This window comes from Perca flavescens, chromosome 12 (assembly GCF_004354835.1).
Source record: "Perca flavescens isolate YP-PL-M2 chromosome 12, PFLA_1.0, whole genome shotgun sequence".
NCBI lineage: Eukaryota > Metazoa > Chordata > Actinopteri > Perciformes > Percidae > Perca > Perca flavescens.
The window spans coordinates 25,367,744-25,439,832 of NC_041342.1; the positions used below are offsets into that span (position 1 = coordinate 25,367,744).

The 72,089-nt window shown below is 42.1% G+C and overlaps 3 protein-coding genes across 3 annotated transcripts in view; 2 read left to right on the plus strand and 1 right to left on the minus strand.

Moving 5' to 3' along the window:
• Positions 1 to 350: 350 nt before the first annotated feature.
• Positions 351 to 30,855, plus strand: rem2 (RAS (RAD and GEM)-like GTP binding 2). Its single transcript, XM_028593484.1, has 5 exons — positions 351 to 717; positions 3,287 to 3,623; positions 5,891 to 5,964; positions 18,288 to 18,465; positions 29,231 to 30,855. The coding sequence occupies exons 1-5, from the start codon at positions 700 to 702 to the stop codon at positions 29,551 to 29,553; spliced, it is 930 nt and encodes a 309-aa protein (XP_028449285.1). The 5' UTR covers positions 351 to 699; the 3' UTR covers positions 29,554 to 30,855.
• Positions 30,856 to 47,555: 16,700 nt separating this feature from the next.
• Positions 47,556 to 57,613, minus strand: nop9 (NOP9 nucleolar protein). The gene is made up of 12 exons (XM_028594199.1): positions 57,532 to 57,613; positions 56,370 to 56,608; positions 55,115 to 55,351; positions 54,793 to 54,990; positions 53,625 to 53,732; positions 50,850 to 50,991; positions 50,553 to 50,745; positions 50,315 to 50,455; positions 50,007 to 50,126; positions 49,644 to 49,856; positions 47,922 to 48,027; positions 47,556 to 47,787 (listed from the first exon to the last, which is right to left on the minus strand). The coding sequence occupies exons 2-12, from the start codon at positions 56,593 to 56,595 to the stop codon at positions 47,633 to 47,635; spliced, it is 1,839 nt and encodes a 612-aa protein (XP_028450000.1). The 5' UTR covers positions 56,596 to 56,608; positions 57,532 to 57,613; the 3' UTR covers positions 47,556 to 47,632.
• A 5,906-nt stretch (positions 57,614 to 63,519) lies between these two features.
• Positions 63,520 to 72,089, plus strand: part of tgm1l1 (transglutaminase 1 like 1) — a 19,490-nt gene continuing 10,920 nt past the window's right edge. The window contains exons 1-3 of the mRNA XM_028593485.1: positions 63,520 to 63,762; positions 70,342 to 70,616; positions 70,788 to 70,979. Of these exons, the coding sequence (XP_028449286.1) occupies positions 70,343 to 70,616; positions 70,788 to 70,979 (466 nt within the window). The 5' untranslated portion in view covers positions 63,520 to 63,762; position 70,342. The remainder of the gene's footprint in view (positions 63,763 to 70,341; positions 70,617 to 70,787; positions 70,980 to 72,089) is intronic.

Below are 72,089 nucleotides of genomic sequence, written 5' to 3' on the forward strand. Positions count from 1 at the left end.
AATTGCCCTGTTGCTGAAATGTGCTATACAACTAAAGCTGCCTTGCCTTGCCTAGTGGGAGCACAATAAAACCTTGTTCCTCTGTACAAACATTCACGGACACCTTCTCCAAGAGGCGTCCCTCTGCCTCCTTCTCGCGGCCGCTCCAGCTCACAGCGACGACAGCGGATTCTCTACCGTTAAACCTGAAAGAAATACACCGGGAGAAGCAGCACAGAGAGAGAGGGGGGAGTGAGTGAGTGAGAGAGAGAGAGAGAGAGAGAGAGAGAGAGAGAGAGAGAGAGAGAGAGAGAGATGCAGGTTAACTGTCTCCGCTGGTCGTTGGGACGCCATAAGTACAAGGCGGGATGCGTTATTGTGCTGATGGCTTTCTTTCTTCCTCTCATAAGAACTCGCTTCTTATTCCAAACGGAAACGCAGGTGTAGCGCCGCTTTATCTCCCCTGTCCAGCCTACTACTACCTATCCCAGGGTTCTATGCGCCGCACCTCCCTTTTCAACCCACCAGAGGAGGATTTTACGCGCCGGTGTGGAAAGAATAACATCATGTTAAATGAGATGTGGCGCGTCTCTTTTGTGCACCGTCTGTTACCGCCGCTGTGAATGTGATGCCGGGTCTTCGCCCAGCACAGATGACCTGAACCGGGCGGCGGAGGCGGTTGCAACTACAGCACTTGTTCCATAAAGAGAATACTTACCGATGACCATGGCTGACCAGGTGAGGCGACACATGCTGTCCACCTTCTTTAAACCCACCTCGTGCGCTCTGCACAATAGCCTAGACTACACGGGCACACACCAGGTAGGGTACGTACGCACGCACGCACGCACAAAAACGCGCACTCAAACACACACACACACACACCCTCTAATGTGCACCTTAGAGAATAGCACGAGATCTAATATTTTTTTATGCAGCGCACACTTCCTCCCTGTCACACTATCTCTGTGTGGGAATTCAGTTTGGAATGTTGAGCATTTTTTCATCTTTACTCACTTTTTGAATATTATTGCAGAGGCTTCCAGCATGTCTTTGCTGGACAATAGTGACTTTATAGTCACGTGTCTGTAAGCCTTTCTCTCTCTTGGTGGACCATGTAAGTCCATAGATTCCTTCATAGATGCTCCAAATTGTATTTTAATGAGCCGTGGACTACAGTAAACATGGTTTGGAAGAATGAACGTACGCCAGACATAACTAGGTTGCTGGTAAAGAAGCAGCAGACAGTGTAATTGGGCAGTAGCAGTATGGAAGAATAAAAACATTGACTGTAGTATTAATTTGTATTGTGCACTGTTGTTTGCCCTAGTTTCTTGACAGCCTGGCGAGAGGAGGAGATTAACCCTTGACATACTGACTCAGCCTGCTGCCAGAGTTTACAGTTTCTGCGTGTACAGCTCCCCTGAGAGCCGCTGACAATAAAGGCCATGCTTAATTGATTAGCTCGGTCAATAAACCTAATTGCGTTACCCGAGTGAGCGTGCGTGTGTGTGTGCGTGGTACGTGCGTGTACGTGTGTGTGTGTGTGTGTGTGTGTGTGTGTGTGTGTGTGTGTGTGTGTGTGTAACAAGCAGCCACACCCCAAAATGTATGAATGAAAAATAAGTATAAGACTGTGCTATACTATAACTAAAAATATACTGTACTATAGTATACAACAATACATTACACATCACTACACCATACTTGCAGTACACCACAGACATAACACTATTGTCTACTATACTGTAGTACATACTGTACTATATGTCATTACACTACATTAAACTATACAGCCATATACTGTACATTATTATAGTACATTACGTGACACAACAGTACTTAACCACACTATACAGTACAATACTACACTACATTACACAATGCTTTACTGTACATACTAAGTTACACTATTCTAGAAGAGCTGCACAATATATTTTTTTTTTTTTTTGTCATCGCGATATCAACTGGTGCAGTAAACACATCGGGAAAGGGTGCAACATATCGCGAAAGACACTGAGATTTTTTTCTGTTAGTTGAAAGAAAATAGCAGTAGAAAACGGCACTTTAAAATGTAACTATTATTCTTTTTTTAGTGGTGCCTTTTATATTCAATTCAATGTTCATTTTGTTCAATAAAAGAATGTTGGAAATGATTTTCTTTCCTTATACAGTATTTAAAGGATGTTATAAAACAAAGCAAAAGTACAAAAATATTATGCTATCGGAGAGAAAGTTAACCGTTTATTAGGTGCACCTGTACAATCCAACAATCTAATGCAATCCAATACAGCTCTGAGATAAACTGTGTGAACTTCACTGGATAAACCCCATTATCTTTGATGACACTGTGTCAGCGAAGTGTTCATTGAGCTCATAGTAATTTGTGAGATTTTCCTCTGTGGCGGTGCTGAATTGCATTGCATTTTATTCTAATTCGTTGTTGTTATTGTGTCAATACCCTTTTATTAAGCGCCAATACTGTACTTGGCCACAGAAGCCCAGGGGTGCTGCTGGAGCGAGATTAATTGCTGTATTAATATTGATGAGGGTCGTCTATGGTTGACCCTTGGCTGCAAAACGCACGCTCTATTATGCACATGCACGCACAAACTTATCCCAACACACAATATTCTCAGCAAAACTATTGTTCCGGAGTAAACCGCTGACAGTTTTCCTTTTTTTAAATAGGTAGAGATGTAGATAAAGACTTTACGTTTTTGACCCATTTTTGTGTGAATTCATGCGAAGGTCGCAAGTACAAGTACACAATGTACAGTATAGAGCCCCCTTATGTAGAGCACATATAATCTCATTGCACACAGCTGCAGCCACTTTTCCTCTGTCCCTCCCTTGTGATTCATTCTCTTTCTCTTCTCCTCTCTGTATGTCCTCGTCAACCTGCTGTCTTTTAGCATCTTTTTATCTTTACTCTTTCTAGCGGCAGCTCCCCCCCTGTCTTCTGTCTCCCTCTTCTCACCACCCCCTCCCCCGCCCCCCACCTGCTCCCTCCTCCTCTCATAGGTTTCCCTTTGACAAGCTCTGCATCTTCCTTCAGCATCTCTCTCTCTCTCACACACTTCCACTTATCTGACTCACCTCCATTGTTATTACCTCCTCCTCCTTACACACATAGGCACACCCAGTGGAAACACCCTTTCCCCATTCTTCAGTGATTTAGCAGAATAATAAGGTTTTACAGGTAAATCTGCAGCCTGTTTGGACCTCTTGGACTATTTTTTTTAACTGCTGTGCACTATATTTCTATATTTACACGTGTTTTTGTTATCCCTCAATTTCATTCTAGTACAAAATGTTTCTCACCACGGCGCCCCCCCTCCGGCGTGGAAGCACACCCCTGCCTCTCAAACACCAGCTGAGGAGGGAAGAGGCCGTGTCTGAGGACTGTGATTGGATCCCGGACATGGCAGAGCCTGCCACATTGCCTATCAGTGACACAGCGGTGCCTCGCAATGAGTCCTTCAGCCAATCAACAGCCGCCCAGTCGGCTTACCACAGCCACGGTGGGGCATTGAGGATAGTGCTACTGGGACAGAATGGCGTGGGCAAGACATCGCTTGCCTTATCTCTGACCGGGCAGTCGGACAGATCCCTCTCTATAGACTCTGAGACCCAAGCATGTGGTAAACACTTGGATAGGGATTGGTGGAGTGTGCTTTTGTGTTTATGTGCACCTGTTCGGACTGACAAAACTTTTAAAATTAGTCCTAAGGGTTAACTTTAGAAAAGCTTGATTTAGACACTTATTGTGGAGTTAAAACGTCCACAATTAGATGTTAGATGAGTTAGATAAGAAGATTGATACCACTCTCATGTCTGTACGCTAAATATGAAGCTTTTTCAGAGCCCATAAGTTATATTATTGCTGTCGGGGTGTAAAGGCCATTTCAAACAATATATAAAAAAAGTGTAAATTGGAAATAATTACCAACCCTGCCTTTAAAGCTGCTAGAAACAGCCTTGCTTATGCACTTTGTCAGTCACTAGGTCTGTCTGTCATACAGCTCACTGCAACACAGAAGATAGTCAGCCCTGGTTCTCAACCAGCCAATCGATGAGTCAGTGTCACGAAGGCAGATGAAAAAGGGTATTTTTTTTAGAAATATCCAAAACCACACTCCCAGGACGAGGAAGATTTAGAAGTATATCGATATTCAGACTGTGGGCAAATTGGCCCATATCTGATTTTTTTGCTCATATGTGACTCAGGTCTGTCAGTGTGAACAGCACAAATCACTCGGAATCGGATCTTTTTAATTCTGATTTGGGACATTTACACATGTGGTACTAAATCAGATACAGGTCTGATATTTTGCCATGCGACCTCAGTCGTATCGGATTTCATGCGACTTTTACGTTGCCCTAGATCGACATTCGTCACAATTCTGCGCTGGCGGGAGTCACTCACGCCATGATTCCCCGCATCCACACACATCTCCGTACAGAAGTAGTAGCCATTGCTCGCTTACTCCAGTGGCCTCCATTTACTTCTGTACGACAGCCTGCTGCGTGTGTCTTTGTTATTGTTCTTTTGCGCATGCGAGTCGGGACTGTGACCATTTCACACTGGAATCTGATATTGGCCACATTTAAAAAATATTATCAGATCCAAGCAATAAATCCAAGTTGAGCACTAAGGCAGTGTGAACATAGCCTTAGGCTCCCTAATGCATAAAGCTGACTTGCCCCTGACTCACGCCATACAGTATTCATTACTGCCCATGTAGTACATTTGGATTCATGCATCATAAATGGACAGAAAAAGCACTTCCATCCAAGGAGCCTGTACACATTTCTATGTAAAATTATTCTATGAGCTACATGTCAAAATTTCGAATGTAAAAAACTCACGAATCAACACCTATTTAATTGACAAATCTTTAATAGCTTTTTTTTACCAGATGCTCTCGCATCATATCAGCTCTGTGGGTGGGTTACCACCTCACCAATTAATTCCTGTTCTCACCAAGTAATTACTAGTAAAAGACAGCAAGACCTTATTAAAACCAGGAACTACGGTGTGCTTGACCTTAAGAAAGACATGTCATTCATCATAGTGGATCTTCCAATCTATTTCAAGCTATTTTGGGTTAATGTGTATTTTAAAAGCTGCCATGCAATTATAGGTAGTGTATTTTCTAGGTGTGTTATCGATATGGTCAACACCCATTTATACGTTTTACCTTTTTTACTTTGTAATTACAGATTAGTAATTAGTAGATTAGTGCAGCTAATAGAAGCATTTTCTAAGTCTATTTATATTTTTTATTATTGTTAACAAATCCCAAATCGGCACAAAAAACAACGAATTGATCATATTAACAAGTATTGTCTGAGTAGTAAAAAGCCTGGTACATCATAAAGCATGTCACTGAGCTACACCGTTGCAACTGGGCGACATTTCCCTTCATTAAGACGAGCATGGGTACTGAAATCTTTTTTTGAGTTGATCCCATGTACAGTTTCCTGCTGCCTTAAAAATGTACACTCTCCTACTGCCTGAACGTATGTTAATCTGCCGCTGAAAATAGTCCTCAACAAATGTACTATTTACTCCTGTTTGAGGAACCTTTGCAACAAACTACAGTGCCCAGCTTTTTTAGAAAATGAATGTGTCTTTTTGAATGATAAAAATAATTGCCCCTCTTTTTCAAAGATTTATATGTTCAGTAGGAACAAACAGGCTTTGAGGTGAGTGCCACAGATAGGGAGAAGTGTGGTTTTGGTTTTCTTTTCCATGGAATGTGTTAAAACAGAAAAATGAACAACCACAATGCATCCTGTCATATTTTTTGTATTTCAATATATAGTGCTGCTTTTATTGTATGGCAGAGTGGTGTTTATCATTACACTGTGTGCTGATGTGTGTGAAATTTGTATTTGCTTGCAGGTGAGGGCTACGAGAGCTCAGTCACAGTCGACGACGAGGACAGCAAAGTCATAGTTTTTGACAACTGGAAACAGGTACGTTACTGACTGTCAGCATCCCACCTCAGTCCCTCTCCAGTCTTCTTTACCGTTTAGACCCATTGCCTCCTCCATTCACTTATTCTGGTTCAACATGTATTGCTTGTTCACATGGAATGGAAAAAAAAAAACTTTTGTTCAATCACTGCGATGGGCAAATAATTTGTGTGTATTCGAGCGTAAAGAGAATGTGTACATAGCTTTTATGTGTACAAGTGTGTGATACACTGTAAAGGGAATCCTGCAGCAGCAGCTGTGCTCACTGTACTGTACTTTTGAAGTTCTCTCATTCGGAAAAGTGGAAATCACTCTCTTGTTAACCTTACTTGTTTCAATTCAAATCTACAGTTAACAATTTTTTTTTGGCGAGGGCTAAATTTGCTGCCGCTGTGCATCATCAACCTTTTGAGCGGAACTGCGTGAGTGAGTTAATACGACCTCGTGGCGATGGGTTTTGAGCAGGAGAAACTTGAGCTGCAGCAGGCAGCTGTGGAGAACAATAAAAGCTTGTCAAAAAGACATTGAGGGAAATCAAAAAGCTTGCAGTCATTAATGTCTATTAATAATGTGATGGAACGGTCAAGCACGCTAATTTATGTGGAGTGTAGATCGTCCCAAATGCCAACTAAGCCAGATGTCCACTCGGTGTTCAGGGGCTCTCCTCGTTAGGTTAAATTATTCACACGCAGCTACATTTTGCTCGCGGGGACTTCGCTGGAAGCTAGATCATTTAGTCACTTTGCTCTCTCTCCTCCCTTATCACCCCCAATTTCGTTGCCCTTCCTTCCTGCAGCTGTCATCATCTCCAAATCTCACTGTCCACTCGCTCTTTTTAATGCTTTTGTTGCGGCGCTCGCTCGCCTCTCTCCACTGGCCCTTTTCTGCTGTGGTTAAATCTTGCTGAGAGTTAATTACGTTTGTTATTCTGTGCGTGTTAATACGAGGCAGGGCATTAAGGCTGAAGCAACAGACCCAGGCCAGCGGGAAACTTGGAATAACTCCAGGGCTGTCAGCAGTGGGGGCAGGCAGAGAGGACTGGACAGCGTCCCAAATCATCTGCCAATATATGCTCATGATTTTGTGCTTTTTTTGTGGTAATGCCCATAGATAAAAGACACATACAGATACTAAGCGGCACACACAGAGTCAGGCCTGCGACAGATGTTGTCCAGCTGCCTAACGCGTGTTTTGGCCTCGCACTGGCACAGGATTAACCACCGGTCCCAAGAGGCAGGGCTGCAAGTGTTCTCCATGGTGCACCACAGCCTACCAAGTTACTATAGCAACGTGCAAAGACACACACATGCACTCTCACGTATGCACATACAGGTCTGACTTAGTCACTCACTCACGCATAAGATAATGTTAGAACAGTCAGCATCTGACACTGTTGGCTGTGGGGCTTCTTATGTCCTCCGTCCAGGCCGATCAGCGCCTCATCATTCCCTTGCAATACAAAGATGAAAAAGTGTTACACTCACACTCAGTGATTGTTCCTTCAAGTGCTTTCTCTGCTTGGCTCACAGCTGATTGACACATGAAGGTCTAGCTGAAGCTGTAATTTTTCCCAACTGCAGTGCAGGGAGCGGCGCACAGCAAATGGCAGGTGGAGATTACTGTGAGTGTAGAAACACACAAACACACACACACACACACACACACACACACACACACACACACACGTGTGTACATGCACATGCTGCAAAGGCATGGTCAATGTGTAAAACACCAGCATACACATGCAAAGAAGACTGAGAGTCTGCTCAGCCAGACGCTGGGATGTTGTGAGTGTTGTTGACGTCACCGGTGGTTGGATGGTTTAAATAAGTCATCCATGTGCCCAAAATAGAACACTGGCACACTTGGCCTTGACCTAGCTGGCCCATGCTGCCTTTAGACTGACATTGGGTGTGTAATATATCTCTTAGACAAGCCTGGGTTCTGTATGTAGGGAACCAAGTGGGAGATTGAGGTCGCTGAGGACCAGAGGGGCACTGTCACCCTTTCTCTGTAATGTGTGTTTATCTGTCTTATTGTCTGAGATAGATAAACACTTTATTCTGAGCTCGAGCCAATCTAGGAGTTTCCATTATTATTTTATAGCTTGAAATGAAGTTATTTATCAAAGACAACCAAATTGTGCAGCCTGAGGCCTGTAAAAATGTAGGCCAGTGATGAATACGTGTCTATTTATCAGCATGCAGTGGGGAGAATTTGCTGCTGCCCTCGGGAGGACAGGATCGTTTATTCTGTTAAAGCAAATTAGAGAAAAAGTCCAGGATGTAATTTGGAAGAAGATAATTGCTGCTTGACCACATTCTTTTGCTCGATTAGGAGGGAAGAAAAACATTGTTCCACCATCCAGTTCTTGGAACAAGGACATATTTTGACATTGTCTCAGGGGGTCACTTCCCTGGACATTTTCTCTTTCCTGTTTTGCTGTTTTACAGCCTTATGAGGCTGTTTTACAGCCTTATGAGAGTCATTCTGGACTACTAATAGTTTCTCTTTTTTTTTTTTTTTGCCCAAATCCAAATAAGCTATTTTACCTTAACAGTTCTGCTTGCATTAGTCTCTGCTGGTAGTCACTGCTCAATTTATTTGTGCAGAATACTCTGTGTGAAATAAAATCAAGAAACGGAAAAGCAGCTACATGCTGCATTGTATTTAAGGGTTAAGGGTTTTCTAGATCAGGTGGATTGCATAGCTGAGAACTCAGAAATTTTCTTTGGTTGTCTGAATAGACGATTGGCAGATTATTTAGTAATAGATAATTTGGGCACATACAACAATTCAGCTACATGTTTTACGTTTCGACAGTAAAGCACACAAGTCTTTCACGTGCACGGCAGTACAGAAAATAGACAAACTAGCTAGCCTGATGGCTAGAAAGCGGAATTTATCTAACATCGCTACACATACTTTTATTTTTGCTTTAATTGCCCTTATCTCTAAAGTAGCCACTGTAACTTATTGACAATACTTCTTGCTAACAATCCTTAGCATGAGTTGAAATTAACACTAGCTGACTGCCCCATTTCTCTCATCAGCCTGGCTTTGCCCACCCACTTGCTCACCTGTCCCCAGTTTCCTCATCAGTCCTCTAGATTTTTCGTTGCATAACCGGATTTACATTATATGCATAACCGGATTTACATTATATGTCATTTAGCTGATGCTTTTATGCGTCATATCCACTGCGCCATCACCACCCCCATTTTCATCAAGTTAAAATACCCTAATACTGTATCTGAAGTCTCTTTCCCGAAATTCAGCCTTGGTGCAGAATTACAGCCACTAGAGCCAGTCCCACAATGAGCTTTCCTTAGGATGTACCATTTCTGTGTCTGTAGCTATTGAGGAGGAGAGAGGGGGGGAAAGGTGGAGGTTGGGGGTGTGGCCTTGACCAACTGCCACTTTGCTCATTTGAAAGCCATGATGTCTCTTTCTCATGGGTGGGCCAAATTTTCTGGGCGGGCAAAGCAGAGAAAGGGGAGGTAACCTTGCTCCTTATGACCTCATAAGGAGAAGATTCAGATTGGCCCATCTGAGCTTTCATTTTCTCAAAGGCAGAGCAGGATACCCAGGGCTCGGTTTACACCTGTCGCCATTTCTAGCCACTGGGGGACCATAGGCAGGCTGTGGGAACGCATATTAATGTTAAAAAACCTCATAGTAAAAGTAAAGTAAAATTTTCATGCCATGGGACCTTTAACATTTTTAACTGCATCAGTGTCATGACAACTAACATACTGTAGTTAACTTGCCAACAAATGTCAGCATGTGCTGTACAATCGTTCTAATAGTTGTATTGCATGCAAGCCAGTTTTGAACATCAGCTTTTCATCAATTTCAAACAAGATAAAAAAAAAATGTCTCAACTTAATTCTCATCTGTAACAATGTCACTCTGTCAAACATGTAAACAATGCTGCTTGAGGCTGTAGAGATTGTGCAATAGTTTCATGGTGGTTTACTGGGGAGTGAGGGTAATATGTGTTACGTGCAATGTTTTTTTTACCAAGGGATGTGTGCAATCTATTGTTGTGACTGCTACAATTGGTGTTGTATTTTTTATTTAATTTTATAATTTTATAAAATTATAATTGTCATTGCATTATTTATGCGTGCAGCTTGGAATCTAAAACTAATTTCCCTTAAGGGACAATAAAGTATACCGTATCGTACAGTATCGTACTCTGGAAACATATGATTTCGCAGCATTTCATGATTTATTCAGCTCCTTTAACCTAAGTCACTGAATAAGGATGCAAGGACATAAAAATACAGTAAACCTGCACAAAATGTTAATAACTTAATGCGATACTTGTGTCCTGGAGGTAAATCCTTGTTTATCCTCCCTCCATAGGGGGGTCAGAGGTCAACTACAGAGCAGCATCCCTGTAAACAGTAGGGATTCAGGGATTTGCTAATGAACACTTCAGCAGGGTGGAGGCTCCACATGCCGTCATATTAAATAAAGCCTGAATCTGGGTCATGCCGGGACACTCACTACACCACCCTCCTGTGTGTGTGAGTGAGTGTGTGTGTGTGTGTGTGTGTGTGTGTGTGTGTGTGTGTGTGTGTGTAGAGAGAGAGAGAGAGAGAGAGAGCTGGTTGGTGGTCATGGCATGCAAAAGTCTGCATGTTGCACCATGTCTGTGCTGTGATGTCTGCAGCGTTCGGTAATGATGTGGTCATTCGTGGTCATTGGTGCTCGGCTTATGCAGTGCTTATGCGTGTGTGTGTGTGTGTGTGTGTGTGTGTGTGTGTGTGTGTGTGTGTGTGTGTGTGTGTGTGACCTAGCCAGTGCAGGCCAGATGGCCTCTGTAATATATTTCCTTAGGGAAGCGTTGTCTCTGTGCAGCAGAAAGTAAGCAAGAGAAAAAAACACAAACAAACATTCCTTATGCACTAAGCTTGCTCATCCTATTATCAGATTTTGACTTACCTACCAGAGCAAGGTGTTCTTCCGTCTTCTCATCTTGCTTCTGCTCTCTCTCCTCTTTCTTAAATTGTCCTGTCTTTCTTTCACTCCCTTCACTCATCACCACCCCTGCATCTTTATTGATCCACCTGATCTTTATTATCTATTTAGCCCTGAGCGATAGGCAGACAGATGGAACACAAACCAAAGAAGCAGATGTGCACAAATCACGTGTTTGCTTTTGAAAAAGCTAAATGATGGCATTAGCGTCTATGTATTTCCACTGTGTGGATGTTTGTGCAAGCAGGTGGGGATGGGTTTGAACTTTTGTTTCCATGTAAAAGCAGTAAGCTGCTTTGCTCATGTATCTTGTTCTGCAAAACAAAATTCTTGGGAGCCAATAGACTGGAATAGTTCAGGTTCTGTGACCCAGGCAGTGGGGAGCATGTTGTATAATGAGGGATGCACGCACACACACACACACACACACACACACACACACACACACACACACACACACACACACACCACATGCTCATGAACTCTCTCAAAATATGGCCAGATACTGTGTTTTCTGCCTTGTTTTTTACTACTGGAAGAAATAATAGATTAGAATAGAGAGCTTGCAGAGCCACAGCTTATGCAGCTTTTATGCAAATGGTGCCTGATAAGTGATTCATTGTCATCACTGTTAATGGTTACGGATGTAGTGCCTGACTCTAGCACGTTTGTGTGAGCATGTTTTTGAGTGCATGTTAATGTACATGGGTATAATGTCTTTAGTTTCTGTGCGTATAAAGAGCTTGGGAAACATAAAAATGCCAGTTTAGTGGTGTGGTAATGGCTGTTTTTCAACTGCAGCTCCATTGATAGCTTTGAGAAACTCAGCCGCAGCTTCTCACTGCACATTAAGCCTGCACAAACCATGATAAATTGCCCTTTCAATGTTGCACTGATAAAAGCAGGGTTGGAAACCATGCTTTCTGTCAGTTTTATTGAATGTGTTTTTTTGTATTGACATATCTGCGCCAGAAACAGGAAGTTGTGGGAAATGAATTCTTAGAAACCCTCATTCGTGGGCGCCAGGGCAGCTCACCTGGGAAAGTGTGTGCCCATACACAGAGGCTTAGTCCTCAACGTAGTGGTCACGGGTTCGATTCCGACCTGCAGCCCTTTGCTCCATGTCGTTCCCCCTCTCTCTTCCCTTTCATGTCTAAAGCTGTCCTATCTAATAAAGGCATTAAATGCCACAAACAAATCTTTAAAAAAAAAAAAGAAGAAAAAAAAAAGAAATTCTCATTCGTAAAGCCTTTCTATTTATTTATCATGGTGTTTGAAGGCCTGATTGATTGCCCTGGTGGACTGTGTTTAAACAGAGGGAGAAGCTGCAGCAGTGGAGAAGTGCTCCACCAGTATATACTGTATCTGCATGGTATATAATCAGCTGATTATTGCTTATTGCAAATATATCCATATGGCTGTATATTTCAGACAATAACACACATTGCAGTACAGAAGTGATGAATATTATATATGGTAATTTATGTTTTTCCATTATCATGCTCAATACATATTGTTACAATTCTTTAATGACCAAATTGAATAATAATGTAATGTATACTTATTAATCCCACAAGGGGAAATTCAGTTTTCTTTCACTCTGTTGAATATATATATATATATATATATATATATATATATATATATATATATATATATATTCACACACACAGGCCCAAATACACACATGCACAAACAGGACCTATACACATGACACATGCATTATGTATGGAGAGATGTCAGTGCGAGGGGTATGCCTCACTGGACGGCGCCAAGGGCAACTCCGGCAGTGCCCATAAGGGGACTTGAACCGGCGACCCCCTCGGTTCTCAAGCCAAGTTCCCACAGACTGAGCTACCGCCGCCCCTTTTAAGGGATCCTTATTAAAAATTCTTGTTTACGTTACGGTTTTTGTGTTACGTTATAGCCTCACCATTGTAGCACTAGTTGTAAGTTTCATGGAACTAAAGCTATCAGTGAGATGGATAGTAATACACAGTCATAAATGATGGGCAACGATGCAAGGCAATTGGCAGAGACACTGCAGGCTATAGCAGTCGCCCACCATTATTTATTCATAATTTCAATATAGAGCCAGCATATTACGCGTAGCTTTGAATACAAAACAGTTGTGAACTTTTAGCTGTGTAATTATCTAAGTATGAGGAGGAAATCTAAATCTGAGTTTATACATACTGAAGTATTAGAGCACTAGATATGAAACCGAATGAGGACACATGAACATTACAACCATATGTGATTGTTGAACATACAGGAAGACTCAGCTCGATTTCTGCCAGTTCTCATTAATATTCAACAAGCTAAGCTGTTTGAATCTGATTGGCTAACAGCTAGCCAATGAGAACCTGGCTGTCAGAATCCTTTACCCAGCCCAACTGGGCGAGCTAATGAATAGTAATGAGCTCAGGCAACATGATGTCAGACTGACCAGCTTTTGTAATTGGCCTGATTTCTCTGCTTATTTCTTTTCAGTGGCTAGAGCTGACAGAGGAGGTAGCAGTTCATTTTCACATTCACAACATAACACAAACACATATGGACCTAACATATTTCAAAAAATGCAAGTAAAAACGGTTTTGTGTGGCAGTGCACCTTTAAGTATTATGCTATGTATGATTAGTTTAAAGCTATAGTGCATCGTTTCGGTCTCCACCATGAGGAATTCTAAGTAATGACAACAAGACATCCACGTGCATCCACATGATACAAGCCTTCCTTAGTTGCGCACCACCCCCACCCCTCCTCCTCCAAATCACCATTTTTTGACCATAGCCATACTGAGAAATACAGAGAGAGTTGTGTGGAGCTGATTACCTTTGTATCCACTCATTTGACAATGGCTTGAATTTTACGGACGTTCATCAATATTAAAAAGTTACACATATTATTAAAAAGCTTTAAAGGTGCCCTGCCACACAAAACCGTTTTTCCTTGTATTTTTTGAAATATGTTAGGTCCATATGTGTTTGTAATGTGGTGAATATGAAAATGAACTGCTACCTCCTCTGTCAGCTCTAGCCACTGAACAGAAATAAGGCTAATTACAAAAGCTGGTCAGTCAGCCAGCCAGGCTCTCATTGGCTAGCTGTTAGCCAATCAGATTCAAACAGCTTAGCTTGTTGAATATTAATGAGAAATTGAAACAAGGTAACCAAGGCATTTTTTTCCACAAGAAATGTTACAGAGTCCATGGTAGAACCACAAACCACAAAGTAATGAAATACGTGTGGCAGGGCACCTTTAGCACTCAAAAAATCTGCTTCATCAGGACTAGTGTGGGTGTGGTTTGATTGATTTGATTGACTGGGCTTGTAACAAGCAAACAAGGCTTTAACTGTCATCACACTTTGATTCAAATATTGCTAAATCCTGATTGGTGTATGGAAGTACGTGACGTCACCTTTTTCCAATTGAGTCTCACCCACTTCAAAATGGAGGGTGGGATTTATGACCTATGCTGCAGCCAGTTACCAGGCGCGATTAAAATGTTTTGGCTTCACTTTTGGGGAGGTGTCAAGCCTTCCATCTTTATATATACAGTCTATGCCACGGACAAAAAGTACACACAACATCTGTAGACCGAATGTGTCCACATACGTTACATATAGTTTAGAAAGGTGAGTGAACAGGATGATGCAAATCAAGTGAAACCTCCCAAAGCATCTATATTACAGGAAAAATGGCCTGATCAGCTGGATGTGGTCTATGTTGTTAAGATAATTTAATTGGTATTTTCCTGAATGCTCACTCATCTGTGTGTATTTGCATATGCTTTGAATATTACTCTATGTGGGCTTGGCTTTTATTTCTGTGTTTTAGTCTGTGAATGTTTGTGTGTATGGGGGTAGTAGGTATTCGACAGATGGCCTGCTCTCTGTGAACAGAGGAGCTGCTTAATCGAGAGAAAGAAGGAGAGAGAGGGAGGGAGGGAGGGAGGGAGTTGGCACTGTCCTGAGTTGCTCTGCTTCCGTTTGATGGAGAGGTGTATTGACTTGGTCACAGTTTTTCTTCTGAAGCACTCCATCACACTCCTAATCGATGTCCAGTCTCTGTTTGTACTCCCGTGCTTACAAAAATTCCTCTCCGTTTTTTCTCTCTCTCTTTCTCTCTGTTTTCCATTCTTCATTCTCATCCCTAAATCAGACAGTGACAGATGGTGAAGCAGCCTTCCACGCCAATGGCTCCTTGCCCTCCTCCTTTCTCCGCTCCCTGTCTTTTCCTGTGCTCCGTCAAAACTGACAGAGTGCCAAGGAGCTCCCTATGAATTTCCTGCTCCAGGGTCTGTTCCGATACTGCATGGCTGTTGAGACAATGTGAATTTTTCAGGCGTCTGAAACTCTCTGGAGGGCAGGAATTTACCTTCGGGGCTGTCCATGTAGTGCAAGGGCATCCACGTTCTCACACATACACACGTACAAGGCAGTCCAAAGCTAGCGCGCAGATTGGGTTATCTGGTGGGAATAATGTGTTTTCATATTGATTTCACCAGAGTTTATGGCTTTAGAGGCCTATTTCCAGTTGAAATGCAGCTTAATTGTGTTTGCAGTTCTACAGGTCAGAGTTTTGCAGTGTTTTTATAAATAACACAATGGAAAGTTATAGATTAAAGCCACAAATAGAATTTGACCAATTCCCTCTGAGCATGTATACAGTTAGGTCAAGTAAAAAGCTTCTGACTGTAATATAAGCTTTATTTTCTGGTATTGCCCCATAAACAGTAAATAGAAATACTTTGTTGAAACAGTTGGATCCAAATTGCATTTGAAGACACAGTCACAGTCTGTTCCTCACTGCAAAAAACCCATATTGATACACAATAATTGTTCCTGTATGTCTTCTAATTCTATAATGGGTCTCTACTTAATCGAAGGAGAACCAGACTTTGACTGGCATAATACTGTGGAGTCTGGTCTCAGGTTTCTGTCTTTGGGTGAAAAATTGTTTGATCGATTGTGCTTGTCCAACATGAGATAAAATGTCTTTTGTTTTAACCTCTTCAACCCCACTGACCTGGGGTAGTATTGCTAAATCCACAGAACCTAAAAACATAAAGTATAGAAAAGATGCCAAGGCTGTGAAAAAGTCAAAACTGATGAATTAGTTCAATTAAAATGCTTGTGCAAAACTTCTAATATTTTCCATTTGCTGTGAGGTTCTAGACATAAAAAAACGAAGTTCTGTACAAATGTGTTTGTTTTTCTAACTTTGGAGTTTATTGAAAGCTGAAGTACCGAACTTTTGTCTCCCCCCTCTGGAGGTTAGAGTAAATACACAAACACTGTCAATGTACGCATATGATATATGCCTGCAGGTAAGATCCTGCCGCATCTTCCCCGCCCCCAGGAGTGCTTTTTTTTTACTATGATCCTTCCGCCGAGTTTCTTTTTTTTATCTGGAGCATCCATTCCAGAAACATTTCTTGGACGCTTCTTAGGATTTTTTTTCATAGCTTCTGCCATGCTCCTAGCTGCTGCTGCTCTGTCGCTATGGTCTCTCTTGCTGGTTAACGCCTTGCTTTGGCCAGCAACATAATGTCGCCATAGACACCAGACATAACAACTTTGGTATACTGAGAAATACAGAGAGCTTTCACTGGCGGCAATAGGCTTAATCAACATTGTGTGGACTCATTTGGCAAGGGCTTAAATGTGACGGACTGCGTTTTGGCAGTAGAATACGCTGTAAACACAACAGTTACGTGTAAGCATGCAGTTGCCTATTTACCCATCCAGCAGACAATTTTAGTATTTATTTGGAGTCATTTTTTTGCCCATATTCAAAAAAATTTTTTGCTCTCCTCTAACTCCAGAGGGACATATTTTTCTCTTTTAGCAGCTAAATGCAGGACAAAATTAACCAACTATTTCTTTCACAGAAAACAGCTGCCTAGTACAGGGTTGATGAGGGCAGCGAGACAAACGGTAAAGTTTCAAGCCATAAAATCAAAACAATGAGCTGATAGGTGGTAAAGGGCTCCGTGGAGCTGAAGGGGACTGTAAAGTTGGGTGGTAGTTTGTTATGGGTTTGTCACTATGAGCGATGCCTTTCATATAACACATAGTCGCTGTTGGGCGGAAACCTTGTATGTCCTATACCGTTACTTTTCAGCACATGAAAAAAGGCTTATTTGAAAACATTTTATTGAGCTATTTATCTCAGACGAAGTCGACTTGTCACTGTTTACCTTCAGCTCTGCTGTGTTCGACAGTTTGAGGATCCAATGCAGTTACAAGATTTAGTCACAAACTCTTTTATTACTTTTCATTGGTTAAATATTTGTAAAACCCACAGACAGACATAAAGGGTGAGCATTAGCATTGATTTATGAAAAAACAATAAACAATGATTAAATATGGAGGGACAAGGTTTACGCCAAAATATGTATTAGTGCAGTTTTAAGGGGAATATGAGGAACCACATAATAAAAGGTTGATTTTTCTTGGCCATATTCTGAACAAAGACAGTGAATCATATAAAAAGCTACAATGCTGCGACACAAATGGTCCATACATAATCCTCATGACCACAGATTTAAGACTCAAATGCAAAATTGGATTGCTTTTGACTTTGTAGTTCACAACCACAGGGGAATTAATTTAACTTCACCCTGAGCCATATGGCAATGTCCCTCCCTGCGTCTAATATCACTCACCAAATTAGGTGACTGATAAATAATTAGGTCAACAAATGATAAGCTGGGAGGGATTTGGCCATGAATGCTTTCTGGATATGATGAATTTAGTTGAGAACTTTGCCATGACCTATTATTACACCTGTGAACCACCTTGAGTCCAATATGTCAATTTGACTCACAGAATCAGGGAGAGAAAGCGGGAGAGGACAAAGATGGTCAGAGGCAGCTTAAGGCTGCTGTTTCTCCAAGAACCACTCGGGCTAATTGAGCCTCTGTGACAGGAAACCCCGATGGGATGTTTCGTGGTCACTGTTAAAAGGGTCAGGAGATTCAAAGTGAAGCGTGTCGTGTGTACAGTCAAGTTGAGCAAAGCCTCCTCTGCTTTCTCTCATGGGACAGTGATACAAACGTGAGTGCTGCCTGCCTGGCATTGACATTGATGTCCTTTCAGCTCCAGCACAACAAAACTAGGACTTGGAAGGAGGAATCTGACTTTAAATATGATGTTCAAGGACAAATTGTTAATTTGTTGATGTAGCATGTAAATGAGCTTGCATAATGTGTAGCTACCTGACATCCAACACCCAGTCAGCTGTCATCGGACCTCTCTTTTATGCAGTATCTGCTACACTGAAGTGTTGTTTTATTAATGTGTGCACGTGTGTGTTTGTATCCCCAGGACCTGTCCACTCTACAGTGTGATGTGTGTATCCTGGTCTTCTCGGTGACTGACAGGCGAAGTTTCCACCGCACCGCCCAGCTCCGCCTCCTCCTCAGGGAGTCCCAGCCACACACACCAATCATCCTGGTTGGCAACAAGAGCGACCTTGTCCGCTCCCGTGAAATCAGCTCAGAGGGTAAGTAGAGTGTCTGTAATGTAAACCTGTCATACATGAATGCAACTGGCCCTTTCCGAACCTCTCCCCAAAACAGCGATTGTCCAATCATAGCAACCATATCTAGTACGGATGGGAAGTACTTGCTTCTTTTTTGTGTGCTTTGTAACTGTCAATATATTACTATGATGTTGTGACAACCTTGCAAATAAACTCGCGCATACTGTCTAACTTGCAAAAATAAATGTAATAGCTGATAACGTAGACAAAATTATGTTGTATTTTATAACCAACGTTTCACACTCATGAAGTTATTTTTAGTATAATTACGGATAACAGCGCTGGGCTGAACATTAGCCGAACATTAGCTACAGTATGGGTAGTCGACTCATTTAATAGTAAGCTAGCGAGTAAACGTTACATTAGCTAACATTACTCAGGCTATTTCATTAGAATGAAATGACATAACATGAATAAACGTGACTTAATGTTAATTTGAATTAAACTCTAATACATTAACTCCTCCGTGAACATTTTTTCTGCCTAAATCGTGTCAGATGCATCGGCAACAACGCTCATGATCACACTGTACTAAAACTCATTCCGGACCTTATTCTTATTCTTTTCGCCTTTCCAAAACCAAAACACAGGCATTAATGCAAGGAATGGATTAAACAATGTGTTTATCTGCTCAGGCTGCAAATGTTAGCTTGTCCAGCTAAGTTGCTTACTATATACAATCGAAACCTAACCCAACGTTACTTTCACAGCCAAACCTATATTTTGTGGGGATATAGGCTATGTACGAAAGACAGAAAGCCCCGTTCACAATTCCCTGTGTAGTTTTTCCTTACTGTGTGAAAGGTGGTCCTGGATGCTATGTTAGCAGCCCCGTCCTGTTCTTTATTGGATTTGGAAGTTTACACTTTAGTAACCCTAGCCAAAATCATTGTCTGTGACAGCACGTTGTTCACCAAATTGTTTCTCTTTTAAAATGATCCAGCTGAAAACATTTCAACCAAGTCATGGCGCTAATGTTAGCTAATAAAATCTGCCAATAACAGTTGTTTCAGCGGACAAAATCGACGGTTGCCGGCTAATCTAAATAAGAATCTAATTTTTGACTACCTGCGTTTGATATAAAAGACCTGTTGTTTCAAAAATGACTACGAATTTTTAGCAGTGATGAACAAACGCCAGACTGCTGGGTGAATGATGCAAAAGAGGAACACACACAATTTGAAATGCACTCTGCATCTGGTTCACTTCTGCCTTTCAAGCAGCTCTCCAAAATGGAAAATCCAAAAATGGAAAATGTCTTGTAATTACAGTGATCTGGTAGATCTTGATGCTTTTTTCTGCTGGTTATAATGGATATGTGGATATTTGTGTAGTTAGGCACACATACACATTTTCCCCTGGAGAACAATGGTAGTGTGCTTTGTGCAATATCATCTATCACATCTCTCACTTCTTTTTACCCTCTTTTCTGTCTTTCTCTGTCTTGGCTCATTCGTCTCTCAGCCCTGGTATTTGACCATTTATCTTCCTCCAAGCCGACATCAGTCTCTCCATTAGAAAGACTCTTGGCATCTATCTTTGATCAGCAAAATCAATTTCCTCACTGTTTACAATATCCAGGGATGTGCCCTGTTGGTAAACCTCCTTGTAGGGAGAAAATGATATCATCTATTATTATTGTAAAGTGATGGAAATAAAGATTATCTTTAAAATATATTTACCCCCATGGCTTTTTTATATTTCATTGATTTACCGCATTGAAACATACGGGGTGTAGCCTAATTAGGCTTTTTGAGAATGATAAACAGAAAAACAAATCTACGAATTGACCAAAGTTGGGGACAAATATAAAACACTTTGACTCTTTAACTCTTTAACTCTTTGTTCAGACATTTACGGCCCAAACACTGTATTGACTCCTATTTAAAGCTTTAGTGCGTAACTTTTTGAAATTATTGAACGTCTGTTATATTCAAGCCATTGCCAAATGAGTTGCTACAAAGCTAATTAAGACTAACAGCCCTACACAGCTCTCTCTGTATTTCTCAGTATGGCTTTGTTCAGAAGATTGTGTCGTCTGGTGAATTTTGCGCACAGAAACTTGAGTGAAGATAATTACCCCTTCAAAAGAGTCCATCATGTTTTTTTAATCCTCTGTGTCCTCCTTGGCTACTAGCAACTGCGTGGAGGAGGGGTGGGGGTGATGTGCGATCACGGAAGGCTTGTATGATGTGGACGTGCCGTCAGTGTTGTTGTCATTACTTAGAATTCCTCATGGGCAGGGGCGATTCCAGGATTTTTAAACTGGGGTGGCACAGGGGGGACAAATAATCAGTCATCGGGGGCCGGGGGGATATTTCATCAGAATACAGCATAGAAAATCTGCTTACAAATATAGGAAATATTGAATAGGATAGAACACAATTCCGAATACAATTCACTTATGTAGGCTCAGTCTGCCACTTAAAAAAAAAAAACAGTGCTGGTCCCATGGTATCAGAATTTTGAATAGTTGTCATGGAAACTAATTAATTAGTCATGTGACAAGTGCCGGGAAAATTGGCAGAACAGGCAGCCAAGTGACAGTACTCTGATCCAATGGAAATCACAATTGTCAGATTGACAGCACTCTAGCCCAGTGGATTGGGGAGGGGCACGGGGGGGGCAATTATCTGTCGGGGGGGGGGGGGCGGTGCCACCCCATACCCCCTTCTAGCCCCACCCCTGCTCATGGGGGTGATAGAAACTACACACTATAGCTTTAAAAAAACAAATCAAACTGTGTCCTTTTCTTTTCTTTAGTAATTTGTTGCAGCGATGTGGCTAGCCAATCCCACCATGATACAAAACAGGACAGTATTTTTAGCCATGCTAGCTTTGGGGCGGTTAGTCAGATGGCCTTGAAATATCTCAACAAATATTGTTTTGATTGTCGTGAAATTTTGTTTCGTATGAATCATAACGTAGTCCTTTGATGATATCTGATTTTAATAGCTGCAATAGCAGGTTGACATGTGGTTTTGAATTAAATGTCTCAGCAACGGTTAGATGGATTGCCATATTTGGTCCAGACATGTCCCCAACAGGATGAATTGTAATCCCTATGGTGATCCCCTGACTTTTCATCTAAAGCCATCATCAGATCAAAATGTTCAATTGTTCATGACCAAATAATCCCAATCCCATCAGCCTCAGCAGTGGTTTGTGCGAATAAGCAAATGTTAGCATGCTATCTTGCTAAACTAATCAGTGAAAATATTCACTAAATGTGTGCATTCAGTAGACTAAAGGCTGTAACTGCTGCCAAGTTGCCCCTATTAATTAATGCAGTTGATTGTTTTGTGTTTTATATTTGTATTCAATTTAGGTACAAGTCTGTGTGTGAGAGGTGTATTTTTCAGTTAATCATTGTCAAGAAATTCTAATTCCTTCCACTGAGATTTAATGTCATAACAGAAAATATGAAAAAGTCCATGGGCATGAATATTTTATAGGCATGTGTATACACTGAAGCAAGATCTTGGCAAAAAGAAAAATCACACAATGCTGTACTGAATCCATTTAGTGATGCTTAAAAATCAGACCAAAAGCAGGTTATACTTTTGCTGGACTAAATATTTTCTTTTATGTAGCTCTAGCAGACCATCCCACTGTCTGGATTCCATTCAAGTTTCAAATAGAAAGTGACTGCATTGAGAAGGAGCACAGACTGACAACAGTTTAAACTTGAATTGCATCCAAAGTTTATATGGTATATACATTTAAACTTTACAGTCATATTTACAATTTGTGTGTACTTGCAGTATACATTTGGTTTGTAAATGTATCTACTGTCACATTATCATACAAACATAAAAACACATATTTTGCTGCTGTTGCAAACATGACCCTATCCCTCCCTATCTAATCTTCTGGAGGGGCTCCATTTCTCTGTGTCCCTTGGGTCCTTGGTTTTGTTTTTTTCCAGATGGCACATCTCTGTTGGGATTATCTCCCTGTTACAGGATGCTGCTGCTCTTACTATCTTTATGTATCTTTGTACTCGCCATACATGCACAACTGCCTGCATGTACTTGAACGCAGTGAACAGGCAGACGCGCGGCTTCATGTCTCCATCTTCTCGCTGCCTGATGTCTGCGAGGCTGTTTTATAGCGAGGACTGCGATAAGAGGGACGAGAAGAGGAGTGACGAAGGGAATGGAATGTGTGAGAATGGTGTGTGTGAGAGTGTATGAACGGGAGTCTCGGTTCAAACAGATGTGTGGTATGCATTATGTGTGTGTTGGCGGAGAGTGGGGCTTGTTTTGCTGTCCTTGAAAGAACCACTGTGAGTTTTTAGACCTTCAGACAGAGGATATTTTTTACAAAAGGAGGCTGTATAGCTAGTGAGACATCAATGCATTGGTTTTTATTGAGGTGATGTTAAAGGACAAATTTGGCGCAAAATAAACCTAGGGGTTAATAACACGTGTGTACCGAGTCGACCGTTCTCTGGGATATGTTTTCATGCTAAATGTGACCAGTTTTATCGCAAACCGCTAATTAGCTTATAAAGTTAGTTGTCGGGGCAAGGGTAAAGTAAAAAGAAATAGCTATTTTTATACCACTAACAAGGCTCAAAGTAGCACCACACTTCCACGGTAGCATAATGAGGGTCCCTACATGTAAACCAAAGCATTGAGAACTTTGTAAGTGTACAGGCAGTTTATTAAAAAGAGAGTTTAGAAAGTCGCGGGCGCCATCTTGGGAAAACAGTCATGACCAATCGAACTCCGTGCTTGAGCTATGTAACTGGTTACTGGTTGCACGGCGTTTGTCGTTCGATTACCATGAAAACATATCCCAGAGAACGGTTGACTCGGTACACGTGATATTAACCCCTAGGTTCATTTTGTGCCGGATTTGTCCTTTAACCCCTTTTGTAATATGTTGACCTGCCAGTATGAAAATGGTTATTCTGTACAGTAGTACTCTATAGAATATCATCCTGGCCTGCCTGTTTTTTGTCAAATTCTGCCCTTTATAGTGGCTATTCAGAAATTGCTAAATTACCCCTCTAAACCACTGCTGCTAGTCCTGAAAGGCTTTAAAGATAAATGTTCTCACCTGCAATTGCAGAAATTGTCTGTGACCAAAGGTGAACTCAAATTTCCGATAAAAAAGAAGTTTAAATTATGACTCCTCACAACATTTCATCCAGACCAGTCAAATGACTCCCTGTAATGTGAAAAGATTGCTAGTCAACCCTTAGAGAACCCACCCTCATCTCTGCAGCTCTACCACGCTTTTACTTTAAGTTCTTTCTTTTCATTTTCCAACAGTAGATAGACATAGGCTGTATGAGTGAGACCCTGCTCAGTAAACCCCCATATAAAACCACTGCCAACAAGCTCGGCTAGCCAAGTGTACCAGCATTACATAACAGCAGAGAATCAAAGTAAATGAGTAGCTGACAAAGAGAGCTGAGAAGTCCTTGATATTTTCCTCAGGAGTTTGTGAAGGCTGAAGCAGAGCTAAAAGGAAGGGCCATATTTAGTATGGTGTCAAATCAAGAATACCAGGTGACAGGTGCTTCATGAGGCCATGTAACATGTGATCAAAATAGGCAGTGACAGGGTCTCCAAAATAATATGTTATAGAGGCAATCATATGTGTTTGCAATATTTTTCTCTTTAGTGGTTTCAACATCAAGGAATATTTGTTTTTTCAAATTTTAAGATTTTAAATCTCAAATCAGATCAGTCAAAGGTGCTCACAAGGACATAACAATAGAAAAGTGTGTGTTTATTCGCTGGACGTGTGGAAACCACAGTCTGGGGTCAAATCCTGTTTGGTTGGCTTTGTTGTGTAATTTAAACAGAGGCAGCAAGTGTAAAATTAGTGTACATTGGTGACTGCACATCGCTGTCGACTCAAGTTCGGTCATTGCTTTGGTGTATTCTTATTAATGACACGAGTGGAAGGAGGAGGTAGGGAGGTGATGAATGAATAATGAGAGATGCCTATACTCAGCATATTCTATCTTCATAAAAAAAATGCTCCGCCTCTGTTCCTGGGGCGCCTGAGAAGGATGTTCTTATGTTCTCTCTGGACTGACCACATCTAGTCTGTCTGATATGTGAGCCTGACGGAGGAAGCTGACTGGCCTGCCTGGCTAACATCCTCCTTAAAGAACCACTGGGCCCTGGCGCAGAGTGCTGAAGTCATAAAGTCTATTTATGGCATGTTCAGTGACACTTTTATTCTGCTATCTCACACCCCCCCACCCCCCTACATATCTCTATCCAGCTGTAACACACAGTGATACACTGTCATTTGCTCAACATGGCTGTGGTGTGGCCCTGCTCCTCGGGCTTTGATTAATATGCACTCTGGCTCAGTTTGCTTAGTCGGCATTCTTTCTGTCTCCTTCCTCTCCTCCTGCTTTTTTCATTTGATCTGCCATCTTGCCTGTCCTCTCCTTTCAGCGTCTCCTTGATCTGTCTTTGTGTCTCACATCTTTCTTCTTATTTGTCTGAATGCCTCTCTCACTTTACGCTGGCTGTCTCTTCCTCCATAACTTGTTGTTTGCTTTCTCTTTGTCAGCACACAGGTAGGGACCTTTGGGTGGCCCTCGGCCTCCTCTCCTCCTTTTACTTGTCACACTTTATTGTCACACATTACCCTTTTCATCTTGTCTCTCTCCTTTCATCTTGTCTCTTTTATTTCCACATTTCCTCTTCCTGTCGTCTTTCTACTCTATTTCCTCCCCGCTCCTTAATTGTTTTGTCTTATGTCCTGCTTTCTTCTGTCTCCTCATTTCCTCTCTTTGTTTCATCTCATTTTCCCGTTCACCTTCTCTCTTGTTTCCTTCAACTTATTTAATTGTTTCCTCTCCTCTACTGTCCTTCCCTTCCCTTGTGTCCTCTCATTATTTCCTCTCCTCTTGTTCCCTACTCTCCTCTCCTCTTATTTCCTCTTATTTCCTCATATTTCCGTGACTCCTCTCCACTCATGCTTTTCACTCTTCTTTCTTCTCCTCATTTCCTTTCTTCTCTTCTCCTTATTTGTTTCCTTTCTTGTTCTCGTTTCCTTTCATCCACTTACTTCAGTGTTTCCTCATTTCCTTTTCTGTCTTCCTGTTTTTTCTCCTTTCATTGTTTCCTCTCCTCATTTCCTTTCCCCAAATTTCCTCATTTTCTGTCCTCTCCTCGTCTCCTTGACTCCTCTCCTTGCATGCTTCCTACTTTTCAATCCTCTCCTAATATCCTCTCCTCTGCTCTCTTCTGTTGTTTCCTCATTTCCTTTCCTCTCTTTGTCTCATCTTGTTTCTTATCCTTTCATTGTTTCCTCTTCTCTACTGTCCTTTCCTTGTGTCCCTTCATTGTTTTCTCTCCTCTCCTCTCCCCTTATTTCCTCATTTCCTGTCCTCTCCTTGTCTCCTTGATTGCACCCTTCTCCTCTCCTCTCATGCTTAATACTTATTGTCCATCCATCCATCTTCGTCCGCTTATCCGGTGTCGGGTCGCGGGGGGAGCAGCTCCAGCAGGGGACCCCAAACTTCCCTTTCCCGAGCAACATTAACCAGCTCCGACTGGGGGATCCCGAGGCGTTCCCAGGCCAGGTTGGAGATATAATCCCTCCACCTAGTCCTGGGTCTTCCCCGAGGCCTCCTCCCAGCTGGACGTGCCTGGAACACCTCCCTAGGGAGGCGCCCAGGGGGCATCCTTACCAGATGCCCGAACCACCTCAACTGGCTTAATACTTATTGTTCCTCTCCTAATTTTCCTCTCCTTTCCTTTCCTCTCTTCCCCTAGTTTCAGGTTATAAAGATGTGGTTTAATTCTTAGGTATTTCAATCAGGAGAAACTTTGTTGAAAGGTGCAAAAAAATATATACATTTATTCATCACATCACACGATATTGAAATGTACATAGTCTTTGGCGATTAGACTCCACTGCTATGTAAATAATTTTATAAGGGGTAGAGAAGCCAAGAGTAGGCATATCCCCTGCTGGAGTCTAAACACTGGTGGTGGTGGATGGTAGTACAGGAGCGGTCTTCCGGAGGGGGACCTAGGGTGCCGTGGATGACGATGACCGGAGATGAAAGGGGAGGAGGAGGGTTGCACGATTTGCCGGAAATGACAACTGACGGCAGCAGAGAGAAGAACAGATTTAAAGCAGGGATGCTATGATGTGATTGGCTCATGGAATGTATGGCCAATTCTGGTTGGTTTAACTGAAGAGTGAACGTCCCGAATCAGCTGATCAGTTTAGGAAGGAGAGAGACGTGAATGAAAGCTTAGAAGTCTTCTTGAAAGAATTTCCGCTGAGCTTCATTAGGATAAGTCCCGTTGACCTGGTTTGGGATTTATCTGTTTTCCTCTCTCTCTTATCTCGCCCACTATTAGGTGACGCTGCTATGGGTCGACAGCTGTGGCTGGATTATTCGGACCAGATCAAAATTCTGTTTATTGTAAAACTTGTGTTATATGATTTATGTTCATGCCGTGTAAATGCAGCCACACAAAAACCAGAATAGCATGTCACATTGCAATGACCCATCCCTGCCCATGTTCAAAAAGCACCTCAAAACATTTCTTTTCACTAAGTCCTTTGACCCCTAACTCCCCTCCCCCCTATTTGTTAAGTGACCTTGGGTAACTTGAAAGGCGCTATATAAATCCAAGTTATTATAATTATTATTATTATTATTATTATTATTATTATAGTTAGTAATATTAACAAAGGTTTAGATTTAATGAGGCATGAGTATTTAGTAGTGTCATCTTCAGGTACAGCTTACTTTTTTCTGTAGCTCGTTTGCGCTGTCCTTTGTCAACAGATCTATCTCCATGACAGCTGAGCAAACTCCATTGACTGATAAAGAATGCCGGAAAAAAGTTTACAAGAGGACCTTGAGTTATGATTGTTGTATCTAACCATGCCGGGACATTTTGTGATTTGTTTTTTTTTTTCCTGCAGAGTTTTTAGTGACAACACAACACAAAAGTCGTCTATAGCCGCGACATTTTCCAGCCGCCAACACTTTGTGGTCATTTTGTGTTGCAGTGTAGGTTTCATGCAGTTATTATGAATACCAATAATACAACTTAAAAGCTGTTTCTGTACACATCTGCTCAAGAGATCAGATACTGGTTCTGAGAGAGCAGAGCAGAAGCAATCAACAAAAGCTGAAGTATAATTGAAAAAAGAAAATGCTATTTGAGCAGACAGTGAAGCCCGTTTGTTCTTTATCTGTTAGCTTTTCTTATCAGCCAGGCTTGTTTGACCAGGGACAAACAGGAGCTTTGAGCTGAGATACCGAGGCTTATCAACAACACGTTTAGTCACCTGTCCTTATCCTGCTGTGGATGGGGGCATCAGCTAGCCTAAATGTATTTTAGCCACCTACAAAAAGGCCCACCTAAAAATATATCAGTTTAAGTGTACGCTACATTTAGTATATTTTGACTGCTTTACCTTGCCGTCATACAGCCCTTTCCGACGGGGAGCTGAAGCCGTTATCTATGCTCTCTTCAAAGCCACCAGACTCCTTTGGCAGTAGTATCCATTGTATGAAATCCCAATAAAAGATTTCCCCCTTTATGACTATTTCTCTTTCACCGTGATGGCTATCAGTCAAGATTTCAAAAGCATTCTAAACAGAGAGGAGTGTCCCTTCCCCACACAGTGAGAGATGCTGTAGATTGTTAGCCTGGCTTCGCCCTCCTACGTACTTCTGCTCAATTTCATTTTCCTTCAGTACTCCGTCTGGGTGTGCGGTATATTCTTGGGTTTTCTCCGGCCAAATTTTTGGCAGTCCAATCAGCGAACAGAGGGAGTGGCTGAGAACGATGACGTTGAGGACGCGCGCTAGAAAGATGCGAGCGAAGCCATTCGATCCGTTGCAGCAACGCTGCCGAATATCCAGAAGTTAAAGCCCGAGCAAGAACAATATTTGCGGAGTTGTGTTGGTGGCCATGATGTTGTGGCCCTCCTCCACCACGGGGTTCGGGAAAAGTTAGATTTTCCAGCTTGCTTCCGTCAGTGGTGAAGGAGTTGGCTAAGGCTAACACTAGCGATGCTAATGCTAAATATAAGCCGATAGTTGTCGGTCTCCCCTCTTGTTGCACATGCGCATGACATACGTCACAACCAAACGTTAGCGATTGGTTATGGCAGATCCAGAGTGGCTCTGGGCAGATCCAATAGTTTTTTGGGGGCATTTTTAGGCCTTGATGAAGACAGATGAAGACATGAAAGGGGGGAGAGAGGGGGAATGACATGCAGCAAAGGGCCGCAGGTCAGAGTCGAAGGAGTAAACCCTCTATATATGTGCGCCTGCTCTACCAACTGAGCTAAACCGGCCACAGATGCAATAGTTTTAAACTTCAACAGAATACCCGCATTCAAGGAAGTTAACACCTGTCAATGGAGAGTGGCCAGACTCTCTGTACAAATTAAATGTACCAGAGTCTGGTAGGACCAGGCTAGTAGATTGTCTCCATTTGTCACAATTTGGGGCAACAGATGTAACACTAAAGACTCTAATAGAGTCTCCCAAAGACCCGTGAGTGAGCTGTTAATCCAGAGGTATTGTGGCGGTGACACACATCACACAGCAGCTGGGTTATTAACAGATTGTGGATGGTTTGGATTCATGATCCAATGGCCTTAAATTTCAAACTGCTGCCTCTCATTGCCATTTGCAGCTGCCAGTTTGTGAAGCCTCAATTATATGAAATGTGCGCCACACAAACATGTTCCCCTCTCTCACCAGAGGCCCAATCCAGTGCCATGATGTTCGACTGCCTCTACATGGAGCTCTCAGCCTCCCTGGACCACGGTACCAACGAGCTGTTGGAGGCCGCAGTTCGGACTGCGAGGGGCGACTGCGTGGGCCCCGGGTGGACCGACGGCGAGCCCGGGGCGGGCCGCAGGGAGAGCCTGACCAGCCGGGCCAAGCGCTTCCTGTCAGGGCTGGTATCGTATGGTCGAGAGCGGGACCGCGATCGGGGACGCTACAGGGAGATGAGCCGCCACCGGGGCAGCAAGATCCTCCGCCAGAAGTCTCGCTCCTGCCACGACCTCAGTGCACTGTGATACACACGCATACACACTCCCACATATGTACACACACACACACACACACACACACACACACACACACACCAGATTAAATGACGTGGAGGAGAACAAGAGGGTAAAATGGAAGATAGTAGGGAGGAGCAGATGAGCATTGGCAGATTAAGGTCAGAAAAGGAGAGAAGGGAGAGAAAGAAAGAGAAAAAGTTGGATAGCCTAGATAGAGCCGAAATCAGCCTGGGTCGCAGCACTGAACCTTTATCTTCTACCTATCAGTGAAACCAACTTTGAAAGAGAAAGAGGCCAGGTTGGAGAGAACAACAGATAAACAGATAATGAAGCGAGCTTGATTTGCTGCTCCAGTCTGGGTGAATCAGCGAGCACTTATTACCTGATTAGACGAAGAGAGAGAAAATTTGTAACAGTGGAGAGAGTCACATCAAGATGCTGATTGGACACTAACTGTGGCGAAACGGGAGGGGGGTCACAAATAAACACACACCCAAGTAGCACCCACTGATTATGTAGAGACTGATAGCGATCTAATGTATATCTATTGTGAACCCTGTTTTATAGCATGCCGAGTAGACAATCTAAGACATGACCCTGTAGGATTTACAGTTCCATGACACTGGATTGACGGTACCTCAGTAGCCAATAGCTAATGCACAATCCAGCTAGTGTCTCTAGCAATGCCATCTCAAAGGCAAGACCCTTTATTTATATGGAAAAAAAAATGCTTCTAGTGTGAGCATTTTGTAGCCACACTCTTCACAGTGCATCCACCTTTGTGTCCTGTACTGATTTTGAAGTGTTTGATGATACCACCAATGGCATACGTTCATCTGTGATTTTTATACAAGGCTAAAAACATCAGCGCCCAAGCCATATTTCCGCTGAATGCCTCATGAGCGATCAGCACAAAGAACCCTTTACCGAAGGATGTGGAGTGAAAGTAAAAAGGTCAAAGTGGCTATGAGGAACTAGACGTGCAGACTGAACTTTTCTTCAATAGACGCTGAGTCACAGAACACAGGGATGTTCTTGAAGCACAGGAGGACAAACAAGAGAAAACCTAATCTACCTTTGATGTTTTTCATTTTTTTCTCTTTTTACCCGCTGGCATTATTATGTATGTTGAGACTGAATACTGTGGGGGGCTGACCACAAAGGTGACCCAAAAGAGAACGTTCTGGAAACGTTTGGATATCTCATCAAGCGTGGCAGCATCACTGACACAAGCTCACTTGTTTGTCACAGTATACTAAGCACTCTCGTCTTTCCAGTGAGAATAAATTCATTTTTGTTTGACATCCTGAACGAGTGTCTTGTTCTTTTTTTTTATAACAACGTTATGAAATTAATGTCTCATTACACCCGTGACTAGGTTGATGGATGGCGTGACAGGTCATCAGATGACTCACAGGTTCTCTAGGAACTGTGACATGGTCTCTCAGGACAGTTGTTCCATTTAGGACAGTGCAGCAAAAAGATGCAACGTCAGCATTTTGTGGCTGTAAAAAAAAAAAAAATCACAGGTTGAAAATAAATTGTATCATGGGAGAATATGAACCAAGACAAAGCCATATATAAACGGTCCTGGTTTCAAGATACAGAACAGAACAAGTGCATTTTGGATGATATGTCAAGTTCCCAGCTTAAAGATGAGAATGTAAAAACCCAAAAAGGTGTCTCCAGCAGCAGATTCTTAACTATGGCAGTGGTTCCCTACTTTGTAGGTGACGTTGCCCTGGAATTATTTTTATGTAATTTTTAACCTTCTTAGGTCTAAGCCATTTTTCCAATGTTTGTGTCACCTGGTTTCCTTGTGTAATAATGCTTGTATAACCTCAACCCCGTACGATGCACAATCAAGTTACCTGGGCAATCATATGCTGCAGAGATGTTCTCCCAAGTCTTGGTAATCAGGGGAAACAGAAAAACACTAAAATCCATAGTCCATAAGCTCCATAACCCCCCCCACACACACACACACACACACACACACACACACACACACACACACACACACACACACACACACACACACACTTCATACAAGGCCCATACAAGGTTAGGATTATCTATTGGCTTATCGAGCTGCGTTTCTCCTGACATCACTTCATGTCAATAAAAAAGTCACATAGGCCTAAAATATGTAAAAAAAAAAAAAAAACTCCTTACTAGGCTACAATATTATATATTATTTTGGCTCATTTGTTTCATGTTTGGAATATATAGCAAAGCAACACAGGAGGGAAAGTGGCAGCATCTAGCATCAAGCATCTAGCTACACGCGCGTAAAACGCCAAAGAAGAACAGTCAGAAAAACAGCCTCTGATTGGTCAACACGGTCCGCTGCCGCTGAATCAGGAAATCAAGATGGACGGGCCTAATAAACAATACATTTTCATACGACACTAGCTGGAAGCGATGCGGAGATATCGAAGAATATGTCAAGTGATTTATGGATTCATCATTATGGATTTATTGTACAAAGACACTGTAGTTCCAGGTTGGATGAAGAAACTTCTAAAAGGCCCGCTATGGCGTGGAAGACCTCGGTGAAACGGCGCATTTCTCTTCTAATGAAAAAAGTAAGTCTCTAACATTATTGATCTTTATTATTGATATGAGTTATCTGGAGATATTATGAATATGAAACGTGTAATTTATTGTCGCATACGACAGCGTCGACCCCAAATGCGGTGCCTTCCAACGATGGAAAAAAAAAACTTCTTTTGTTTACCTCCATTGTAAAAAAAATAAATAAAAAAGATAACTACAAATACTACAAAACTTGGGCAAGTATAAGCAAATGTATCTATGACTAAATATGTTTATTTGCAATATGGGTGAACTGAGCATATAACATAATATATCTAGCAACTATACCGGCAAATAACAAACAAAAGAGAACTTGGAGCACTTTCTAAAGCTAAATGGAAACAAGTATAGTAGTCTTATATGAAATTTTTTTTAGTGGATAGTATAGTATGAGGTAAAACTGGATCTAGTTTTACCTCAAAAAATGGCCATATATAGTTCCCTGCAGTCTAGTTTAAAAAGAAAAAAAACTTTTTTTCTACTCACAAGTCTGTGGACTATCTTGAGTATTTTGTAGTTGCATTCTATCAAAAGTCAAAGCCTAATAGCAACGGATTTAATTAAGTGGGAGCAATGGATAGAACTAGTCACAAAGGGGCTAATGAATGAATGAATGACACTAGCAATACGCTATCATTTAGCTGTCTAGAGCACAATCACTACTGTCTAAGCTTAAATTGTAGATCCGTTTTGCTATCAGTCTTTGTCAGTACCAGCCCCGATTAAAAGCTGTTCTGATGATGACGTTTTGCATGAACGGTGGCTCTGAGTGGTCAAAGGCTTTGACGGATCATGCCTAAAAAAAATAAAAATAAAAAATCTTGAACCTGTTCTTAGCCTGGTTGACACCAGACCCTTCTCACTTGTAATTGAGAGTGACTTGCAGAGCAAATCTCAAATTTGCCAGAAGTTCGTCAGGGTTTTCCCAGGCTAACTTAACCTGACATAGTTTCTGTTGATTTCTGTACGAATCAACAGTCTGTGAAAAACAACACTTTAGATTATTAACATGGTGTGTAATATGTGAGCATTGAGCACCACAACTAATGACTTACAAGGAATTGGGATTTGACCATATATATTAATATTAACAGTCTATGGATTTGACTAAATTCACCTATACTTGATTAGCCTATTCCTTTTTAACCAGTGGTGGAGTATGTAAGTACATTTACTCAAGTAATGTACTTAAGTACAAATTTGAGGTACTTTACTTGAGTCTTTTTATTTTTTCATGCCCCTTTCTACTTCTACTCCACTACATTTTGGAGAGAAATATTGTTTTTATTCCACTATTAATCTGACAGCTTTAATTACTTTACAATAGGAGACACAGGAGACTGTCTACAGCAAACAAATAATTAAGCAGTGGCTGTTACCGGGCAGAGTATAGTTTAGTTTATTTGTTTCACAGAACATAAACTACAAATTACATTGAAGAAATACGAAAACACTTGTGAGGGTGAGGTAGAAACATGTAACAGCTTACATAAAAACCACAACCAAAGGGCATGGGGTGGAGGTAGCTCAGTCAGTAAGGAGTTGGGTTAGGTCCCCATATGGACCAAAGTATGGTGGTCCCAGTTCACCTCCTGGGCACTGCCAAGGTGTTCTTGAGCAAGGCACTGAACCCCCAATGATTATGTCGTCCGGTGACTTTCCCGCGCAGAAGCTCAAGTGAAGATAATGACCTCTTCTGAAGAGTCATCGTGTTTTTTTAATCCTCTGTGTCCTCCTTGGCTACTAGCAACTGTGTGGAGGAGGGGTGGGGGCGCGTGCGCAATCACGGAAGGCTTGTATCATGTTGACACACCAACAGTGTTGTTGTTGTCGTACTTTAGAATTCGTCATGGGGGAGACAGACTCTACGCACTATAGCTTTAAGTGTTAGTGCAGACGTTTCATAAAAAATGTAATGAAGAGAAATACATGTTTCAAAAACAAAGTTAATTACATGGATGATTTCTGGATCGACAGCCATAAAAAAACAATAGTTGTCCACCTTAGGTTAACATGGTGTGTAATAATATATGTTAGCATTGAGTACCACAGCTAATGACCTACTAGGATTTCGGGTTTGATTTCTCACTACTAAACGGGCAGGCTGAGTGCACCAATACTTGATTAGACTATTCTTTTAACACAGTGCACCAAAGAAGCATTTTAGTTCAGTGGCTGGAGTCGGCAAAATATAATGGCACAAATAACTATGAAAACATCTCTGTCAGCCTCCCATCTCTCTGCTCCACCCTAGTTTCGGCAGGTGTAGAGAAGCGCCTCACAGTAAAAAGCAAGAACACGGCTCCCTACAGCCAATCGCATGAGATCACATCAGATAGCTGTGGTTTTGAGCTTTTGATGCTGTAAGTAAGTAAGTAAGTATCTGAAGTAGATAAATGGGACGACTCTTGAGAGGAAGGCTAACTGGCATAGAGACAGAGGGGTTGACGAGAGGGAGTCAGAGAGAGAGAGAGGGAGAGAGAGAGAGAGAGAGAGAGAGAGAGAGAGAGAGAGAGAGAGAGAGAGAGAGAGAGAGAGAGAGAGAGAGAGAGAGAGAGAGAGAGAGATTGGGTTGGAGAAATCCTTTGAGGAGTAATGGTTGCTTGGAGACTGTTGTCAAGGAGACGATGAGTCCTAGAGTCCTTTGGCATCTCAAATGTCCTATATTTATGTTGATTTTCAGAAAGAAGAGTTTTTTTATTTATCTTATTTTTTTACTTTTCCCCCCAGCAGGTGAATGAGACAGATGGCGATAAGCACAATGAAAAAGATGAACTCTTGAAACGGAGACAGGCTGGGTTTTATACAATATGTCTCGCAGACCAGAAAATGACACATTAAGGCTTTTATCAGCCTTAAACAGGTCAAATAACTGTCAGATAATGGCATACATTTGACAGCTGCACAGACGCCCGCAGGAAATGGAGAGGGAAACGAGGACAATATGATAAAATGTATTTTTGTGACACCCTATCAGTCTCTCAAATCGTGACAGAAATCCTCCCTCTCTCTGTTTTTCTTTCTGGCGCTGACTCATTCTGTGGGCATTCACGGGCAAAAGAATACTTCTCGAGAGCAGGGAAGACAGAGGGAGCTTAAAAGACGAAAAACCACCTACTGTGTGCCAGTGAAAGCCTGTCGAACTTACTGCTCACTTTGCACCGAATAAAGACTATTTTCAGCGAGCGCTGTGCACAAATAATGAGATGCATATTTTCCTGAGGCGTGGGTGTAGGCATGTCACTTAGGAGGTAATATTGGAAGTGGTCTGTGTAGTGTATCTGGGGATAGACTGGGGCATGTGGAGGCTACAGTGATGGCCAGATATTGAGTGGCATTAGAGGACGCATTGCTGAATTCCCAGGGAATCCATGTGATTAGTTTTTTTTAAGAAGCTATGGCTCATTGTACCCCAAAGGTCATTGTTCCTCTTCTTTGTCTCCCAAGTGCACAGAGCTGATTATACATGCACAGACCTATAATAACCAAACAACAAAAGGGAGCGAGAATGAACTAGACCAGTATCACTTGAATACAACGCTCAGAGTAAAGCACATGTACTGTAATTAAAACTGTTTTGGTCAAAGCAAGAAGCCCAGAGTAAAAGATAAGGCCAAGTGGTTCTAATAGCAGGTTGAAGACGAAGGCACAAATCGACCTCAGTATGGGCTGAATGCCTCATGCAATGCTCACTTCTCCAGTAATGTGGATTAATAGCAGGCCAAAAGGGGAGAGAAAACCATGTGTTCTGCAAAATAAAACTATAACTAGATGCCATCACAAGATTAGTATTGATTTTGACATTAGCTCACATGGATGTAATGCGGAATGTAATGCTCTCTGCTGCTACCGGCAGTAAGACGAGTGCTTAGGGACATCTACAAATTACAACACCGAAACAAAAATATTTAATTTAATGATTAAATAAGGTAGTGTCCAAACGTACCTCAATTATAACTTGTCTCCTACTAGTTGTACTACAGCACTTACTTTTAAAAAATAAGTTAAATTAATAAATATTTTTGTTGTATCTCTTTTCGGTGTTGTAATTTGTAGACGTCCCTAAGCACTCGTCTTACTGAAGGTAGCAGCAGAGAGCAGAAGCCAGCAGGCAAGTGTTATTTAAATAAACTCCTGGTGTACTTACAAACTTTCCAATCCATCGTTTTATGAGTACATGACCTATTTGTTCTACTGTAGAAGTTTGGTATTATTTTGGGCATTATTAGTGGGGTAACTTACGAAATACACAGTTGGATCCATTAGCGCCTGCACTAAGCTATTCAGCTGATCACGCTAACTCCGTCCAATGTTAGTAGCCTCGTGAGATCGTCCTGATCTCGCGAGCTCCAGCTTTCCACTCGCAGATCAGTCTGGCATCTTCAGATAGAGATAAATTTGAACGACCGGGCCAATCAGCGTTGGTTTTGAGGTGGGTTAGGTGGTGATAAACAGATGGTTTATCCAATCAGCTAACCAGTATTTTCAGACAGCGGTAGCCCTAATTCTGTTAGCCGCTCGCTAATGCTTTTTTTCTCTTGGATCCTTCCTTTGGAATATGGACAGGGAACCTGAAATGGTGCCTTTTATTCCTAAATTCTCATTACACAAACGGCAAATATCCTTTACCGACATGTTGCTTGCTTGCTGAGCTAACGAGCTATGCTTTGCCTGCAGCAGCAGGGGCGGGCTTGTGGATGTATTTTCATACGCTTCGTGAATCTGATTGATTGATTTGGTCCGTCTATCACCAACATAGGCGATAGACAGATGGTTCATCCAATCAGCTAACCAGTATTTCTACCCTTTCCCAAAAATTCTCCAACGGAAAGTTCCCAGATGGATATGCTGAGCAAATGCGAAGCAATCCATCTGGCGGAGTCAGGTTACAATGTTAGACCCAGGTGAAAAAAAGCTTCTGGGGGGTTGTTTGGCTTGAGGTCATGGTGCAAAGGACCCTAGGGTGAAATTACTCCGAACCATCACTTTAATGGGTTTCTTGCAGAGAGTTAGATGAGAAGTGAGATGAGAGTTGATACCAACGCAAGAATCAATCTTCTCATCTAACTTTTTTCTTTAAATCCGAGGTATCACAATAATGATCACACAGACCTTTTAGTCACATTAGCTAGGAACATACTGTAGTACATGCAGATTACGTCGTTGGTCCTTAGTCGCTAATAGCTTATTAAGACAGAACTATTATTCAGTTTGTTTTTTTTCCAAATTATACCCCTTCCTCGTGCCCTGGTAGCAAATGTTTAGTGCCCTTCTACCAGTCCAGAGGTTGAAACCACTGCTTTAAATTATGTAAAAAATGAATGTTTTCATTTCTAACACCTGCATTTACAATCATTTAAATAAGACTAAAAGTATACCCAATCATTGGTCTCTAGCGGTTTGATGTTTTACCCAATGCAAAAATGTTTGTTGGAAATAAATATCATACTGTTGATTTTTTTTCTACTGGTAGAGGATAAAAATGTAAAGTTTGTCCTGAATATGTTGCATACAAAGGTCATGGGTTTAGTAAAATCAAAATAAAAGTATGAAAAAAAACTAGTAAAACAAAACTCCAAACCACAGAGATTTAGTTACAAGCTAAAAGTAGGCTACTGAGATGTGAAAGCATCAAGATATTTAAATATGAGCTTTTTCTGTAGTCACCTGCACAACCACACATTTCAAATCAATTAGTCCGGTGTAAGACCCAGATTGGTTTGAGAACAGACTGTCAGGGGTTGGTCCTGCTACCAAGCAATCTCATGGGACGGTGCTGCTATCTCCTAGTCTCGCATTGCCAGACTTTCCTCCACAGCCCTGCGGAGGAGGGTCTGGCTAGTCCATACAGCATTCTGTGATGGGAGAAAAATGTGCTCTGGTTTATTGCCATTTCTTTAAAGGGGTGATAGAATGATTATATAGGGTATTTTACACTGTTCCTTAAGGTCTCCTAATGGGGTATGTAACATTGGTTGGGCTAAAAATTGCCCGAATGCTATTTTATTAGGCCCTTAAAAATTGCCCAAATGCTATTTTATTAGGTCCTTAACTACCCTGTGGCTATATTTGGAATAAGAGCTTTTCTTCCAAATATGGTATGCTCATGAATATTCAGAATGAGCTACGTGCTGATTGGTTTGAGCAAACTACATAGAAACACATGGGAGACTCGACAGCAGGTCTCACTGCAAAGTTATACATTGTTTGTTGGGCTATTACGTTATTAAATTCACTTCTGAGACTTTTTTAAGCGAGAAATCAACTATATAAAGCTCAAATATGGGACGTTTTACGAAAATTGATGGCTTATTGCAAATTTGGTAAGACTGTGTGTCGGAGTTCAGCTGCCGGTGCTGCCTGTGTTGCTGCCTCACTGCCCGGCCTGCAGCTCCCCTCTTCCTGCTAGCTAAATGGCCCGTGTGTGAGAGTGATAGCGCGGTCAGCTTGTTACACCAGCAATCTCTTACCACAGTTCCAGTTACTCTATGCTGACTGTCCCTTTATGCTAGCTATGTGTAGCTACAAATCACGGATAGTTAGCTTAATTTTCGGCATAAATAAAGTATATTTACAGTTTGAATTTCATCACGCCACTTATACAACATCTCCCTAAATGTTTTATAAAGCTAACAACGGTGTCCGATTTCAAGTTAATGACTTTTTGTGAACAGTGGGGGTTTCGTTAGCTATGACTGTCCCTTCAATCCTAGCTATGTGTAGCTAGCTACAAATCATGGATAGTTAGCTTCATTTTCAGCGTAATTTGTTTATATTTACAGTTTGAATTTCATCACGCCACTTATACAACATCTCCCTAAATGTCTTATAAAGCTAACAACGGTGTCCGATTTCAAGTTAATGAATTTTTGTGAACAGTGGGGGTTTCGTTAGCTATGACTGTCCCTCCAATCCTAGCTATGTGTAGCTAGCTACAAATCACGGATAGTTAGCTTCATTTTCAGCATAATTTGTTTATATTTACAGTTTGAATTTCGTCACGCCACTTATACAACATCTCCCTAAATGTCTTGTAAAGCTAAAACGGTGCCCGATTTCAAGTTAATGAATATTTGTGAATTTCAGAGGAATTCTAAGAGGAGCTAGCTCTCATTGATAGAGCTACATCCAGCCGCAGGCTCTATCAATGAGACTCAGGGACAAGCGGCGTTTATTTCCCCAATAGTTTGTTTAAATAACTCAACACATTATAATTACACACATTAAAAGATTAACTGGAACCTGTGGTAACAGATTGCTGGCGTAACAAGCTCGCTGACCGCACTTTCACTCACATACACCGGGCATTTAGCTAGCAGGAAGAGGGGAGCTGCAGGCCCTGGAGCTCTGTCAGAGCACCGGCGTTTAGTAGTCCATTATCCAAAAACCGGTGACTTTGCGCGGATATGGAGTGCTGTGGGCTGCCAGTCGTGATGGAGCTCCAAGTACCTCACAGCAGGCCGGGGTGTGTGAAGGAAGGCAGGTCGGGCGGCGAGGCAGTAACACAGGCAGCAATGCCGCTGAACTCCGACACATAGTCGGACAAAATTTGCAATTAGCCATCCATTTTCGTAAAACGGCCCATATTTTAGCTTTACATTGTTGATTTCTCACATAAATAAGTTTCAGTAGTGAATTTTGTAATGGAATAGCTGAGATCTGCGCGACCTAGATTTGTAAGACTACCTGATCTCAGGTCAGTTGTGTAGCCTATGTAAATGTTGGGGCATGACCGTTCTCTTAATACACCCATGGGCTGACAAAGGTTCCGGTTTTTGGGAGGTTGACGTCAACTTCCAGCTTTGTTGGGATTCACCCGTTTTCAGCGGCAGTTTCAAAATATGAGATTTTCATAGTAAAGGGGTGTCAATGGGACTTTGAGCTTCTATGTATGTCCTATTTACCCACCGAACTGTCGTTATTCAACTATGACAGGGTAAAATCGGTTTTGCATTCTATCACCCCTTTAAACCATTCACAATCGTCATGTGCCGGACGGAGCCCCAAGTGCCTTTTGCAAAATAGCCTCTTGTTTCGGTGGAACATGCGTACGTTCAAAGGTTGTTTTAGTCTATCTAATAACAATCTAATAACAATCATATAAGTAATGCATAACTAGTAATAACTCATGATGATTTAATGCATTCATTAATGCATTTAGTAGGCCATCATGTATCATGCATTCCTGATGCTCACTGTTAAGAAATGATCAAGTCACTATGAGTGTGTATGGCATTAGTTGCATAAGTTAAAATGAATGTAATTTTAAAGCCTAATGGATAATTACGTAATGAGTGTTTTGGGTGAATTCACAGTTTTTCGTACATTCATTTATATTCCATTTACAACATCTAGCAGAGGCCATTGACGGATCAGGGGAAAAATGTGTAATACCACATTAATAATTTACATTGTAATGAAGTGAGAAAGAAAACCTGGATATTAAGGAAAAATCTGATTTGTGACTTAAAGCGTCAAAGTTAATGAGTTAATGAGTTAATGTTCTGCTTTCAGAGAGTAACTATGAGTTAATAACTCTCATAACACTCATTAATTGATGATCCATTAAGTGTTAATTAATCACATAAACTCGTAGTGAGCAACAGGAATTAACGATACGTCCTGCAGTAATTCATGCCTTAAATCACCAAATCCACACCTCGTGAGATTGATAATGTTGTCAGACACTTTGCATAAGAATCTGAGCCTGTCAGTAGCAAAAACAATCACTTTTAGTGGACAAAAATCGAGGGTGCACAATTGCCCTATTGGGTTTCATTGCAGCCCAGTTCGCGGCGGCCGGTTACTGCGTTCTCTCTCAATGCTGGACCAATTTCAAAGATTTTTGTTCACATCAGTCTATTATACCTCTTTCACACCACATACCAGGGTTGGGCTAGGGTTGTCTGATCACGTTTCAACCGTCCTTTTGGAAATTCAAACTAAGCCAGTTGACACAGATCACCTGGGTCAACCGGGGAGCAAACAGACTGCAGTTCAGTGCGGCTGCTGGGGAGAGCAAATCTCTCTCTTTTCTCTCTGTCCTTTTTGAGTAAATGAGTAGTGAAGCTGACAGGAAGGCCCAACTTTACTTTAGATAAAATTAAACAAAGAGAAATGTTCTCCCCTTGTCTTAAAATAGTCAAACATTTATACTAGAGTAACCTACTTCCTTTACCAGCTGCTGCAATAAATATGCAGAGGAGAAGTCATCAGAGTTCAGAGTCAAATCAGAGTTTGGTGGTTATTTATTTGTGCTTTAGAACTTAAATCACTGCGAAACAATCCAAATAAGCTTACAAAACATAAGTTCTTGTGGTATGCAGCTGGGCTGGAGTATGTGACAAGTTAGCTGTTCCCTGAATTTGACGTGTAAAGCCCAGGCCATTTCTAGCACCTAAGGTAATTGTTATGATTTGCCATAATTTGAAAAAAACATTTGATTGGTTTGGTTTGAATTTCCAGAAAGAGGGTTGAACCATGATCAGTAATAATACGTTTTGTTTATTTCTCTGGCCCCGCCGCATTTACTCCCTCTCTTTTGCACAAGTAAGCGCAGCGGTGCTGAGAGAATTAAACACACTTATTTTCATACATTGACGCAGTTTACCTTGGATTAGGGTGGCACCTATATCATGGTTGCAGCTGTCGCCGTGATCCTGCTCGGCGCTCTGCTACTCCCTGCAGTGCCCTGCTACGCCATGAACTACTACAACTACTATTTCTAATCATAGTTCCATTCTCTTTATTGTGACTTTAATTGCCACTGTTCATCGTACCCCCAACCGGCACTGGCAGACAACCGCCTACCAAGAGCCTGGGTCTGTCCGAGGTTTCTGCCTAATAGGAAGTTTTTCCTCACCACTCGAGGTTTCTGCATAAAAGGGAAACTGTTACACTAAACGCTTGCTCTTGGGGGAGTTATTGGGTCTTTGTAAATTATAGTGTGTGTGGTCTAGACCTACTCTATCTGTAAAGTGTCTTGAGATAACTGATGTTAAGATTTTATACTATAAATAAAATTAAATTGAACGCTGGGTTTTTGCAGGCAGTTTTGCCTGTAAAACTCCGCTCCGGCTCTGCAAAAGGCAGACTAGTGAACATCACAGCACTTACTTTCAGTGGACTGTTGGGAAATTAATTGAACTGCTCCGCTCTGCTGTTGTTGAAGCTGCCTGTGAAAATCCTAAGTTTTGTACAGTCTATGGTGAAAAGCCAGCGTAAAGCACAGTGTGACAAAATGTATGTTGTTGTTTTTTCGGCGACCTGTGAAGACTGCACCACTCTCATTTCCAACCAATCTCATAATTCGAACCGCCCCGGCTAATAGTGAACCAGGTAGTCAAATTGACCCTATGCTGGTCTTCAGCATCTGTGCTCTTGGTGTCTTTGTATAATCATCACAGTTGGGGAATGACATATATATATATATATATATATATATATATATATATATATATATATATATATATATATATATATATATATATATATATATATCTGCAGGCACCGTTTCTGAATAAGGGCTGTGTGCATTTCTCTTTGGATTGGATACTTTCACAGTATTTATATCATCTTGACCAGCATTATACAAAAAAAGACATGGGAATTTCACTTATTACAATATGGAATCTTTTAATGTGTTTATATGCTGATTCTTAATTCCATTCTGTTTCGAGACTGTACCATGGTGTTAATCCATCATGGTACAGTCTCGAAACAGAATGTTAATCTTCTCCGTGAACCATCACCTTATCGTGGTGGAGAGGTTTGTGTGTCTCTGTGAACCTGAGGGCTGTGTTGTCTGGAGCTTTGTGCTCCTGGTAGGGTCTCCCAAGGCAAAGTGGTCTCAGGTGAGGGGCCAGACAAAGAATGGTTCAAAAACCCCAATGAAGAAGCAAGGTAGAGATGGAGTGACCCTGCCGGAGGAAGCCCGGGGCTCCGCCTGGAGCCAGGCCCAGACGGGCGGGCTCGCCGGGCGAGCGCCTGGTGGCCGGGTTTGCCACGGAGCCCGCCGGGCACAGCCCGAACAAGCTACGTGGCTCCCATCTCTCCAGCCCATGGGCCCACCACCTGTGGGAGGAACCGTTGGGGTCGGGTGCGATGCCACATGGGTGGCAGTGAAGGTCAGGGGCCTCAACGGACCAGACCCGGGCGGCAGACGCTGGCTCTGGGACGTGGAACGTCACCTCTCTGTGGGGAAGGAGCCGGAACTGGTGCGGGAGGTGGAGCGCTACCGGTTAGATCTGGTGGGGCTTACCTCTACGCACAGTCTCGGTTCTGGAACCATACTCCTGGATAGGGGTTGGACTCTTTTCTTCTCCGGAGTTGCCCAGGGTGTGAGGCGCCGGGCGGGTGTGGGGATACTCACAAGCCCCGGCTGAGCGCCGCTGTGTTGGAGTTTACCCCGGGACGAGAGGGTCGCCTCCCTCGCCTGCGGGTTGTGGGGGGAAAACTCTGACTGTTGTTTGTGCATATGCACCAAACAGGAGTTCGGAGTATTCGGCCTTCTTGAGACCTTGAGTGGAGCCCTGCATGGGGCGCCAGTGGGGGACTCCATTGTTCTGCTGGGGGACTTCAACGCACACGTGGGCAATGATGGAGACACCTAGAGAGGCGTGATTGGGAGGAACGGCCTCCCTGATCTAAACCAGAGTGGTTGTTTGTTGTTGGACTTCTGTGCTAGTCATGGATTGTCTATAACGAACACCATGTTCGAACATAGGGATGCTCATAAGTGTACCTGGTACCAGAGCACCCTAGGGCAAGGTCAATGATCGATTTCATAATCGTTTCATCTGATCTGAGGCCGTATGTTTTGGACACTCGGGTGAAGAGAGGGGCAGAGCTGTCAACCGATCACCATCTGGTGGTGAGTTGGGTCAGGGGTGGGGAAGACTCTGGACAGACCTGGTAAGCCCAAACGTGTAGTGCGGGTAAATTGGGAACGCCTGGAGGAGTCCCCTGTCCGACAGACTTTCAACTCACACCTCCGGCGGGAGCTTTTCGTGCATCCCTGTGGAGGCTGGGGGCATTGAACCCGAGTGGACAATGTTCAAAGTTTCCATTGCTGAAGCTGCGGCGAGGAGCTGTGGTCTTAGGATCTTAGGTGCCTCAAGGGGCGGTAACCCACGAACACCGTGGTGGACACCAGTGGTCAGGGAAGCCGTCCGACTGAAGAAGGAGTCCTTCCGGGATATGTTATCTCGGAGGACTCCGGAGGCGGTTGCAGGGTACCGAGGGGCCCGAAGGGCTGCAGCCTCTGCCGTGAAAGAGGCAAAGCAGCGGGTGTGGGAGAAGTTTGGAGAAGACATGGAGAAGGACTTTCGGTCGGCACCAAAGTGTTTCTGGAAAACTGTTCGCCACCTCAGGAGGGGAAGGGGGAACCATCCAAGTTGTGTACAGTAAGGATGGGACACTGTTGACCTCCACTGAGGAGGTAATAGGGCGGTGGAAGGAGCACTTTGAGGAACTCCTGAATCCGACTAATCGCCCTCTATGTTAGAGGCAGAGCTGGAGGATAACGGGGATTGTCGTCGATTTCCCAGGCGGAAGTCACTGATGTAGTCAAACAACTACACAGTGGCAAAGCCCCGGGATTGATGAGATCCGTCCAGAAATGCTCAAGGCTCTGGGTGTGGAGGGGCTGTCCTGGTTGACACGCCTCTTCAACATTGCGTGGAAGTCTGGGACGGTGCCAAAGGAGTGGCAGACTGGGGTGGTGGTTCCTCTTTTTAAAAAGGGGGACCAGAGGGTGTGTGCCAATTATAGGGGTATCACACTTCTCAGCCTCCCTGGTAAAGTCTACTCCAAGGTGCTGGAAAGGAGGGTTCGGCCGATAGTCGAACCTCGGGTTGAGGAGGAACAATGCGGATTCCGTCCTGGTCGTGGAACAACGGACCAGCTCTTCACTCTCGCAGGGATCCTGGAGGGAGCCTGGGAGTATGCCCAACCGGTCTACATGTGTTTTGTGGATTTGGAGAAGGCGTATGACCGGGTCCCCCGGGAGATACTGTGGGAGGTGCTGCGGGAGTATGGGGTGAGGGGGTCTCTACTCAGGGCCATCCATTCTCTATACAACCAAAGCGAAAGCTGTGTCCGGGTTCTCGGTAGTAAGTCGGACTCGTTTCAGGTGAGGGTTGGCCTCCGCCAGGGCTGCGCTTTGTCACCAATCCTGTTTGTAATATTTATGGACAGGATATCGAGGCGTAGTCGGGGTGGGGAGGGGTTGCAGTTTGGTGGGCTGGGGATCTCATCGCTGCTCTTTGCAGATGATGTGGTCCTGATGGCATCATCGGCCTGCGACCTTCAGCACTCACTGGATCGGTTCGCAACCGAGTGTGAAGCGGTTGGGATGAGGATCAGCACCTCTAAATCGGAGGCCATGGTTCTCAGCAGGAAACCGATGGAATGCCTTCTCCAGGTAGGGAATGAGTCCTTTTGTTGAAGGAGTTCAAGTACCTTGGGGTTTTGTTCATGAGGGGGGACAATGGAGCGGAGATTGGTCGGAGAATCGGTGCAGCGGGTGCGGTATTGCATTCAATCTATCGCACCGTTGTGACGAAAGAGAGCTGAGCCAGAAGGCAAAGCTCTCGATCTACCGGTCAGTTTTCGCCTACCCTCACCTATGGTCATGAAGGCTGGGTCATGACCGAAAGAACGAGATCCAGGGTACAAGCGGCGAAATGGGTTTCCTCAGGAGGGTGGCTGGCGTCTCCCTTAGAGATAGGGTGAGAAGCTCAGTCATCCGTGAGGAGCTCGGAGTAGAGCCGCTGCTCCTTTGCGTCGAAAGGAGCCAGTTGAGGTGGTTCGGGCATCTGGTAAGGATGCCCCCTGGGCGCCTCCCTAGGGAGGTGTTCCAGGCCCGTCCAGCTGGGAGGAGGCCTCGGGGAAGACCCAGGACTAGGTGGAGGGATTATATCTCCAACCTGGCCTGGGAACGCCTCGGGATCCCCCAGTCGGAGCTGGTTAATGTTGCTCGGGAAAGGGAAGTTTGGGGTCCCCTGCTGGAGCTGCTCCCCCCGCGACCCGACACCGGATAAGCGGACGAAGATGGATGGATGGACCATGGTGTTAATGCATTGCACTATAATATATTGAAAGAGGTTTCTAATATTTTTCCACTTAATTCACATAATGTGAAAGGGCAAAAAATATTAGAAACATCCTACAATAAAATACAATATAATAGAGCAACAATTTAAAAAAAGGATGTATTCATTACAGGACTACTGTGTTGGATTGAATTACAATGGCTTCTATTTTGCTGCTGAATGTAAAAAGGCTGTAGAATTGGACCACAGGGTGTTTCTATAAGGTGGTCTATACCTGACAGATAGGGAGTCGGTACAATATGTCCAGTATAGAACGCTGCATGCTGTCTGTGTGGACAAATCAAACTGTTAATTAATTACAGTGTATATGGGGTATGGTAGCCTTTGTTGTTGTACCCACACTGATGACATGTGCGGTCTTGCAGCATGGCTTCCTGGCCATGTGCTTCTTCACTGAGAAGCATCTGCCAAGATAAAGGCCTTCCTTTTTCAAATCAATACATAATCAATGCTTCCCTTTGTGACTAAGCTAATGCTTTCTCCCACAGGCCTGCGACAAAAGGAGCTCGCTGCTGAGGCACAGAGCAATTTCTAACAGCCTGAATTTGTTTGTTTCCATTATGGAATTATGAGGAAGCACAACATTCAGGGGAACAGAAGAATCTATTATAGCTTCAAAAATGTTCATACCAACATTTTTTTCCCCCAAATGTCTGACCTCTTTTACATATTTAACATGTATGCATACATGAATACTGCATTAGCTATGTTATTGTCATTGTTATTCAGCAATACCAAGTGCAAAAAAACCTTGTTTTTGTCTTTGTGTTCACTAGAGAGCTTGTGTTGCTCTACTCATATAAACATTACGCTAGGAGCCCCTAGTGGCCATGCTGCTCCTTACATCATATAGTACAAATGAAATGTGTGCATAGAACTATTTTACAATGCCATTAGAATCCATTCGCATCTAGAAAATGACGAAGTTCCCAGGAGCAAAAAACTATGCTCAAAATTAAACTATTTTATAGATTTTCTTTGGTATCAAACATCATATAAATATTTTGAACAAAAAAAAACTCAGCTGATTTTACACAGAATGATGTAATTATTTTATTGCTATGGCCAGTTTTGTTTAGCAGCTCCTCTTAACTTTTAGCTGAGGTGAAGGCACGTCAGGAAACCTACGTAGAAAATAAAGCCTCCACAAGCACCTGAACAGAAACTGTTCAAATCATTTTCACCAGGGATGATTTAAAAAAAGGTAAAATTATATTTCCACTGTATTTCACTCTGACCAGTGCTAATGAGAATCCATGCTTTTTTTGAAGAGGTAAAAATTAGCACACAAATACAGAATATTTTCTTCTTTATTTTATTGTATCCAATTTAGCAAAATACACTAACACATTATATAAATATGTATTTTTTTTTTTTTACTCAAGGATGTCACTGAACAGCTTCCGCTTCTTGGACTCGCCCGTCTGTATTTCCTGCCAGTGAGCTCTTCTGTGGATGAAGTGGGAGAGGGCAAATTTGGCCCACACATGGCGAGCAAACTGATCCGACCTCAGCTGGCTTTCACTCAGCACTGGAAGGTAAGGGGAGATGGGAAAAGGAAGTCATTGACAGGGATGTGAACTAAAGACAAAATGTAAAACCAAAATTAAAACAATCTATCAAGCCACCCCTTAGAGTCAGGATTTGGGCAATGGTTTGTATTACCTAGTTCCTGTGCGATGCTTTGCCTGTGACTGACTGTAGCACTGTTCCATACGGCTTCCAGCACCCGACTACCCAACCTGGAGCAGGCCATCTGAACATACTGGCCCTGGGGAGGACAAAATGGTCAACATGGAGCGTGATTAGGTTAGATAATGTCCCTGTGTAGTCGATAATGTTTCACTTCAAACCGAAAAGAGAACAGAAATGTTAATTTCTTCAGGTCAGAAATAAGAATATGAAATAAAACATATTCATATGCAGGTAGTTTTGGTATAGTTTCTAGTTTGTTTTTTTAGGTACCAAAAATCTATGAGTGGAGATTTTCTGGTGAAATACAGTATGCTTTTAATACTTTTGTAGTGTACAATATTTCAATGTTTCCTTTCATGTGACTTGCAACTCACAACAATTTCTTTTTGATATAGTTGAGATTTTTTTTTTATATACTTGATATATTTGATGCATTGTTGTCCCTCTACTTCCACTGGGATTTATGTATGAGCATTCACTGTGTACTGTTTGACGGTCAATCTGAGATATTAATCACCCTGGGTGGCACAGATGGTTAACCACATCTGTTGTCCACTGAAATAACTTTGTGGTGTGGAGTCAATACGCTGATTTTTAATAGCCTTGCACCTACACGATGTGATGTGCGTATAACTATCCTCCTAACACAATTACAAATGCCAAATATTTTCCAGGGAATAATGGTTAGTTGTGCGATAAAGTAGTACTCAAAAGGTCTTGGGTTCCGTCTAAACAGCAGCTGTGTTTAGTCAGAATGTCAGTCTGAATACAGTTAGGAAGAACAAACGGAAACAACCACAAGGATGTCTTGGAGGTAAAGGCCTGTTGTATTCCGTTACAGTGCTTCAACAGTGGCTACTGTAGCTGTGTGCCACAATGACTACAAAAGTGCCACTACTACTTCGCAACCTTAACAAAAAAAAACTCCAATTATAGAGAGCTGAAGTCATGATGTCATCATTACTCATTCAGCATTTCTTTCAGCAGTCTTTCTGAAAAATTAATTATTTCCCTGGGGTTTAATTTCCATATTCTAAGGCTACATTTACATTGCTACGTTTTGGTTTTTAAGCGGCGTTTTGAGCCAAAAGCGCCGTGCACAAAAGTGTTTTTAGCCCCGGTAGAAGAAAACTAACTCGCCCAAAACGCATATCTCATCAACATTCTCGTGTACTGGGCATGCGTGTGCTGGGGGTAAACAGGAGGCGGCATGTATACTCCGCCCGTTGCTGGTAGTTGCCATAGTAACATGGTAACGTAGCCTAAGACAACAGCAACCGGGAAGTTCTGTCTTCACTTTGGCTCTCTATGAGCTTACATTTCATTTTACGGTCTCCTCCAGAGGGTGGAGTCTACATAGACTGGAGGCATATTTAAAACCGTTATAAGACGCAGCAGCATTTGAAATAGAGCTGTAATCTGTCTCTTGACAGTGGACCGCAACAGTCATTGTGAAATTCAACAACAGCGTGGCTTACCACATCCTAATGGATAGGGCTGTTGATATTCTATATTTTTGTTATTGTCAACAAATCCAATTCAAAACCAAGAACAAGCTTCATCAGGCTAAATGTCAGTAATAGTGTTCTAACACTGAAAACAGGAACTGTGAATAGCTAAAAGAAAAGAAATCTCATGTTGTGACAGCTTCCTGTTCTACAATATTCGTATAGAATGCCCCTGTAGTCGTACCTCCAGTCTCTTGAGGATCTTGCCTCTGCCCTTGTCACTGGACGTGGTGATGAGGGCCTGGAGGACGTGGCTGCCCGACGGGTCGGAAGCCAGCGTCAGGAGGTCAGCGGGGCTCAGAGTGCGCAGGCTGCTGAGGAGGAGTGAGCGCTCCTTGAACTTGGCCAGTGCCTGGACCAGCCGGGAGCCGTGGTAACAGATGGACGACAGGGGGACCTGGAAATGACCAAGAACACACAGACCTCAGCATCAATATGCTGCACGGCGCATTCGTTTGTCGTGCAGCTCTGCACTTATTATTCATCTGAAATGTCAAGACGTCCGACGCCCCAAATGATTCAATTAAGACTCCTCTCAGTTGTTTACCTCTGTCTGTATGTTGCCCTCTGCTGTGTCAGAGTGGTAATATACCTCATAGGTGATCAGGGACATGAAGAGAGGGAGGCAGCTGACATGTCGAGAGCCGGGCTCGGCACAGTGGAACGCCTGAGAGGCAACACGTCGACACGGTTGTCATCACCCACAAATCAAACAATAAGCAGTTTTATGGTGTTGTGCACTTTTGATTTTAGTCATAAAAGAGGGAGCAATAAATAAAAACAAGGGTATGGTTGTATTGATTTAAGACTTGGTGGACCGTTGCATCTCAATTACAAACACCCTTTGACGCTTACGCGGAGGAGGCACTGCATCATCTCCTCCTGTTTCTCTTCACTTTCCGCACAGCTCTCGGCCAGTTGGACAATCACCCCCATGTGACCTGCAGCCAGGATGGCCTCCACACCTTGGATCAGCTCATCAAACAACTTCAGGAACTACGGAGAAAAAAGAGAGCGAAAGAAAATGGGAGTAATCCCTGCGGTCACAAAATCCTGACTCTAATCCTTGTGTGACGCAGACATTACCACCAACCAGTTTGTATTTGGCCGAGGCTGCGGTTAGCCTCTGTATGGGGAAGTTGGCGATGGAATGGAGGGCCAAGTCAACCAGCTGACCCTTGAGGTGGTTCTTGTAGAGGTCCCGGAGAAGGGACTTGTGGGATAGCTGTATGATCGTCTCAATGAGGTGGCTGGAGGCCTTGTCCTTGAGAAAGACCAGAAGTGGACTAAAACCAAAAGGAGCGGAGAAACAAAGCCAGCAGTTACATGACATGTCATGGCACAGCGATGCATTCCTGGTTTAAAAAAAAAAAGGGGAACAGTGTCTGACCTCACTCCTGGAGCGGCGTTGCGACTTGTCAGGTACTCCATGATGCGTTTGAGGAGCTGTTTGCAGAGTTTAGGCCGCTTTCTGTGACACACAGTCAACATGGTCTGGAACACGACACTTGCAACAGCGTCAATCACACTTACTAGGAAGGAGAGGGACACAACGGGAGAGGACAATGCTTCTTAGACACTTCTGCTAATTTAAAAGGTGCCCTCTGGCAAACAAAAGTTATATTTACATTCAGCGTTTCTCACCAAAAACAGATTGTGTGTATTGTTGAGGTGTAATAAACAGTGAATGCATTTCCTTCCAGAGCTCATTGATGTCATTATTGATATATGGGTACGGCCGGGTGTATACGTTGACAGATAAAGAGGAGGAGAGAAACGTCAAACTAGGTTTTAGGTTATTTAGAGTGTTAGGGAGGGATCCGTATCAAGATTTTTAAATCAATGTTTGCCAGCTTGCAGTCATCTTTGTCACTGCCTTCGGGGACACATTGCTACAAGTCTGTGTTTGTTACCGACACCAACTGTAGATCAGTGGAATAGTGTGAAATCTGCAGCAGGAATGCCGTGTGCGAGCATGTGCGTTCATGTGCAATGTTTAATTCAATGTTGCAATTGGATCAACATTTTCGCAGGATTTCAAAACGGTGATCAAATACACGTATCCTTTTAGACACGAACAGATAATGCAATTTTCTCTCTGATAAACACTAAGTAAAAGCAGTGTTGGGGACCAAGAGTCTGGTTAAACCTGATTTAAACCAAAAGGCCTCAGATTAAACTGACCTCTGGATACAGGACACACATGTGCTCAGAGACAAAGGAATCTTGGCCTGCATGTAAACCCCAAAGCCGGGGTAATTCACACCTCTATGCGAAAGTGCCAGCCAGAAGGGAAACGCCTCACAACTGGCAGGAAGTCAAAGAACTACAAGATTGTAGTCTTTCGAGTCTTCCTATTGGTTCAGTGGGACCATAAACACAGCAGGGGGTCTTAACCTATAAAAAGCCTGATCCTAGGAAAATCCTCGTCTTCCATTGCAACTCCGTTGCTGAGGGGAGCGCACAAGCGCTTGTGCTGAACTTCCATTTTCTGGAGAAAGTGGATTTTATTTTGGTGGATCCTTGAAAACGCACCAGTGTTTTCATATCTGCAGTGAGAAGGAAACAACGTTTTTCTTCTCAAAGTCGACTAAACTTCCCCCTTTCTGGAGGAAGTTTCTCGGTGGCTGCTGACGAGCGCCAAGGGATTCGTTCTGTTGCATTTCTGTGGAAATCTATGGACAGAAACAAACGGACTGAACACACCGTAAGAAGGCTTATGTCTGGGCAGAGATGAGTAGTGTGTTTATTAATGAGCAAAGGGTTCGCTACCACTTGTTGCCATTAAGGTGATCTGATTTAATCATGTACTGGTCCATATGTGATTATTAATCTGTTCTGTGAATGTATAACTGATCACTATTACTGTCTGCGATAGAATCGCGAAATCAGCTGTTAGCCACTGGAGTGGTTATAATGACCAATGTTTCCCTCAGTAAGTCAAAAGTCTCAGTCTGTCCTAACTCAACGTGTGGTCCAGACCTGAGTAGCTGAGGGGGGCGGGTCATTATCGATATCTTTTCTTTATTCTTCTTCTCTTTCTTCTTTTAAGAACACACACACACGACACAGACTAGCCGCGTAGCTCCCGAGCTAACGCTGTAGTTTAGCCACGTGGAATGGGCTTACGTTCGTACAGAGCTAACACAGGAACTAGCTACCATACCGGCTAAGCGTGCGCGTTTCTTCGGCCCTTCTCCGTGCACCCAGCACCACTACCGCCCTCTTGAGGCTAAATAGTTTTGTGCAGCTCACAGGAGTAGCCATTTTTGGAGTTGTTTTTGTGTTAGAACTACATTTCGACACCCCCCCTCCTTTTTCACTCACTCTCACACACACTCACACAGACACAGACGTGTCCATGCTGCTTTGTTTTTGCTTTGTTTTGGTTGGGATATTGTAAAAGATATGTTTATTATCGAAGGATTATTGATTAGCTACTAATAATTGTGACGTTAATAAATCTTATTATACTTAATTAGCAGTTGCTTGTGATTATTTGTGTACTTGTAATAATTGCTGGTCGATCAGGTCCGTGCTTGGATTCACCCCTTCCTTTATTTCCTTTTTAAACGATTACCACAGAAATGAGACTGTTCCACAGTTTGATTATTGGTCCCTGACTTGCAGGGTGGTGCCCCGTTTTGATTGTTTGTCGATTTGATAAAGTTATTAATAACCATATTCATAACTTTATTAATATTGATACATCTTTGATAATTTGCCAATGATCAAATCTGTACCCTACGAGAATCCTACAGCAACAAAAAAACTTTTTTTACTACCATGCTCACAATACGTTTGCGTCTAATTTTAAAAGAATTGACTTCATGATTGACTTCAACCACTATTCAAAAAAAGTTAAGTGCACACATTCTTCTCTTCTTTTCCAACTATAGCTACAACTAAACGTTCAATGTTAAAAATGAATAGTAATGATTATTGAAATAAATATGGAAAAAAAAATGGAAACTAAAACAGAAATGGAAACCAATGTGAAAACACATATTTAAGTTAACAGAAATAACAGAAATAGATACAGATAGCACCTTTTGCTTTGCAATACCGTGATTTTTTCCCTATGTGATAAAGTTAACTACAATACAAAGTCTTCTTTGTTCTGGCTAAGATGTGGAGACATGTGCTTTGACGAACAATGACTCACGATTAATGTTGTCCATCAAGGTCTCTGTAAGGCTTTTCAGCTCGTACCAAAATGCAGTGGGAATCTCAAAGTCTGTCAGCTGAGGAGCAACGTTGCGTTCTTTTGCACCTGGGGAAACAAATAACAAAGGCGACATGAACACAAGCTGAAAGAGACAAGCCTCTGTGTGTAGGTCTGACACACTGGGCCGGCCTCTCAAAGAACTAGCCAACCGATCAAAAGCTTTATTTTCTCCCTGTGTTTCTTGTTGAAAAAGCAGAGACTGAGGTGACTACCACACCAAATGGATGAAATTATTTCACATTTTACATTTGTTTTCTAGGGTGAAATGCCACTTAGACAGCCCTTTCTAGAATCAATGTTGCCAGGCACTGGGCACACAGGGCCACAGACATTCAACAACAACAGCTTTGTTAGGCCAGGGGTCTTCAAACTCTGTGAGCGAGATGCGGAGGGAGAGACACTGCGTGAGGTGAAAGGGACAAGTGAATGCTGTTGTTTTCTAAAATTACCTGTAAGTTACTTTCTGCTTATTGTAGCTTGGCTGTTGATTTGGCCGCTTACCAACACAGTCACTAGTTCATGGAGGCTTTTTAAGGTACTTTCAAAATCCTTAGTGACTCAAAAAATCATACTCATTATCCAAGGCATAACTCAGTCACAACTGAACACAGACATGTTACAGAGACTTTCATTCAGTGTGACATACAACTGCCGAGGATAACGTTATATAAGGTTTTCATCTTGAATAAACATCCACAAATCCACGTAGAAATCATAGAAAAAAAAAAAGACTACTCTTTATGTTTAAAGTTTTTTTTCACTATCAAAAGTATACAATAATAGCTGTCCGTACATATAGGTGTACACTGAAAACAGGAACCGCTGATAGCTAATTCGGCATACTTTCATGGTGCCTATTTGCCAAAATGTAAACCCATATAAGCGTGAACAGGGCTCAAGTTATAGCCCACACACTGCATAATGACTTCCCAAAGCCCCCAAATTATTGGTACTGTATCTCCAAAGCTAAGGCCATACAATGTCAACCAAATAGAAGTAACACTAGTGACAAAATTGTGATTTTTGTCCGATAGGGGGCCCACTGAGTCAGACTTTGAAAACCTGTGTAAGGCCGAGCAATGAATTTGTGTATGTGTGTAAGTACCTGGACGAGACTCCGTGCGGGCTGGTCCAAGACAGCCTGCCAGCACATGTAAAAGTGTGCGGACCACGTGTGAGCCATGGACATGTTTGATGAACTCTTCGCTGTTGTCTCTCACCGCCTTACTTAAAGACAACACCTGGGCCTCCAACGCTCCACAACTCTCCTCTTCGTCTTCTTCTTCTGTGGTAGCAGACGAGTCTAAAAATGAATGGATACAAACGAGACAAACAAAGCTGAGTTGTTATTTACCTATTTACTGCAAAGCGTTTCATACAGTGATGAGGAGCAGTCTGCCACTCAGTCACGACACATGTAATCTTACCTGTCCACCTGGATATCTGTCTGACTGCACTCTCCACTACGTGGCCGCCGCACCGATCACAAGAAACCGCTTTAAACTCGGACCCTGATTCTCCACCCAGTTCAGCCAGCACCGTGGCCACCTGGTCAGGACTGCACAGTGGGAGCAGCCGCTGCAGGGTGATGCTTCCCGTCTGGTCCATCGACACCACCGTCGCTTTACCTTTCACTTCTGTCAGGACATTTTCCACAAACATCTCTACAGAAGAAACAAGAGTCAAGAGAAATTACACACAGGCAGAGATGGTGCATCTGATATTTAACAACAAGTATTAGGTCATTAGAAACGTCGGAGACGAGAAATTCTGGCGGTGGCGGAGTCAACTAAAAATATAACTATAATGGAACTGGCAGCTTAACCTGCTTGTTATATTTCAGGTAGTCTGGCTCAACGAATGTACATTGCTAGGATAAAGCCTGACGGTGCCGGATGTCCCTCTTCTATCACTATCTCTGCTATCTAACAGTGTGTTTACGTGTACTTAAGTATCCAGGTTATTCACTGCAACCAGGTTACGTGGGTAACTGGAGAACACATTTATGCAATGTAATAATCTGGTTACATGCAGCTCTTCAGATTTCTCTATTACAGGTTTTATTGTTTTTGATAATTTAGTTCAATTTGAACCTGTTCTTTCAACAACAGAGGCCAAGTTTCTGTAAAAGTTTAAACACAAGCAGCTGTACAAAAAGTAAAATACGGTCTAAAACTGGAAGTGGGACTGATTAAAGATTAGGTAAAGAGATTATGAATGTGACCAAAACATTTGATGCCAACTTTTGATACCCTAGTAAGAAGGGTAAGAAGGCAAAGCTACATCATGCAATTCTTGCACAGTAATGAATGAGTCCTGGTGAAATAACTCAAAGTCTGGTTTCTCTTAGAATACATTGGACTGAATGTGAGTAGGGCTGCAACTAAAGATTATTTTCATGTTTGATTAATCTGTCAATGATTTCAATCAATGTATCTATTCATTTTTGTTATAAAATGTCAGAAAATAGTGAAAACTGTCCATCACAAGAGCTAAAGGTGACATTTTCAAATTGCTTGTTTTTCCCCAACCAATAACCCAAAGATATGTATTAATATTGGCAGACCTATGTTATAGATCTGACCATTTTTAGTGTAATGTGCTTTTCTGCAGCACATACCCAACTTTAATCAACTTCCAGTCATCGCTTGCTCAAATGTCCAGAAAAAGAATCCGTCTCACCTCTCTCCTCATTATCTTCAAAGCCTTCAGTGAGTCTTTCCCCAACTCTGCGGAAATAGCCCACACTCAGGGCGTCCAGACGCTTCCTGCCGCCGTCTCCCTGACCCCCTTTTCCTTCTTCACCTCCCCTCCTCTTGCTTTCTCCTCCTTCTCCATCTTCACCAGGATGTCTCCTCTTCTGTCTTTCCCCTTTCTGTGGCTTTCTTTCCTCCGTTTTCGTCAACATAGCTTGGACCTTACTGGAACAGGGAACAGATGAGGGGAAAACATGAAGTAATCGTTAGAGTTTGATGGTTAAGTCCACATTCTCCTGATTCATCAAACAGCATGGCTTTATTAACATTGGTTTACACTGTACACTAATGTTACTAAAGTGTTGGGCTTTAATGCAAATGTAAGTGTTTTATGCAATAGTATTACCAATGTGATAGCTACGCTGAGTAGTGTTTACCTATAATACTAGTAGGGATATACCCTGGAAATCCAGAGTTCGTAAGAGCGTAATTTGAATTTGCTCAGCGAGTCATCCTTAATCTTTCGGATTTGGGTTTGGATTTCCAGGCTAGTAGTGATACAAATTTTTTTTATTATTATTATTCTTTAGTACAGTCTAGTCTGATCAGATAATAAAAATGGGCCAAAACTTCATAAGAAATCAATTAGAAATTAAACTAACGTTACACTAATTAAGACCGCCAATGTAGTTTTGAAAAATTACAGAACAAACACTTTTTCTGTCATCAATGTTTTTTAGTGGATACGTAAGACTAGTGATCGAGCTCAATGTTAGGGAGGCCAAGTTGAAATGATATGTAAACAAGGGACTTAAGTAACAGCAATGCATGCCGAATTGACCTTTGGCTACAAATGATTCAGACGGTGTCATAAGTCATGTTTACGAGGTCAATATGGTTGCCGATAAGCAGTCACAAGTATGGACATATTCTTCAAAAAGGACTTTGGCTAAAAGACGAACACAGCTGAGAAGGCTTCCACGCTAACTCCCTGCATGACAAATCTTCACAAACTAGCTCGAAATTTTTTTCGAAACAAGTGGATATTTTATCAAATTCTTCAAGAACATTTAAATGAGACATTAAGTTTAATTCTTGCAAAATATGAATCAGAAATCATGTAAGGCAACAAACGTAGTTCAACTCACGTGTGGAGAAGACCTGTGTTGTGGACGCGTAGTGATGACGTAGTATTGGGCGGCGCCTACTGCTACTAAGCAAGTCCACAACTTGCTGTGGTTTTTTGTTGCACAATTCAAATTTATTAAATAGTTTTTTTAATCACGTCATTTATTTATTTATGCCCCCCATTTCTCAGAAAGAAACTAATACTACCTTAATATTCCCTTACTATGTTTACAGTTTACATAATTATTATGCCCTTTGACAGTTATAAAGTAGGCTACCAGTGTAATATTGTATCAGCCTACTAGTACCAAAGTCAGATTAACAAAGCCTGACCTGAAAAAGCCTGACCGGAACAATGCCACTTCTAAGACAAGGTTCTCTGAAAATCAAAATGCTGATTTCTACTGCATGTTAATAACTGTAATATGATAAAGTGCACTCAGCTTCGGTTGTAACCACCAGAGGGCAGCATGGTTACTTTCCTGGTAGAAGTATTTGATGACCGCGCTCACCCCAAGCCTCTCTGTAGTTGGTAACGTTCAGAGGTGTGACCACAAGGCATGTAGCTCAATCAAAAAAATTAAAAAACACCAGTGACTCATAACTTAATGAAGACTTCTGACACAAAATACCTTATACCTTCCCCAAGCACAAAGAGGAAGAACCTTGTAGGGGGACTGCTGTATAGCTTTTCAGCTTTGTCTTTAGAAAATAGACAGCCATTTTTCAATTTGTAGTATACAAACCAAAGCATCTTAATTAGTGACATTTTTTTTTAAACTTAATCTTTTTTAATTTGATATACTAGTAAATTATCTACAAATACTATTACTAAAAATTATCTAAAATTAGGTCAATATTCCAAATCTTCCAAATCTTAAGTTATGACCTTTGGACCTATGACTTGCTTTTGACTTGCAAAATAATGGTCCTACTGTCCCATTTCTGACAATAATGAAAGCATTACTTCCTCTTAAAAGTGACATACCCCTGCCTACAGTCTATGTTTGAGCGTGTAGTGAAATGAATCAGAGGGGAGGCAAGACGTTGAGATGTTGTCATTTCATTGTCAGAATGGAAACAGGACATGTAATACTTTCCACAGGTAAACTGCAAGAGCAGAAGCAAGTGGAATATCTTATATGATGAATGTACATGTTTTAAAAATGCCTTTTAAATGTCCACTGATGAGGTGTGTCCAGGCAAAAGTGATTTATTAGATCTTCAAAGACTACAAAGAAGGACATTGAGATAAAGAGAAGTAGATGGTTTTGAGATTTCCATGTTTTCAGCCATGTCTATTTGTTGGGTCCACCAGTTTGGGATCCATACTGTCATATCTCAAAAACTGAGTTGGATTGTCATTGAATTTGGTACAGATATTCCTGTCCCCCTCATCAACAAGGCCCCGGACCCCCACTGACTCCTTCCCCCCGTCCCTAGTCCCAGTTTATTCCTTATTCATGTTTAATATGTCTGTGTATTTATGCACCATTCACCAAGGCAAACTCCCCCGTAGGTGTAACTTACTGTGGCAGTAAACCCTTTTCTGATTTTGATGTCTTGTAATAACTTTGATGATTCTCTCGCTCCATCATCAGATAAACATTGTTCCAAGTGCATTGTTTTTTGACTAAATAATTACATTCACATCAGCCTAAGCTGTACCTTGTGTTTTGTATAGTGATAGTTGTTTAGTAGTTTAGTGATGTTAGCATGCTGACGTTAGCGTTTAACTCCAAAGCTCTTTAGTTGTGACAGTCTCATAGAGCTGATAGCAGAGGTTTCAAGTAACGAGGTACAAATACTTTGTTACCTTACTTAAGTAGAAATTTTGGGTATCTATACTTTACTGGAGTAATTATTTTACAGCAGACTTTTTACTTCTACTCCTTACATTTGCACGCAATTATCTGTACTTTCTACTCCTTACATTTTAAAAATAGCCTCGTTACTCCTATTTCAGTTTGGCTTGTTTTTATTCCGGCTTGTCATCGTTAAAAAAAAAACAACTAAAACCTATCCAGATAAATTGGCCATCCGGAAAGAGTGAATTTGATTGTGGTTGGACGAGAAGTATAAACATATGTACCATTCCGACACAAATCACGTCACTCCAGCAAGGAAATAGCAGATGTATGTAGCCTAGTATGAAGATGTCCGTGGCAGAGACTCAAGAGAACTCAAGCGAAATGTCCCAACCAAGCACCAGCGAGGAGGTTGGTAGCCAGGAACACCAGCCAACCCTTCTACATCCCTGGGCGTACCTGGAAGAATTTTTCGAAATGGTTGGATGCAAAAACAACTCCTTTCGAATGCGCTGCAAACTCTGCGCACCCAAGTACCACAAGCTAATAGTTTCCAAATCTTGCTGTCTAATTTGAAAAGGCATATTGATATTATTTTTTTCCCCTTACATTACTTTTAATTTTATACTTTAAGTAGATTTGAAACCAGTACTTTTATACTTCAGTAAAAAGCTTGAGTTGATACTTCAACTTCTACAGAAGTCTTTTTAAACCTTCGTATCTATACTACTACCGGAGTAATGAATGTGAACACTTTTGACACCTCTGGCTGCAAGCGTTGCTGTAGACACTTGAGGATTGCTAAAATGGAGTTACAATACACAATAAGTAAGAAAAAATCGCAATGTATATAGAGCAAAAAGCTTGTGGGATTTAAAAAATATGGAAAGTAATAATAAATGATTCAATTCTGGTCTGCTCTTAATAAATTATACAATACTTTTCAGGAAAGAACATAGGGCATAGTTCCTGCCTAAAATGGGTTCAGAAAACACCTAGCTTTGCCTTTTAATAGAGGAGTAAGTGAACCTTACATGCTTTTAGGATGTTTTCATAGCGAGAGCAGGGGCTTTGGTGCAGAGAGGCAGGGCAACACATACATCATTTCTTCAACAGCAGAGCTCCTTTTGGCTCTGTCTGTTTGTGTACATCTCCAAAGCAACTGCAGCACATGAATCAGCCCGTGTACAGCAAACTGTGAATGAACACTGCAATTCATTAAGAGTCACACAGACTTGCGTAGGAACATTTCGTCATACCATTGTAAAAAACTTTTGATGTCACAAGATGAAACTTGTTATGAATCAGAGCAGCGGTATTCTACTGGTAAATACTCCACTCCTGCTTATTATAGGCGTGAACAATTCTGAAATAATAAGTTGGTAGAAATTCTTCAGCACACTCGGTCTCTGGTTTGGCTACCTGCGATAATATTTTTGTGAAACAGGATGAGAGGTTAAATTAGTAATAACAGTTGAAACATTATGACAAATGATTTGCCCTCTGATATTTCAATAGTTGGAGATGTTGGGAACTGTGCTTATTTGTGGTTGTTTTTTTTTTTTTGCCGAGAGTTAGATGAGAAGATCATTTCTGTGCATAAAATGCGAAGCTACAACCAAGAGACCATTAGCTTAGCTCAACTTTAAGACTGGAAAGGGGGAGGGCAGCTAGCCTGGCTTTGTCCACCGGTAAAAATCTTTCTACCTGCACCTTTTTCTAATTAACATATATCTTGTTTGTTCAATTCATACAAAAAAAGAAGTGTAAAAACATCAAACAAGTTAAGGTGAGAGGTTATGTGCTGGACCATTTGTTTGTGGCTATTTCTAGCTTCCCCGCTTGCTTCCAGCCTTTATGCTAAGCTAAGCTATTTCCATTTTTAGCTATAAGGCATAGCTGGACTGTCCATTAAATATGAAGCTACAGCCCAGGAGACCGTTAGCTCACTTTAAAGAATGAAAACAAGATGCAACGTGTTTATTATTTAGCTTTAGAAGTGCTTATAGGCAGATGTGTTTATCTCCAATCAGAGCCAAGCTAGCTGTTTTCCTCTTCTGCCAATATTTATCTTTAAGCAAATCCGCAGCTGGCTGTAGCTTTATATTAACTACAGTCAAAATAAATTTATAATTTCATCAAAAATGTCAAACTATTCCTTTAACACCATACGGACATTCAGTTTGTGCTGTTTTCATTCACTGTATTATCTGGCTAATGTTTTACGTAAAACAGATAATTTTGTAGTGTGTGTGTTGTGGGTCTGTGTATCTTTTTGATCCTCTTAAGTTCAGAAAAGGTGAGAGGAACTTGGTTACTATTTAACAAAGCCATGTCAATACAGTGCATACCAAAAATATTCTCACTGACACTCTTTGACACAGGGCCAGTCCTACTGTAATGTCGGTGTTCATATTTGATCTGCTTACAATGAACCACAGCAATTGATTGCTTTATTGTGTTTTTCACTTTTTGATAGACCGATACTTTATTGATCCCCAAGGGGAAATCCAAGATATATATATTACATAACACAAAGGGAACATTTCTCCCCAGTCCATAAAATGTCTCCCACAGTCAGCAAGTTTCCTTTGGCCCGCTGCTGGCTGTTAGGTTTCCCACGTACAATGTGAGAGCCAGGGCCCATAGTCCCATCTGTTATGCTCAGATACTCAGCGGACCCAAATCACCTTTATGTTTCCTCTCACAGCCACTGTTCTGCAGAAGCCACAAATGTTGTCAGTGTCATTTATCACATTGGTGTCAAGCCAGCAAAATGAATAAGACTGGTAAATGGTCTGCATTTATCAAAAAACAAATAGTCATGGCACAAATGTACTGTATGCTTCTAATCTACGAATGTTATTAAAAAAAAAAAAAAAATCTTTGTACTGCAAGAGAAAAACTGCATGGTTTTGGCCCCAAACTGCACAGGATTAGCATAAAATGGGAATGTCTGTAAAGGGGACAGTTGTGGGTACCCAAATAACTAATTTTCATTCAGATATCTTAGAGTAAGAGGTCAAGGGACCCCTTTTAAAAAAATGTCCATGCCAGTTTTTCCCTTACAAAAACATAGACTAAATTTGGAGCTTTATTTAGCCCCCTTCCCGACAAGTTAGCATGACAAGGGTACCACTGGATTCCATAACACTATATTTTTGATTCTATACCAATAAATTCCCTCTAGCTTTAAAATGGAGCCCGCTACCGCCCCGAGAAAACATTCGGGGCTGGAGCCTCAGAAGCTGTAATACTGTAACACTGACGGACTGAGGAAGGCAGGTTTAGATACGTATCTTCAGTTTTCCCTAGGCATCATCATTACGTATCATATATGACTTCATTATGATCTCCTGCCAAACCACAAATTACTGGTATACCTTAAGTCATCCACACTGGCTGCTCTCATTGGTTGCTGGCACTTTGGAAGAATGGAATCTAGAAGTCATATTACCTCGAGTAAAACATTCATCACATTGTGCTTTTGCTGAGTAGATACTTTGGACTGAATGCAACATTATGCAATCACAAATGCATGCTGGCCATCTTCTAAATGTTTGATTCTGTTACAGTGAGTTTAAGCCTTTTGGGCTTGTGATCCAATGGTTTAAATTTAGGATGGGACTTTATTGGATGAGAGAGAGGGTTTTTCCTCTGAGGTTTCTCTGTAAACTGACCAACAGAGGAGAATTGCAAGTGTACAGGGGAAGTTCAATGTCCTGTAATGCTTTAGTGAATCCTGCTAAATTGACACAAGGGGATTTCCTATCACTCAAACTTTGGTTTTGGTTTATTTTGGTGGTTATTACTACGCCTTATGTGTGTAAGCCTATACAACATTTTCTATAATACCACAATGATACTAGGCTACAATTTACCAGAGTCTATAGGTTGAATTTTACAGATATACTGCTAACTCTTCTTTTTTCCTTTTCACTGGTTTCAGCATCGCATAAGGACTCACCATACAAATTCAAACATTAAATGCTTATCTTTCTGACCTCCTCTGACTGACAGCTGCCACTCCCTTTCTGTACTGGAAAAGTAAGACAGGTTGCGTAACAAGGTTTGGCTCCAGACTCCATCGCCCCTGTGTGTGTGCGCGTGTGTGTGTGTCTGTGTGCGCGCGCGCGCGCGTTCATACACGTGCGCACTACGCAGCGCGCCCAAATCGCGCTCAACGCAACAGGACCGACTGGTGGGTGTGAGAAACTTCGGTCCATACAGGGTGGGGCGGGGACGGCTGAGCTGCGAAGAAAGGGGTGTGTGTCAGCTTAAAGTACCGTCGGGACATTCCGGGACGGGCATATAAGTATTCTGATTCAAGAACGGAGCGAGTGAAGGAAAAAAAACTTTGCAAAAGTTTGACCCAGTGAGATAATTACTCAGGACGAAGCAGAGGATTCAGCGCTGATCCAGAGACCAATCCACACAGATAAAGTAAGATTTTCAGGCACTCCTACTCCAAGTATGTTTCTAATAATAAGAGAGATGTTAATTGAAGTGTAAACGCCCATGACCTAACGGTTTTTTTCTTTCAGACGAGAACGTCTCTTGTACGATAGAGGTTTATAGGATGATCCTTCAAATAGAGGGAGGCTCACATCCCATAAAGACAGAAAGAGATATTTAAGCACATTTCTTCCATATCAAAAAGCATTATGAAAGCTGGTCTTACTCCATTTATAAGGTATTTTTCTTGCCTTTGTTGAACTTCAACATCCTATTATTTTTCTCATGGTCTTGCTGTTCATGGGTGAAGTTTAGCCCTGAACCTGCTGAACTTTTGTCACAACAAAAATCTAATAATCAGTTCCCCTGATTGGTTTCAAGCAGTTGACAATAAGAAGAAGACCTTCCCATCCTCCCAATCTCCAAGAAATTGGTTTGCTGTTATAGACTACTTGCTTTAAAGGTCCAATATGTAATATATGTACTGTAATTAATCCAAAAATGACCCCAATGCGTCATCAGATATTAAGGAAATATGCTAAGTTGAAATACTATCTTTTCTGACAACAATGCTAATTGCCAGTATTTTCTCCTTTGAGATTTCCTTTCGTGACGGAATTTCCGTTTGTGTTTTGGCCTATGTGTTGTTATCAACTGTCCAGTTTGACATCCAGGCCAGGTTGCCAGATATACCTGGAAAAACGTAATTTAATTTAAATTTAATTTATTTAATTTTATACTGTTTATTGATCCCCAGTGGGGAAATTACAATAAAAACCCAGTGCGCTACAGCTGTAACGTTAGTACAGCCATGAAAGCAGCAAACAAACGAACAGGATCAAGGGAGATGGATTCTACCCGACCTAAAAAAAAATGACCTGTTTCTAACCGTTGCGTGAACAGATACGTAACAAACCCTGGGTAAATACTGGAGATGTATTTGAAAGATGGAGACAGCTTAGAGCCCAAAAGGGCACAAAGTTGACTAATTTCCTCCTGAACAGGTAGCTAAGCATTAGCTTCAGGCTAATTTATCACAGCTACAAGGGATGGGCATTTTATGTAATTTCAACATTTGTGTACTCACATTGAATTATATAGAGTACCTGAGTTGGTTACTCGCAAAAACAATTGAGACAGCCAGTAAAGTGATTCCGACTGGTCCTGGCTAACGCCGCCATGCTAACCCGCCTAACTGCTAACGTTACCGGAGGACCAGGCAAGCGGGCCGCGATATTATGAATCCCACTATGGCCACGCCAAGACCTTCCCTTCAATAGCATTTATTGGCCAGGAGTCCATGCTTACGGAAGGTAACGTAATAACATTTGTTCAGGTCCTATACCCTGACCAATCGGCTATCCTAACCTTAACCACTCAAGCTCAAATGCCTGAGATTTGACCTGAGAGGCTGAGATTGTTGCGTGATTCTAAGCAAATAAAGTGTGTTCAGTCGGGTGGAGAGGACAGCAAGGTAACGTGTAATTTTTAACGGTTCCTACCTTAATTCTAAGCCGAAAAAGTGTGTCTGTGTCTGTTGGGTACAGAGCTCCCCGTGAGCACAGGCTTTTATGACGATCAATATAGCCAGCATCTAACGTTAGTTACTCCGCTTTGCTGTGGAGTGATATCTGGCTGTGTGAGACAAGCGTCTAGCAACTAGTTGTGGATGCTGCGGTCTCAGCCTGGCAACCAACGTGACCTTTGAGTCTGGGGAGGAGGGGGCGCATGTGACGACTCTCCAGTATTTTTCATTTGTACTGCAGTAACTATTTTAAACACTAGCTGTCAGTGTTACATATTGCACCTTTAAAAAAGAAGAAGCCTTGACCATTGAGGTATTTTCATGCCCTCAGTCTTGTTGGTTGGTGGCCAATCAGCTACAGCTGGTTCTCTTTTCTTATTTGAAGAATGTGCAGTGCATGTGATGGCATTCCAGGCTTTTACTGTGCTGTGACGTTTTTTGTTTATTTAAAGTGCTCATATTATGCTCATTTTCAGGTTCATAATTGTATTTAGAGGTTATATCAGGATAGGTTTACATGGTTTAATTTTCAAAAAACACCATATTTTTGTTGGACTGCACATTGCTGCAGCTCCTCTTTTCACCCTGTGTGTTGAGGGCTCTGTTTACCGAGGCGTCACACTTCAGTTCCATTTGTTGGAAGTTGCACATGCGCAGTAGCTAGGTAAGGACTACTATCTGGTCAGAAGCAGTGTATGAGGGCGTGCCATGCTAGCAGCTAGGTGAGCATTATAACGTGTGTTACAACGTGACGCACGTTTGTCACGGAAGTAAAAGCTGGACTACAATAGAGCTGTTTGGAGCAGTTTATGAACAGTGTTTTCTGTTGGAGATGGTAAATACCTTTGGGCTTTTTCACTTTGTAAACCTATAACATGCACAAAAAAGATATATAACACAATAAAGGAAAGGCAAAAAGCCAAAAAGCATAATATGAGCACTTTAATCAATAATTAATTGTACATCATGGGACCAATATCACCAGACAAACAAGCCTTGCCATTTAAAGCTGGTGTTGTTTGGAAACAGTTGATGTGCTTATCTTAGAGGCCAGTGGGCATACCAGAGGTGCCAGCACTTCAACAAAAAACAACTGAAGAGAAGTGCAGAGGGAGAGGGCACAGTATAATGGAAAAAAGTGATACACGTGGTAGGGAAAGGCATGGGGGGGAGGAAAAGAAAAAAACACTTGTTTTCAAGCTTGGCTGGTGGCTGTATAATTAATCCATTTAGGTGTTTGTGCACCTAAGAGGGAAGAGCAAGGCTGCCAAAAAAGTAGGAATGGCTTTCATGGTTTTGGGGTTTGAGTGGCTCTAATTGGCAATTTTAGGCCACCTAAGGTGCAGTAGTGAGATAAATGTCCTTAATTAAAGCCTGGGAAGACCCAAAGAACTAACAAAACAGCTAGAATAGGTTTGGATCGGTTGTTACATTTGAAAAGAATTCATATTTGCAGTATTATTTGGCCAACTATAATTGTATCTTGCATTTTATCATCACAAATATTAAGTCACCCATTGTCTGTGAGTGAGCAAAAGGCATGGGAGCTCAATTTTACATGATGAACTTAAATTCATTGCTCACCAAACCAAAAAAGAATCCTGTCATGCTTTTCCTTTCATTTTAATTTACTGGGTCCTTTTTTAGTCAAATTAAAGATGGAAGGAAGGCAGCACAGAGGTCCGTGACCGTGACTTTAGATTTGGGTGGAGATCATGTTGAAATACATACAGCTGACTCAATCCATTGTGTCTGTCACAATGACTATGAATGTTTTTGCCAAATATTTAGAAGATTAGGAAACAGTTGAAGGAAGGAGAAACTCATCTGACCAGCAGATGAACTCAGGAAGTCAAGGAATTCATAAATCAAAAGTGAGCATAGATCACATGCACGCATGCACATACACACACACACATACACACAAACGCACGCAGGCATGCATATTCTATACTTACACATGGATATCCTCTGAGGCGCTCCTTCCTACCACCTCTTCCTCAGCTGTTTGCCCTTTGAACTGCACCACATAACTTTGCTATCACTGCCTTTTTCCCAAAACCAGTGTGCTTAGCCTTTGCGTTTGATATGCCTGTCCCATGCAAATATTTGGCCATCAAATCAATAGAAAAGTAGCAGCACTTGATCAAAGACTCACTGCTCCTTATCTCGATGAATTAGGAACTGTAACATTCCTCAGATGGCACCGGGTGGCACCCAAGTATCACCTGTCCAGCCTCAACTTTAAGCTTTACTTTGCAAAACAAAATGTTAAAGCATAACAAAGACAACATATTGACACACATTGAGATATGCACAACGTCAGCAGAAAGCATTAGCTTCCCCAGTGCTTATACAATAGTTTTCCTTGCATTACCTTCAAAGTGACGTAGCATAATATATGCTAACTACATTAATTTTTAGGGTTACAGTTTACTTAAGAAAAATCATTGTACAGGACTGGAACTGAATAGAACGTCCACTGTGAGAGCCAAGATGCTCCTATTTCAAGAGTTTAGCTAACGTTAGCAGCTCTCAACCGGCTCTGTATTGGGATTTGGGGTAGCCTCGCTTTGCCAGACCCTCCTCCAAAGTGCGCTGGACACATTAACTGTAATTATGAGCCCGAGCCCGATTTAAATCCGACAATTTTTTAATACGTGGGCCGTTATAACTGACGTTCTCAACTACAATTCCTTTTACCTGTGGGTAACAGATCAAGGCAGCGACATAATCAAAGCCCTGGAACCATATAGGACCATTTCTTGTCTCGATCACCTAATTAATACTGTCCCTGCGTTGGCACGACAACGCGCCGGATATAGGAGAGACCATGTCTGCTGCTAAAGGACTCGTGAGCTATCTGAAACAATCTGGCCTGGTTGCGCAATTATCGAAGACAGCTGCTACAGATGGGGGAGAAACAATTTAGCACAGTTTACCTCACACTCAAGTCAGTGCAAGACATATACCCAGAGCTACGGGAGAAGCTGGAGAGGCATAGCTTTCTCCCCAAACAATTAGGCTCATAAAGTCCTGCGGGTCGGGTCGAGCTCGGGCAGAGAATCTAAACTCTAAGCCCAAGGCAGCGGATATCTGGCCTAAATGAGTGAAATCCAGCGGATTTTCCGCCGGCAACGGAGCAATCCCGGAAGTGGAATGTCAAGGATATAGACTAGATTTGGGGTAACCCATGGCAAAACTTGTAAGTGGTAGACTCAGTCTTTTACCATTATGTCATGCAAGAAATCCACTAATCTTACTGGTGCAATTATTTCTTGTTCCATATCCTAGCTGATAAGGAAAGTAGTAGCTGAGACTTCTCAATACAAACGCCCAGTTATACAGTTTAAAATTAGGGTATGCTCATCCCCGATCAAATTTTTTGTATTGAAGAGCTGACCATTTTTATACCGGGTCGCTTACCGTTCCAAATATCCCTATTCTCGTTATAAATATTATAAATCTAGGTGCTAGCATGGGAAGTGTGAGTAGCAACAGTAACTAAGGGGACTCAGCAAAGGACATTTGTATAAATGAGAATAATCACCCTATAAACCGAACATCTCATACAGCATGTGTTTACTTAAACAATGCATTTAATGTGCATTACTGCAGCTCATTACAGTTTCTGGGTGTTTTACAAGAGCTAACAAAACTCCAATGGTGCTGATAAAGATTTATTTTTGCGTGCAGCGCCACAGCCCTGTGTGGCTTTTTTGTTAGGATTGAGAAGTTGCAGATGGTGAGAAAAAAACGGGGGAAGAAGGCGATGATGATGATCTCCCTCCCTCTTCCTTCATTCTAGTAGCCTAAACACTTTCTGCTTTCACTCTCCTAATGTTGACATTTGGTGTAACCTATGTGAACCCGATTTAAAAATCTGCGGATGGGCAGGAAGGGCTTATCATCAATGTGACAAATGACAAATGACAAATGATGTAATTCCGCTGTGATTATTAGTGCACTGTATGAGGGCGGGAATGTGACAGTGTGATAAATGTTATTCACGAATGATTTACAGTACTGGACACATCTGCAGTGTATGCGCACACACAGAGACATACACAAAAACTATATGTTCTGCAACAGCTGGGGTGAGGCAGATGGAATCCAGCTGCTTGTAGGAGGTATGTTAGATTGCTCAGGGAGTGTAGCCGACAAGAACGAAAGGCTGAATACCCCAGAATGCTTTGAGCCTGACGGCCAAGGAGAGCGCAGATATGTAAGAAATGTAGCACATTGCCAATGACCTCTACAGTCTGTCTAGTAGTGTACTCACACTATTGTTGAACTGTCGGGCTTCTCACTTCTACTAGTTGTTGCAGAAAAGTTTGGTTTTATTTGTCCCTCTCTGACATTTCTGCTGTTTGCGGCACTCGCATCATTAAAAACAATCATTTAGAAATTCAACAGCAGCATCTTTTTCAGGAAACAATGTACTCATGGCTCTGGATAAACCACAACACAGTCAGCAGTTTTCTTTATGATGATTGTTTATTTTGTAGAGAGTAGTTCCAGTAAAATCTGTTTACAGCAAGGTCTGGGAACCAGACAAATATTTCAAAACCTGGTCAAATGAAACCCAAACTATTTGCATTGATAGAAACCGCTAAAGCAGTGGTTCACAACCTTGGGGTCAAGACCCCCAAGTGGGACCCAAAGTAAATCTGATTGGTAATAAGATTATTAAAGAGATGATAAGAAAAACAAATCACCTAATCAGTAATTTCTTCTTTTTTCTTGACACACTTAACTTCAGGAAAAGCAGGAGGATTCTGTAATGTTATCTGTGTACCAAACAAAGTAATGACTTAATATAATTATTTGTATCTGCAATTCTATCCCTGAAATCAGTGTGATAAAGTAAGGGGGGCAATAGGCAAAAATGCCCTAAGAAATCTCACAAATGGAATGGCCATAAAAAATGTGATCGGGGGGGCAAAAATCGCCCCCAAGACATCAGGGGGATAAATTATATTTACCAGTTTAGGCCAACATCTTAATACTACATTAAGTCATTTTTCTAAAATGTCTCCTAGAATGCCAGGTGAGCGGTTGGCAGTAAGAGGCACATCAGAGGTGGGGCGTTTCCCCGGAGCAGCCCCACCCACCAAGGTGGAGCTGACCATTCACAATGAGGAGGAGCAGAAACAGGAGGAGGGAGGCTGCCGTCGTTGGTTCAGGAAGATGTGTCCGTGCTGCTGTAAGCGCCAGAACAGCACCTCAAATGATGTTACAGATAAGGTGGAATATGTCAAACCTCCGGAGCCCGCAAAGCCAAAGCCTGAGAATGGAGAAGCAAAGGAAATAGAAGGTAATTTCACTGACTTTTGGTGTCAATTTTGGTATTGCATTGTAACGACTAGCTTTAGTTCAACTTTAAACAATGTTTGCATGTTGCACATATCATAATGATCGCTACATATCCCTACCAGCAGTGACACAGACACATACTTCAATTTCATGTTAAACATTCCTCTCTCAGGAATAAAGTTGTCAGTGTGTTCTGTGGACCTGCTGAGCTCCAAGATGGGTCAGAACAGACAGGAGCACCACACCGACTTGTATCATGGGGACGAGCTGGTCATCCGCAGAGGACAGACCTTCCAGATAGAGCTGGAGCTCAACAGGCCCTTCAATGCTGACAGTGACAAGCTGCATCTGGACCTAAGAACAGGTAGGGAATGGATGGATAGTGTCTGTGCGTGTGTCATCATACCTTCCAACAGAATCTATGATTTATATGATAAAGATATATCATATATAGTATGATCATTGAACTGGAACACAGCATTAGTTTGACCCTCCCAGCCTGGTAAATGCCTACTTCTTTAAACTAAAACCCCAAGTTCATAACACAGACTCTCTGTTAGAAGTTTGAAGGCCCAATCCAAGATATTAAGATAAGAGGTGGTGCTGATGAAGGGGTACATGAGTTCATCTGGCAGGGTTGTGGTTGTACGTCATACAATAAAAGCATTGGGAACCACTGCTCTAGAGCCACAGAAGGCATTATACAACACAGCTTTCACAGGTCGAGTACTATCTATGATGAATAAACTGATCGTAATGTGTAAAAATGGTAGAATGCCCCTTTAATTAGTACTTTCTACAAGACTATGTGAAACTGGGGAATGAACGACTTAATCCAAGCAAAGCATGGAAAATGTGGTCAAAATGCACATTTATATCGAGCAGCAGTTTAATCATAACTATATCACATGTTTGGGATTCCACCCAACACCCCACAGTGTTTACAGCTCCCAGGCTGCAGGACACGGGACACCTCCCTCTGGTATTTACAGGCCTCATACTACAACTAACCACCACACACTTGGGAATACATGGCCATTACATCACCATAGAGAGGTGATTTGCTGACACATAGTTACATGGGAAGAGCGGAGGAGAAACAGAATCGACATACATAACTATCTGAGCCATCCACATTTGACAGGCTCCCATTACCTTTGCTGGGAAAAGGTTCTAAGTGCAGCACTAAAAGCAGTGCAGCAGCACAAGTTCATTTTAAATAAAGGTGAGGCCGATCCAGCAGAAAAGAGATTTGTTTTTCATTGATATCCTTTTGAACATGTCCACAGAGGTAAGAAAGGAAGTCCAGGCTGCGGTTGGATGGAGAACAATGGTTTCTACATGAACTCTATTATCGCTTCAGCAAATGCAGCTAAATCCCAGCAGGGTGCCACGAAGCAAATTGCTTAGAGGAAAGCATCCAAAAAGTCTTAATCATGCTAATGATAGGGAGAATTTGTTATCCTTGAGCAAA

Excerpts from the sequence above, each read along its gene's own strand:
- rem2 (XM_028593484.1), top strand. Across the intron at positions 5,965-18,287 it reads TTTTTGACAACTGGAAACAG|GACCTGTCCACTCTACAGTG; the intron begins GTACGTTACTGA and ends TTGTATCCCCAG. Across the intron at positions 18,466-29,230 it reads CCGTGAAATCAGCTCAGAGG|AGGCCCAATCCAGTGCCATG; the intron begins GTAAGTAGAGTG and ends CTCTCTCACCAG.
- nop9 (XM_028594199.1), bottom strand. The coding sequence starts at position 56,595 with ATGTTGACGAAAACGGAGGAAAGAAAGCCACAGAAAGGGGAAAGACAG. Across the intron at positions 55,352-56,369 it reads TGAAGATAATGAGGAGAGAG|AGATGTTTGTGGAAAATGTC; the intron begins GTGAGACGGATT and ends TTTCTTCTGTAG. Across the intron at positions 47,788-47,921 it reads AAGCATCGCACAGGAACTAG|TGCTGAGTGAAAGCCAGCTG; the intron begins GTAATACAAACC and ends CTTACCTTCCAG.